The 72,089-nt window shown below is 39.4% G+C and overlaps 2 protein-coding genes across 4 annotated transcripts; one reads left to right on the forward strand and one right to left on the reverse strand.

Moving 5' to 3' along the window:
- The first annotated feature begins 3,826 nt into the window (after positions 1–3,826).
- LOC122665103 lies at positions 3,827–30,344 on the forward strand. Of its 2 annotated transcripts, none has more exons than XM_043861170.1 (14): positions 3,827–4,093; positions 6,598–6,688; positions 6,834–6,918; positions 7,254–7,338; positions 13,599–13,668; positions 17,810–17,876; positions 19,546–19,594; positions 19,691–19,940; positions 20,036–20,241; positions 20,374–20,448; positions 21,132–21,201; positions 21,387–21,467; positions 29,747–29,826; positions 29,917–30,344. In XM_043861170.1, the coding sequence occupies exons 1-14, from the start codon at positions 3,960–3,962 to the stop codon at positions 29,993–29,995; spliced, it is 1,422 nt and encodes a 473-aa protein (XP_043717105.1). In that variant the 5' UTR covers positions 3,827–3,959; the 3' UTR covers positions 29,996–30,344. The 2 variants fall into 2 exon arrangements, with proteins under 2 accessions (XP_043717105.1, XP_043717104.1); XM_043861169.1 differs by having other exon boundaries at positions 3,828–4,093; positions 17,810–17,879; positions 19,549–19,594.
- Positions 30,345–49,858: 19,514 nt separating this feature from the next.
- Positions 49,859–59,870, reverse strand: LOC122663687 (leucoanthocyanidin reductase-like). 2 transcript variants are annotated; one of them, XM_043859308.1, is made up of 7 exons: positions 59,652–59,655; positions 57,462–57,464; positions 52,553–52,776; positions 52,322–52,462; positions 51,971–52,208; positions 50,287–50,490; positions 49,859–50,206 (listed from the first exon to the last, which is right to left on the reverse strand). In XM_043859308.1, the coding sequence occupies exons 3-7, from the start codon at positions 52,757–52,759 to the stop codon at positions 49,860–49,862; spliced, it is 1,137 nt and encodes a 378-aa protein (XP_043715243.1). In that variant the 5' UTR covers positions 52,760–52,776; positions 57,462–57,464; positions 59,652–59,655; the 3' UTR covers position 49,859. The 2 variants fall into 2 exon arrangements, with proteins under 2 accessions (XP_043715243.1, XP_043715244.1); XM_043859309.1 differs by lacking the exons at positions 57,462–57,464; positions 59,652–59,655 and adding an exon at positions 59,853–59,870.
- Between the last annotated feature and the right edge of the window lie 12,219 nt (positions 59,871–72,089).

Genomic DNA, 72,089 nt, shown 5'->3' on the forward strand with positions numbered 1-72,089 from the left:
GGACACACTCCCGGATAAAGTTATTTTTTCCATGTTAAATACATCTATATGAACAATTTGTCAATTTGATAAATTTATGGGCAAAGGTTTGCTTAGCAGGATCAAATATATATATTCCAAGTTTTGAAAAAATGGTTGACACCTCCACTTTGGTAGTTTTGGGGCAACTGTAATATTTTTTAGTATTTAAATATATATGTTCGACCCCCTTCTTGTATGAAGTCATTCATGCCCTTGGAGTCTGATTCAACGATGATTTTTATTTTTTGAATAGATTTGATTCAATAATGATTAAAATGGAGAATTGATTCACAATGGGTGAAGAGAAACTTGGTCCTTAAATTAAGTATAAAGATACAAGAGTGTTGTGTTCCAATAAAGTATAGTTGGAATGCTTTTCCCAATTGAAGCAGTTCTTTAAACACATCATTATGTCTGATGGGGATCAAATCAATCTGATTTAGGTCTATTTTCAAATAAATCTGGTTTTTCCCCATGTCACTTTAATGCCTTAAAAGTGTTGGTTTTTTTTATTTTTTTTGTTGAAAAAGTGTTGGTTTTTTGAATTGGCAATCAGTGCATTATAAGATCACATAAAATACACAAGGGGGATAACCTTGGACACTATGTATCCATATGGTTGAGATACGCTCTCAAATTTGAAACATGGCATATTCAGGTTATTCCCATCCACCCAATGGCAAAATAAGCCTTTTCTAATGCCCACAACAAAACAGTTGGTATGATCAATAAAATCCTCCACATAATTGAAAGGTTCAAAAAGAACATCCCATTAAGAAAATGCTTCATTCAATTAACAACTCTTTATGGACCATGTAGATCAGATTTTTCTTTTAAAATTTTTGTATCAAATAGTTCTTTCGTTGACCTAAATGAAAAACATACTATTACTAAAATGAAAAAGCTAACCCCACACTCCAATCAAATGTCACATTACTTCTCCTAATTATTTACTATCCCTTGTTTTGCAAGGTCTCCAATACTATGAGATCTCATCTGCAACATTCGAGTACAGTGATTAGGCTTGAGCCTCACGGGAAGGGTGTTTCGATATGCCTTCGCTAAAAAATAAAATAGCACGTGGCACATCAGATGGGTCATTGTCAAAATTTAGTGCAATTCGAATTTGTTAAGTAGCAAATTAAACAAGCTATTGAAAAAATTAGGTACCACCAAGGGACTACAATGGGGTGCATGAACATATACATGAGGTGAACAACTACTTGATCGATGGTTTCCCAGTAGAATGCATGCCCCCATGAGGTCATGGGAACAACTCTCCTGTTTCACATTTGTACCATAACAAGGCACCCTCCCCACACCCTCACCCCCACCCCCACCTCCACCCTCTTGATAGGTGTAGATTTATGTTGGCTTTTGAGCCTTGCTTAGGATAGATGCATAGGTCATGCTAATTTACTTTCGATCGAGGACATGCTAGAAGCTTTTTTCTTTTAGTAAATCTTTTTTTACGTCATTTTTTTAAAACAATAAAGAATAGTACGATTACGCGGCCTAGAAGTTATTGCTCTCAAGAATACAAAAATATTTACTAGAATCCTATGAGAAAAATAATCATTATATACATTTATAGTATCTATTCCTTATTTTAAGTAGAATATATACCTTTGGTGCCTAAATGATTTGTACATATTTTAATTAATAGGAGATTTAGATGCATAGGACATGCCAATCTACTTCCAATCGAGGACATGCTAGAAGCTTTTTTCTTTCAATAAATCTTTTTTTTTACGTCATTTTTCTAAAACAATAAAGAATAGTATGATTACGCAGCCTAGAAGTTACCGCTCTCAAGAATACACAAATATTTACTAGAATCCTATGAGCAAAATAAGCATTATATACATTTATAGTATCTATTCCTTATTTTAAGTAGAATATATACCTTTGGTGCCTAAATAATTTGTACATATTTTAACTAATTGGAGATTTGGAACATCCATAGAAAGAAAAATATTCTAATTAATTAGGATCCTTCAATTAGACAAATATTTTTTTAGAAAAAGGGTTAATACATTATATGGTTTCATCTTTTTTTTAGGAAGGAAAGTTTAAGTTGTGTTTGGTATGCCTTCTTGGAATGCATTCTAGGTTGATTTCGTATTTTTCGACCATAAAAACAACTATTTTTTCATTCGAGAATGCGAAATCGACTTAGAATGCATACCAAATGCTGTCTTAATTACAAAAAGAATACTACATGAGTTCATAGTATAGTTGGAAAACCAGTTTTCCGGCTAGTTTTCCTGACTCGACTCGTTTTTTAGAAAAACCTGGTGACTCGGCCTTGTCAAACCTGGTCAAGGTGAGTCACATCTTTCAAAATTTTAATACAATAAATATGTATAAATTAGAAAAATACAGAAAATATGGAAAACCAGAAGAAAAAAAAAATCAAAGAATCACATATCAATGCATTTTGAATTTATACCATTGAACAAGAAAAGAAAATTGAGTTGAAGGTTTCTTATTGTTTTAAAATATGGATTTCCTATTTTACTCAACTCAGATTCTAAATGAATTGACTTTATGATTTTTTTTTAAAATGACTAAACTTGCCAAGGTTTTCATGACTCGGGTAAAACTATTGAGTCTTATTTGACTTGAATGATTTATTACTCGATCTCGTCATCTTTTATTCTGACCTAGTCTACACGACTCTTGATCAGATTTTCCAAAATTTTACTTGGCTTGACTCGAACGACTCGCCCCCCATCAAAACCCGATTTTTCAACTATACTTCATACTATATATCTCATAATTGACATAAAAAAAAAATCTCATAATTTATCACCGACGAGCAACGACATAAAGTGATACAGAGGATAGTGGGACCATGCAAAAATACATGCTTACCGGATTAGTGGTCCCCAACTAATCCGTGATATCCATGCCCGTAACCACTGGGCCCACTAAACCCCAGCGCAGTTTTCTTAATAGAAACAAAATTTTTAATTGAAACAAAATAATACCTAGTAAAAAAATACACTGCATTGTCAGTGGATCGCTTAGATTTGCAACACGTGTATAACAAGATTAATACAACATATAATAGAGATATTCTTTAATCTTTACCATTAATTACCTTCCTAATCGAATATCCTACCATAACTATAGGAATCTAACTATCTAAGCTTCGATCTTGTCGCCACTCGCTGCAGAAGGGAATTAATTTCAGAAAACACATTAATTTTATCTAATCGTTTTATTAGACGTCGGATCGGAATCTTTTTGTTTGACAGTTCATGGTAAACGGTCACATAGATTCTTATCCGAAAGTTGACATCACGTCTGCACGTAGGTTAGGTTAGAGGAATCGTTTTTTCCTTTTGGGTAAAGCAAATCTGTTAATCATAGATCATATCTAAACTAATAGGATTTATATATGGGATTTTCTACTGTAGTTCTTCTATAATAAAAGAGAATTGATACGCAACTAGACAAAAATCTTGTTACTATTTTGGAATGATCAAAATACCCTTATAGTTGAGAACAAATCCGAGTTGTCCACCTCGTAAATTCGTAGTGAGAACAAGGTAATTAGGTAAAATAACATTAGCTGCGCAATAATTAAGAGAGGAAAAGTGAAGGAAAGGAAGGAACTGAGAGGGCATCGGTACTTTGGCTGGCGTGAAAGCGAAGGTCTGTGCTTCGGAAAGAACGGACGGTCTATTTAAATGGCACCCACTGAAAACTCCATCTCTGGTTTTCGGTTTTTTTTCCATTTGTCTTGCAACGTCTACTCTCTTCTTTGAAGCTCAAGTGACGCTACACCTGTAAATCTCATAGTCTGAACTGAGTTTTAATTGGTAGCGTGAGGGAGGGGTTTTCTGGTTTCTAGTTTCGAATCTCTGCTTCTTTTTCCCTTTTCTCTTTTATTGATTTGATTCGTGAAAAGGGGTTATTTGAGAGGGGTTATGCTTCGAAGGAAAGTGATGAACTGGAGGAGAGTTGCAAAATCTGCTCAGGCCCTCGCGGCCCATGGCTTACTTCTTTGTTTCACAGTTTTGCTCGTGCTAAAGCTTGATCATGTCGGCTATTACTCTTGGTGGTTAGTAATCCTCTTTTTAACTTAGTTTCAATCAATGCAAAGATTTGATTTTGTTCTCTGCTCTAAATCCGATTGTCTTCTTGATCATGTCGGCTATTACTCTGACGCGATTGAATTTGTAGTTTTTGGAGAAATTGATTTCCTAGTTTGGTAGAGATTGCTTGCATGCAGGTGACTTGTGCGTCATAATTCGTTTTGGTTTGTTTTTTTTTTTTTGGTATAAAATTAGATTTTGTGTCTTAAGAGTTCTGTTTGCAGAAATATCTCACTTTGAGTTGTGTTTTGGTAAAATTTGAGGATGAGCTCATTTTATTTTGGGTTTTATTTTTGTCCTTTTCTCCCCCACTCTTATCTTTTCAATTCCCTTTTTAGGTCTTTTTTTTTTTTTAAACCTAAAAAAAAAAATAAAATAAAACCTTGGCAGATTTTGTCATTACCTGGGCTGTATCATGTATCCAAGTACTGGTTAATATGAAGCTGGATTTGTTTGGATTTGTTAACATTTCCACAAATAGCAGGAGACGAGCTATATTGCAGTTAAAACAGAGCTGTATTGTATTTAGTTTTAAATCTCTGAACCACTTAAACTCAAATCAATTATAAGTAGGTTGATGTTGGAAATATTGATATTTAGATGCCATTGATGACAGTCACGCTGTTACAAACCTGGTGTAGAGTGTAGACCACATATCAAGACCCTGCTGTCTCCTGGAATTGTTTTCAAACGCACTTCTTCCTTATGAAGATAATAAGTTTGATACAATTGTGCTTAATTGATTATGTGAATCTGGTTGCATCAAATTGTTCATTTTCCCTCATTTATACATCTTGGTCCCTGGTTGAGCATTATGTAGTATCTTCATATTTTCTTAGCTGATGAATAAGCAAAGTAAGGATCTGCGAGGAGTTGGTGTGCATCATGTACTTTGCTGATTTGGAGACCTTTTACTGTTTTCTTCCTGCTTGAAAGGCTGTCTTTTTATTTATTGTTTCTTATTCTATACATGATGTATTATTCATACTGATATAAAAGATTTCATTGAAATTATTTTTTTCTCACCATTTTACTCCTGTGGAGAACATGAACAGGAACACTGTAATCTTCACTCTCACTACTGCTTCATTGTGTACTCTATGATATGGTTACTCTTAGTTGTTTATTTGGCTGCTTAACCAAAATGCGTAGCCAAGTATGCTACCTGAACATACTGTATAATTTAGTCATCCATTCGTATCTGTTGCTCATCCTTAAGTTGCAGGTCTGACTGTCCTGCCATTTTTATACAAATAACTCCTTTTGCTTAGCATTACTGAAACTATTCCTCCCTCCCCCCCCCCCAATGATTTCCTCGAAGGCTCTTTTTTTTTTTTTTCTGCAGTTCTTTTGTTGTTTTTAATTTCAAGTGCTAGTCACCTAAATAAGACTTTGGTTGCTTTACAAAGTTGTTTAGTGTTTAAATTGAACCAGAGGGTTGACCTACTCAATACACTTTATTGTGTTCCATCAATTAAATTTTTTTACTGCACTCAAAAAATAATGTTCAGGAAGGTTTTTGTGGCCTGTCGTAACATTTCCAAGTGTTTCCTTTTGCCAGTTTGAATATCTGTTTGCATTTTCAATTGGCCATACATCAGTTGGCTGGAGAATTGAGTCTGGTGCATGTTTCATATGGCTGTAGCTTTATTTGGAAAGCAAATTATATTTAGAAACTAAAATAAAAGAAAAGATGTGCCATATCCCTATCTTTCAAGTGAACTAGATACTTTTGTGTCAGTGGAATCAATATGAACAGAAGAAGGAAAGTAGAAAGAATAGAGGAGAGAAGAAAGACGTGGAGATAGAGACTTTGATTTCCCTTCGCTTTATACCCATGTTTTCTACATTAATTGTCATAATTTTCCATGCTGCTTACATAACAATAAGAATATAGTATCTAATAATGTACATACCAAGTTGGGGCTGTTTGCAGTAAACATCTTTTCAGTTGTTGTAAAGCTTCTCCTAATGAAACTGTGAAAGTCACATTGTTCATTGGAAATTCAGTTGATGCAGTCATTCCGAATTATGTAAAGGAAATTTGTTATCTTTTTGGCAACTGGTCCTACCATGTCTAATATAGTCACTGACACATTATTATTTACAAAAGTGTCTAGGCATGCCCTTGGATGCTTATCTTTGCATCTCTGGATGCTTTCTGTGCTCAAACATTGTACGTAGATTGCTGTTATTAGCAAAGTTACTTGGAATTGTTATCCTGGTTATTTTTTAGCCTTTCTGGTACATGCTATATGCAGGGCAACAAACAAGAAGTGACTTTCTTTTTCTTTATGTTCTTTTCTATTATGTATAATGCAAATTGCTCTAGTCTCGATGCACAAGCGATGCTGATTATTTATCAATTAATTTATTTTTCGTGGGAGCTTGATATGATGACCACTAAGTATTAGAAATTTAAATCAGCCTTTTGATTTTGTGATTTGGATATGATTTTTTAATCCTGCAGGATCATCTTCTCCCCACTTTGGCTATTTCATGCGGTTGTCGCAAGAGGCAGATTCTCATTACCTGCTCCATCATTACCCCATGATCGTCATGTATGATATTGTGCTTTGTAGTAACTTGGAGATAATTTCTATTTAATGCATTTTTTTAATTCAGTTTGGGAAGTAAGACTTCTAGTTCCATGATCGATGATCAAAAGATGCTGGTGGATTATTTACACTTCTCTTTCTTGGACAGTGGGCTCCTTGTCATGCTATTGTTGCAACACCATTGCTGGTTGCATTTGAACTACTCCTTTGTATATATCTTGACAGCATCAATGGTACACATGCAACATCCCTAGTAACCTAATCATGTGTTTCTATATTATTGGATTTTCTTTGATGTCAACATTTAACTAATCATTATGAGTTGGTGCATGCATGCTTGAACTTCATTTATGCATGAAAAATCCTCGACCACATATGATGGTTAAAGTGAAGTACTACACTTGATCAGGGGACACAAATACTATCATAAATTGACATTTATTTTATTTTATTTGTGAGCTTTTTATCATGCTGGTATATGTTTTTCTAAATGCATTCATTTTTCTTATTAAGATTGGTTGTCAATGCTTAAACCTTCTGACCTTACTAAATTTTCATCTTGGTGCAGTTCATGGTTTTTCAGCTGTTAACTTGAAGATTGTTTTTCTTCCCCTTTTGGCATTTGAAGTAATTATTCTCATAGACAACTTCAGGTATTTTTTCCTGTTGCACAAACATATCGTCATATTTTTTGTTTTCCCTTGGTTTTCTGTAGTGTATTTTTACAAACACTGAAATGCTGAATATTAGAAAGATCTCGAACTCTTATGATCATGTTCTCCCGCTTTCTTTGCTTCTAGTTCATAATATAGAACTGCCGAGTACAATTAGTATTCTTTTTCCTTGGAGACATCTATTTGTATGGTACTTTAATGGAAAAAGTTCTACAGATGTGCTGATAAATGACCAGACTATTCAGTAATTCTCTCAGTTACTGATTCCAATGACTGATTGCGGGTATGACCTTCCGTTAGAGGTCAATTCATAAGTATGGAAATTACCTTCCTATTGTTGCTTCCTACCAAGAGACATTCTGATTAGCTGGGACCATCCTATTTGTTTAATCTGAAAGTTCAGACCTTAGAAGCTACTATCATATCCCTTATAAATCTGAGCCATTAGATTAGGATCAGATTTGTTTCTCATTAACATTAGATTAGTAACTGGCGTGCTGTGTGATTAGTGTATTCCTTTAAAACTCCAAGGAAAATTTTATAGGACTGCCATACGACCGGCTATGATGCAATTAAGGAGCTGTACTTAGATAAATTAAGTGTGGCGGAGATGAGGATGTTGAGGTGGATTTGTGGCAAGACTAGGAAGGATAAAGTAAGGAATGACCGTATTAGAGTTGAGTTGGGAGTAGCCCCTATACATGATAAGCTTCGAGAGAGTCGTTTGAGGTGGCATGGTCATGTTCAACGGAGGCCTTGGGATGCACCATTACGAAGGAGTGATTTGATTCAGACTGAAAGATCTGAAAGAGCTAGGGGCAGGCCTAAAATGGCCCTAAGAGAAGTAGTATGGAAAGACATGCATAGGTTGGGCCTTGTCTCAAGTATGGCCTCAAATAGAGCTGACTGAAAGGCTATGATCCAGGTACGCAACCTAATGTAGTCCTAGATAGGTAGGAGACCTACTAGGAGCCAAATAACAGGATCAATAGCAAAAGGGGTTGCTGGTTCGAATGGACAGCATTAGGTTTTAGGTTAATTCTAGGGTTTAGGATGGGAATTTTGGGAAAGGGGTTTATAGGGTATTAATGGGCAGGTCTAGGGGGTTATTCTGGACAGAATTGAGTTGCAGGTTTTGGGTTTAATGGAGTGGAGGAATGGAGGGGATAGAGTGGGAGTTATGAGCTGGATTTTGGATCGAGTGTGGGGAGAGGTGTGGGGGATATAGGCTAGAAGTTTGGTTTCGAATTGATGGACAGATCTGAAGTTATGAGGGAGTCCTAGTTAAGGTAGGAGTTGCAAGTTTAATGGAGGTTAGGGTTTGATGGATGGAGGGGGGTGTGGATTAGGTTAGAGGATGAAAAGGGGAAGGATATATGCAGGAACTTAAAATTACTTACTGGTTTGATCACCTTCAAAGGCAGTAGCAGCAGCAGCTTGAAGAAGCTCGATTGAATATGAAGGAGGACCTCCCGATCTACAAGATGCAAGGAGTCGATTGGAGTCCACCAATCCCTTCACCTTGATATTACCCATAAGGTAGCCTTGATATTACTCACAAGGTTCACTCAACAGAGCAGAGCAGTAGCTATGGCAGCAAACAAAAGCTTTTTCATTAGTTAAATTCGTATTCAATGCTGGCCTCATTACAAACTTATATAGAAGACTCAAAAATAGACTTAGACACTAAAAAAGAAAGGCCTAACCCTATCCATAACCTATTAGGTAACTTATACTGACTAGGAAACTAGAATACTAAAGGAAATAGACTCGAAACATTGTTGGATTTATAGAGTCCTAATCCAGCCCAACTTACATCACATGACCACTTAAGTTGTTACATGACCACTTAACCAAGTCACATGATCACTTAAATCGAACCAATTGGATTCAACCAATTTGAACCGGTTCAATTAAAAAAACGTAAAAATAAACTAAGTATTGGGCTAATCCCATATGCAACCTATATACCCCTAGTTTAGGCTCATTAAAGTGGCCTATTACATAGAAAACCCTTGGGAACAAATGCCCAACATGTATATAACCCAACCCTAGGCCTATTTCTAAAGAAATAAGCCAATTTCTATAATGAATCTGCATCAACTCTCCCCAACTTGAAAAAATTTGTCCTCGAATTTTGCAGTGATGAGGGGAAACAACATATGAATAGCAGCTTCAACCATTCCCAAACAAAATTCTGGTGATGCAGGAACATTAGGGATGAAGTCTTCAAGGCGTGGAGCTTTCTCTTCGAAGAACCATGGTGGCATAACAAACTCTCTGTGTTCAACCTCTTCAAGAACAACATCTTGGATGTCGATGATTTCTTGTGAGTATTCGCAATCACCACTTCATCTTCCATGTCCTCAGCCTTGTCTACTTTGCTCTCTTCAGTGTAGACCTCTTCAGTAGTTTCTTCTACCATTGTGTTTTGGACCTCCACATCAATTTGATGGCCAAGCTTCTCAACCATGATCTCAACTACTGGTGCAGCTTGGTCTACTTGAATTTCTTTAGCTTTAGGTTCCTGAATCTCTTCAATATAAACCGCCTTAGTAGAATCTTCTGTTGGTGCATCCGCCATTGGTGAATCTTCAAACACAGTCGATGCCACTAGTGTTTGAGTTGACATGTTCGGCAGTCCCTGTGGCTGTACAGTCGATGTGGTCACATTTGGTAGTAACCCTTTTAGAGTAAACAAATGGTATAGACGGTGTCGATCAGGTAGGACACATGAGTTGTTTTCAGGTTCAATCCAACCTTGTCGCTCGTCCAACCAATTACAACCTACTGCAATAACGCTCCTTGGAGATGGTGCTGGCTTACACCAAGCACCGTCAGAGTATGAGGAACACTCAAATTCAACAAAGACTTGACCTGTAGGCATGATGCAAATCTCTCCTGACTGGGACAACATATCCACCACGGATTGTGAAATAATGTTGTTACGTCGCCTCTCATCAACAATTAATATGGCTGTGCTCCCATTGAGTAGACGAACTCGGGCCTTAAAAACGAATAGAGGTGGGTCTTTCGAGGCTTGGTTGGAGCTTCCCTCCGCCATAGCTCTGATATCAATTAATGTAGTCCTAGATAGGTAGGAGACCTACTAGGAGCCAGATAACAGGATCAATAGCAAAAGGGGTTGCTGGTTCAAATGGACAACACTAGGTTTTAGGTTAATTCTAGGGTTGAGGATGGGTATTTTGGTATAAAGAAGTTAGGGTTTGGATGAGTTACGAAATTCTGCAATTTTGGATAGAATTGAGTTGCAGGTTTTGGGTTTAATGGAGTGGAGGAATGGAGGGGATAGAGTGGGAGTTATAAGCTGGATTTTGGATCGAGTGTGGGGAGAGGTGTGGGGGATATAGGCTAGAAGTTTGGTTTCGAATTGATGGATAGATCTGAAGTTATGAGGGAGTCCTAGTTAAGGTAGGAGTTGCAGGTTTAATGGAGGTTAGGGTTTGATGGATGGAGGGGGGTGTGGATTAGGTTAGAGGATGAAGAGGGGAAGGATATATGCAGGAACTTAAAATTACATACTGGTTTGATCTCCTTCAAAGGCAGCAACAACAGCTTGAAGAAGCTCGATTGAATAAGAAGAAGGACCTTCCGATCTACAAGATGCAAGGAGTTGATCGGAGTCCACCAATCCCTTCACCTTGATATTACCCACAAGGTAGCCTTGATATTACTCACAAGGTTCACTCAACAGAGCAGAGCAGCAGCTATGGCAGGCTGATCTAATAATTTTATGTCAAAACTTGAAATTGGAACCTATTAGAGACATGCTTCTTAGACGGTGATAGGACATTCTTATGTAGAGCCTTAGATGGAAGAAAAACCCAAGCTACGAGAACTCGGTTTCAGACCTGGTTGTCAGGCCAAAAACCGAGTTGGACCAAGATCTCGGCGAGTTGGTGCACTTCTTTTTCTCAAACTCGTTTGATTGTTTCGGTCGGTTTTTGTGCTAGTTTGGTTATGAAACTTGATATATAGCCTATTTTGGGTCATTTAAACACAATGACACTATCAGATTTTGAAAAATCAAAGTCCAAATAGGAGTTTGACTTAGTGGGAAACTAGGACAGACTCTTACATTTAGTCAAGATATTATTCATAAATAAGCAAATACCCCCTATTTGAATCCAATAAAAATAGTTAAAAATCAAATTCCAAAAAGATAAATAGACACTTCTTTATGCCTAATAACATTGAAGTAAATACCTCCTATATGAATCCAATAAAAATAGTTAAAAAATAAAATTCCGAAAGGATAAGTCAACCCTCCAATTCAAGAACAGAAACTGGATTTTTGGCGGAAGGTGCGATTTTTAACTTTTAAATGTTGGGTTTTTTTTCTAAAAGTCCATAAACTTTAATATGGTAAAATATTGCTAAAAACCAAAAGTCCGGTAAAACATTCATTATTTTTAATTTCTAAAACACCCAACATTTAAAAGGTGAAAGTTGCACTTTCTGCCGAAAATCCAGTTTTTGTTCTTGAACTGGCGGTTGACTTTTTATCCTTTTGAATTTGATTTTTTTTTTAAAATCATTTTTATTGGATTCAAATAGGAGGGTATTTGCTTATTTATGAATAATATCTTAAGTAAATGAGACATTTACTTAAATGATATTAGGCATAAATAAGTGTCTGTCTTGGTTTCTGGCATAAATAAGTGTGTGTTTACTAAGGTTTCACACCAAGATGACCGAGACCACCAAGATCTTGGTCGAGACTCGAGACAATGCATTCTTTCTATTTCTCCTAGCATCTTGTCTCGGTTTTGCAAAAAACCGAGATATTACCGAGACCTCGGCGAGTTCTTGTTCCATGGAAGAACCTAATGATATTTAACTGCATCAAGTATGGTTCATTATCGACTATTAGGATTGTTAAGAGAGGAAGCCCCAAAGTTTTCAATCAAAACAATCGATGCTTTGGCCTGAAAGATTCTGAGTTGTGCATATCATTTAGCTGATTTAATATTGAAAGCTTATTCAACAATTGAACTCACGTTGTTTGCAGAAGCAGCGGAAGCACTTGATTATATCAGTCTAACAAAGACGTTTTCTTGGTTTCGTTTGGTATGACAGTATGACTGCTATAAAGTTACACAAATTCTTGTAAACCTTCTCAAGATTGCCTCTAAGGAATGTGGATTATGTGGATATGTTCATCATAACCAAAATTTTGGGTCTTGAATTTAGTTCATGTTGTTTTGTGAAGGGGGGGGGGGGGGGAGGGACTGTTTGATATCGATTTTGCAGTGTTTTTCCTATAGAGGGGATTAGATATTTTTAAGATAGAAAAAATTTGTGAAAAGAAGTAGATGAAATCAGTCTCAAACAGAACAGATGAATTTGGGTTCGTGAGGCTTGATGAAATCAGATTTAGAAGAAATAAGAAAAAGGATGTCCTAGTTGTTGTGATTGTTCTTCGACAATGCAGAGTTTGAGCATCTGTTTTATTCCAGTTGGGAGATAATGATGTGAGATGCAAAATGGCCAGTCTTGGGAGGTTAGGGTAGCTTTCCATTTGGTTCACAGCTAAGCACCAGTTGGTCCAACAGGCCTTTCCTTTCTCTAGCATGCAAGAGTGGGCTGGGGGTAGTCAAAATCTCCTCTTTGGTCTATGGAATTTTTTTTTTTTCGGGCAGGGCCTCAATATTTTAGTTATGGATGTCTGTCTTCTTGTTCTTTTTTCATGTTATTTTAGATAAGTATTACATTTTCAGTTTATATTCAAATCTACTTTTGAATTTTTTGCTATACTTTAGTTGTCTAGGTTGACAATCCTATGCGTGAGGAGGGTTGCGTCAGGATCTGCCACTTATCATTCTGCTTGGGATGAACTTTATTTGAAATCGATAGATTAGACATGTATGACTTATTTTTGGTTCTCAAAGCTTTTAAATTTGAACAGGTCACTATTTGACAGTGATCATGAGGCACGTATGATTTCAGGTAGAAAGTATATATCTGTTTATCTTTCCTGAAACTGATGGATGTGTATTAGAAAAGTAGGATGAACCCTTTACATAATAGCCTTTTAAGAGGGTAAAAAACATAAATAAAAGTGGCATAGATTAAAAATAATAAACCAGTTGCTTCGCAGTTGTACGGTTGTACCAAGAACTCAAAACCGGATATCTCCTACATTTTTGATACTTTGTTATCATTATTTTTAATTAGTTGTGATTGACGCTTGGTAAAATGTTTAATTTCTTATTCAGGATGTGTAGGGCTTTAATGCCAGGAGATGAAGAGAGCATGAGCGATGAAGCAATATGGGAAACTCTCCCTGTAAGTTCTAGTTAATTGGTTTCTTGAGTTGGCCCAAGAACTGTCATATAATTTATGGTGTAAAATATCTCTAATGATCCGCTCTTCTTTTGATACTCCAAAGTATTTAAATCTCTTTATATTCTGAAAGTAAATGTTATACCAGTGAAACTAAAATTGAAAAATTTTGTTCTTTGGAAAGTAAGAATTAATGTGATATACTACCAGGCCACGAGTGGATGGGCTTGTGGTTTCCACCTTTACTAATTTGTAGTGTCTCTCTTGCTTCTGTCAGAGATGCGTGAATTGGCCCACTTGACAAAGGAGAAAGAGGGGCACAATTGATTGGTGATGTGGTTTCTCTGGGCTGGTCCATATTGGCCTGGTTCTGAACATTATACTAGGAATTTCTGTTTAACTGGTCTCTTGGCCTGATCAAAGACCTGACATCCATGCGGTGCTTTAAATTTTTTCTCTGGCTTAGAGACATCAAGGATTTTTCTTATCTGCTTTGTTACTGTGAGGTTCATGAACCTTTTGATTTTATGAAAACCAATAAAATATTACGAAGCTTAATGCTTGAATATATTTATCTTACAAATGAAAGAGTTTTTTCTACGAGTGTTTGGGGGGGGGGGGGGAGACATGGTTTGAGAACTCGGTTTCGGTACTGGTTTCTCCCAACCAAAAAACGGAATTGGACCGAGATCTCGGCGAGTTGGTGCATTTTGTTTTTGAACTCGGTTGATTTTGGTGGGTTTTTGACCTAGTTTGGTCATGAAAGCTGGTATACAACTTATTTTGGACACTATCAGATTTTCAAAAATCAAAGTCTAAATAGGAGTTTGACTTAATGGGAAACCAGGACAGACATTTATTTATGCCTAATATCATTTAAGTAAGTGAAATATTATTTCATTTACTTGAGATATTATTCATAAATAAGCAAATACCCCCCTATTTGAATCCAATAAAAATAGTTAAAAAAGCAAATTCCAAAAGGATAAAAAGTCAACCCACAGGTCGAGTACAAAAAATGGTTTTTTCGGCGGTAGGTGCAATTTTCAACTTTTAAATGGTAGGTTTTTTCTTAAATAAAAAAATTCCATAAAATCTTAGTATGGTAAAACATTGCTAAAAACCAAAAGTGCAGTAAAATATTCATTTGTTTTGATGTCAAAAAAATATTTTCGTTCAGAATGATTTTGATAGCATTCACGTACACCAAAGGTTTGACCGAAACATAAGTCTTTCAATATAAATCAGATTTAAGCATGTTTCAAAATCTCGTTTGGTTTCGGTCGAAATTTTGAATATTTCGAGTATTTCGGTCGAATTGAAACGTAATGTAACATCGAATTGAAAAAATAAAATATTTGGAAATTTCAAAAATTTCGGTCATATCGTTTCGGATAGTTCGGAAATAATATAGGTCTAAAAAATGCATTGTTTTGCCAAAATTTTGGTCATTTTGTTTCGGTATTTCAGCACTTTACACCCACAAATGGCCAAGCAAAAACTCTTAGAAAATATACAATATTTCAACGAAATTTTGGTATCTCGGAAATTTCGGTCTGGCTGAAATGGCTTTCCGAAACGAGATTTAATACTATGGATTTAAGCAATCTTGGATTTGTTTGAAAGCTTAGGTCAAAATCGTTTTGAATGAAAATATTTTTTTAGACATCAAAACAAATGAATATTATACCGCACTTTTGGTTTAGCAATGTTTGACCATATTCAGATTTTTGAAATTTTTTTATTTGAGACAACCCCCAGCATTTAAAAGTTGAAAATTGCACCTACCGTCTAAAAATCCAATTTTTGTTCTTGACCTGGGGGTTGACTTTTTATCCTTTTGGAATTTTATTTTTTAAATATTTTTATTGGATTCAACTAGGGGGTATTTGCTTATTTATGAAATAATATCTTAAGTAAAAACATTTACTTAAATGATATTAGGCATAAATAAATGTCTGTCCTGGTTTTTGGCACAAGTGATTGTCCTGCTTTTTGGCATAAATAAGTGTCTGTATACCAAGGTTTGCATAAGTAAGTGTTTGTATACCAAGGTTTCCCACCGAGACCATCGAGATCTCGGCCGACACACTGTATTTCTCCATTTCGCCTTCAATCTCGTCTTGATTTTTTAAAAAAACCGAGATATTACCGAGATCTCGGCGAGTTCTTGAACTATGGGGGAAGAAGCCCAAAGGAGGTGACATTGGTATTGGGGGATGGACACATTTTGTACTTTGTAGAAGAGGTATCTATCAAGTTTCATGTATGTTAAAGGTATTATGCTGTTTTTGTTTCATCCTCCACACCCTTACCTTGTCCCCCACCTTCCAAATTATGGCGAGATTTATGGTTGCACCCTTACCTTGTCTCCCCGCCTTCCAAATTATGGCGAGATTTATGGTTGCTCTTTCACTGTTCATTGTATAAGGTTACATGAGTTTTCCAGCGATCTCTATAATTTTTGGCACATTTTCCGTGATTGATGTGTTTAAGCCAAATAACTACTTTTACCTATAGGTTCAGGTTCTACAGTTGATAAGTCAGGGAAGATAATGTGAAGTTACAATGCCAAGTTCTCCTATAGAGCTGACAACCAGGTGGACCTGTAATATATTCGTTATTTTTTTTGGGGGGGGGGGGGTTGGGGGAAAGCAAAAAGAGAAGAGTAGGTAATTGAGGAGCTTCTATAGTTTCCAATGGTAAACATCAGGTATCCGTCTGGGCAAAACCCCCTGCACACATTCCCTGCTGTGGAATTGGCTTCAAGCATGCATTTGGATGCTGGGACCAATGCTGATTTGTTCACAATCTTTGAAGGAGATTTATTGACCCTAGCTAGGGGTTCAATGGTCAAGCATCAACATAATGTCATTAAATCTGTTTCTTGAGATTAAATAATTTACAAGCTTCCATTTCCATATCGAAATGAATAGAGATGGAACACCTCTGATGAATCATGGGGGCTTGCATCAATGACTAACATTCCAGAACTCAAGAGAACCATTTTAATTCTAAGGCCAGAATTTCTGAAGCATTTAGTAGACAGTTTCCTGAAAAAGAATTCTCTTTCAGAAACCCCATCCTCCGGCACCGTCTCTTTCTCTCTTTTGTTGCATATCTTCTTAACACCTTCAGCAAAGAGCTATCATCACCTGAAAACCTTCTTTGCAGATTCCATGTGATGTCATCCAACTAGAGAAACAGGCAAATAAGACAATCCAATATTACTCCATTACTGCAATTGAGCTGATGTATCACAAAATGCATCTGCTCTCTAGCCCTTAATTTTGCTAGTAGATCAAACAAATTGATAAGCCTCCTTGGTAAACAGAGAAATGAAGCATTAAAACCTGTTAGTTCTCCTTCTTCTCTTGAAGGGCGTTGGTGTTTTGCCGGGTGATTCACAGTCAGTTCTGTAACTGGACTTCAGTGATATCTGGATTCAAGTGGTAGATAGGTCTGCATATGCTTCCGCACTATGGTGAAGTTTATAAAGTTGTTTTTTCAAAATTTTCCCTTCCTCCTCCCCCCCCCCCCCAATGAGAGGAAGATTTCAAAAACTATGTGCATGTTGGAATCAACTGGAAGTAAGAACCACTCATCATTTTTCAAAGTATTTTTGAGGTTTCTGTGAACAAGGTTGCCCCTTTTCTGTTACTCAAACATTCACCTGGTATGAATTTCTAATGAAATGAATATGCATATTTTGGAACTTGCTCCTGATTGCTGATACTGCTGCAATTGAACATCTGTTATTGTGGTCCAGCACTGTTCGGTGCAGTATTGGTCCAGTGAATTGGCCACGTCAATTACTGCCAGATCTTGGAAATACATCCTGATCAGTCTTCTCCTGAATTGCTTTCTGTTCCGATAATCCTCTTGGTGCCCTGTAACTGAAAAACAGCAGTTACTGTGTTGATTAGTCCTGATTTTACCACACTATTTTCCATCTTTTTCTTTTTAATGAATAATAATCAAGTGCAAAGTATAAAAATGAAATTGCCAATTATCAGAATCTCTTTGAAATACATTTCTTATCAATTATTTCTTTCCTTTTTTTTTTTCTTTCGGGAGGGGGGTTGGGTTGGTATTTGATACTTAAATTACCTCTAAATTACAATTCTGTGTTTGCTCTTTTTAGCACTTCTGGGTTGCTATCTCCATGGTTTTCTTCGTCGCTGCGACTACATTCACCCTCCTAAAACTATGCGGTAATTTTTCTTTCTGCAAAGTATGGACATACTTGAACATTCATTAATATGCTTTGCTGTATTTCATTTGAATATTTTGGCTTGATGAGCCCAAGGTCCTACTTTTTGTTTTAAGGATTTTTTAGTCTAACTGAATCTTATTACTCTATTTAAGTTCTAAACATCCATGTAATAATTATTTCCCTATATTTCAACTCTTATGAATCCAGTTCTATGGTGGGTTACATGAGATCCATGCTGGTGAATCCAAATAATTTTCTATTATGATTAGTGTACTACCTAATAGAGCACATATTCGCTTCAAGTTTGATAGGTAATGTACAAAGAGATTTTCTGTTGGGAAATCAAAACATTCTCATTTTAACATTCCAAAACCCCCAAATTGGAGAGGTAAGTTGTTCTCTATTGGATGACCATGCTAATTTACTAAACTGGTCCTTCGGGGTTTTAGATTTCTTGCGTCAGTGGCTTTAGGGTGAACCATCGAATATGAGTGGAAGGGATTAAAGAATTGGAAAAGGGTGGTGGTTTTGAGTTAAAGTTGCAGTTTGTGATATTGTGCAAACTATAGAATAGTGTTATATTCTTTAGTTCCTTCCTGAGGTGGAGAATCTGGTTTCTACCATAGCCAACTCAGGGGTTGACTCGACGACTTGACCAAGTCCACTTGACTCCCAAACATCAGGAGTTGAGTTGACATGTTATTCCTGTGTATGATTCGAGTGACTGTTGTGACTAGGAACAATTTTCCCAAGTCGAACAAGTCAAATGAAATGTCATCAAATAAACAACATAATCAGTCCGATCCGATGACCTAGCACCTGAATAGGTGAACACCTACCACTGTGCTAATTCACAACTTTTATGTTAATTGACAACATAAATAATATTAAGGGAGAGGGTTCTCTGAGCAAGCAGGGTACTCTACACGCACTCAGTTTTTTTTTTAATCATTATTTTTTTCATTTAACAAGAATTAATATAATAATACCTGTGAGAAAGCCTTAGGTTCAAAGAGCCTTTTCCCTAATATTAATACTTAAATAACCCTTTATTTACATGACTCCTTGACAGGTTTGTCCAATTGGGAATGAGAAATGATGCTAAATGATTTTACCCATGGTTATTCATTGCTTGTTACCTAAATCAGCTGTACTGCAGTTTGTACTGGATTTGGTCAAGGTGTGTGGTTGCTGATAGGTACAAGTTAGTGGGCTAATATTGCTTGTCAAGTCTATGCTTTTTTTAATGTAATCAGATGTACTCAAAATGATGCCATTATCAGAAAACTGACTGGATGCATGCTTCAAAACCATCTTACATTTCCAATGCCATTGTACCTTTTCCCCAGAATGGACTCATGTAATTTAAAATTTGTGTGTATTGCTGGAAAATATGCGAATGTTGAGATTATTGCCTAATTGGTTTTTCATGCATCTAGTTCTGCTAGTCCATGTGATAGAAATGGAGTGATGCATACATATGAATGCAGAGCAAAATATGAAGTTTTTTCACATCTATAACTGAAAATTTACTCCAAATATGATGTTTTTCTGCGACTGTAACTGAACATTTTACAGTATATAAGCAGTTCTTGTTCTATGGGTTATTATTACCCCCAATGAAATATGCTTCAGCTTGATTCTTATGATCTGTTTGTGCAACGCAGGTGATGTTGGTGCACTTGGTTGGTGGGATTTATTTATAAATTTCGGGTACTGTCCATTTGCTTTTATTGATTGGGTAACTCAATACTGGCTCTTCTGCTGTACCTTTTCCTGTTAACAGTTTCAACTGTTTTTCTTCTACAGCATTGCAGAGTGCTTTGCTTTTCTTGTTTGCACAAAGTGGAGTAATCCAATGATACATAGACATTTTTCTGGTAGCGAAGCCAGTTCCTCTTCTACTGCAATCAGATACGCTGATTGGAATAGTGGTTTAGTCTTTTCTTCGGAAGAGGATCAGGACCAAGAAAGAATGTGTGGTCTGCAGGACATTGGTGGACACATTATGAAAGTTCCACTAATCTGTTTCCAGATCCTGCTTTGTATGCGCTTAGAGGTATGCTAGGCTTTAGGATGTGGCCATTATATGGGGAAGACTAGATACCTTGCATGTCTTGTTATGCTGAAGTACTCAATGGTTTCAAATTTCAGGGAACACCTTCTGGTGCTAGACATATCCCGATTCCAGCTCTGTTCTCTCCTCTTTTCCTACTACAAGGAGCTGGAGTCTTATTTGCATTTTCTAAATTGGTGGAGAAGATTATTCTTTTGCTGCGCAGTGAATCTGGTACAGGGAGGTATTTTATTATCTCCTCAAGGGCTCATGATTGCTTTGGCTTCTTGCACCACGGTTCTAGGTATGGCCTATAAATGCTAAGGCTTGGAATTTGAATGACCAATTTTTATAGCTATTTGTGACTTTCTAGGCATGATACTTGGTAAACTCAGAATGTTAATTAGCTTATGCATTTTTATCTTTACTCCCACAGGCTGCTTGGTTGGTGGTCAATTGATGAAGGAAATCGAGAGGAACAGGCTCGGCTTTACAATGCTGGGGCCTCTGGGTGAGTTTTGATTTATCATGTGTTCAATAAATCTCAGAGGAGAGCCTTATTTGCTCCTTCCTGTGGAGTTCTTAAAGAATGCTGGAACTAGTGCTCTCTTTTGAAACTATGCTTTATGTATACTTATTTGTCCCTGTTCATACTAAGCATATTTTGCAAAATTCATTTAACTATTTTTCTAATCCATTTATGCTATTTATTTATTTATGGATAAAAAAAAAAACTTTACCAGAAGTATATACAATGCTTAAGGGACATGGTTATTAGTGGTAGTTTGTCATGGTAAAGAGACTGATTTGGTGTCCTCCCTTAAAAAGCATCCCGAGGGTGGGGGAGGAAAAACAAGAGAGAGATGTTGCATCAATTTAGGGTTAACCTGTCGTTGTCCATGTTTATATGTCAGTATCCTAATTAGCTACCCTGCCCCATCACTTTCATCTGACAGCTAGCAGACCTGATTGCAAAAAAATGGTTCCTGTTCAAATCTTGGAGTTTCAGTAGACGGTAGATATATTTTATATTTTAATACTTTGCTCTGTGTTTATGCTAGTACCAGTGTACGTCTGTAACATTTGCTTCAAAGATCTAATAGCCTCTTTTTTTGTTCCTTACTTTCTTTATAGCAAAGTCTAATGTCTGCTTGTTGTCACTGACCTTTGTAGTATTGGACTTAAACTGTGCAGGTATAGCACTTTTTCTGGCTATCCACCTGAAATAGTGAAGAAAATGCCTAAGAAAGAACTTGCTGAGGAGGTGCATACAAATTTATACATTAGTTATCACTCTCTCCTTTTATGTTACAAACCCTGAATCTTATCTTTCATTCTCTCTCTTTCTGATTTAACTTTTCTGCACATAGAACCCTTTGGGGGGGGGGGGTGATAATCCCCTTGCTCCATCTTCATAAGTTGATTGGTAAATTATTTATATTTTCTCAGGTTTGGAGACTACAGGCTGCTCTTGGTGAGCAAGCAGAAATCACAAAATATAGCCAGCAGGAGTTTGAAAGGCTCCAAAATGTAATATTCACAAACTTGACTGGTGGACATCTAGACTTTTATGCTGTGAAGAATGATCAATTACAACTTTTAAGTTTGTCTTGTCCAATCTTCAATCTTCTGCATTAATTATTGAGTTGGTATGCTGTGTTTTTTAGATGCTATTCTGGCGTGAAACTACTTTCCATTTACAAGTTTGCATTCTCATGCTCTAACAAACATTTTACTCAAAATGTTTGCATCATTAATGTCAATGACATACTTTTGGGTGTTACGTTTTTATATGATGTGTGAGTTGTGAAAGAATGGGCGTGCTTGGTTGATTCAATGGTTAGTGCAAAATATCCTGTGAAGATGCAAACTAGCTTCATTGGTACAGTCTGTGTGCTGTATGCAAGATGTGGGGTTGAATTCTATCTTCTGTACAAGTTACTGTTTCTTATCAAGAGTTAATTACTTCAATACAAATAGGAATAATTGAATCAAATGGTATCGAGATTGTCTTGACTAGACAACTGTTTAGAAATTCTTAAAACTTATTAAAGCAAATGGCATCAAGATTGTTATGACAAAAAAACTATTGTGGCTATGAGTTCTCAGATGTGGTTTGGATGCGGGGCCATGGATGTGGCTTTTCATTTTGTGAAAAATGTGTCTATTAAAGCGATGAGTACCTGTCCAACATTATGTTACTTCGTTATTGTTTTGGTTTTACTAAGCCAGGTACTATCTTTTATTTTGCGTTCTATTTTAATAGGTAAATGCCTTCCACCTTTTTTTTTTTCTTCTATTTTTGGGGTTGGGGGGGTGGTGGGTTGCAAAACCAACACAAGGCCACCCCTTCACCCAGGTAATGGGGTTGGTGTATGAAATCCTCTATTCCTGTTCTACTTTATTTCAAGTTGTATTTGTCGTGAATCAAGTTATCCAAGGCCATTTGTGTCTTCTCCCACTTTTCTCCTAGGTCATTTCGGTCTTCCTCTTGCCCTTCCCGTTCCTCTAATCTGTATCATATCATTCATCCTTCCTGGTGCAGTTTGGTGATTTAGAGGTTAGCATGGTCCATACATAATCTGCTTCAAGCAGCTTTCTCTCACCTTATCACTTATAGGAGCTGCTCCTAAATTACCATGAATGCATTTAGTTCTTATTTTATCAACAACTTAACTCAGCCTTATCTCAACTAAATGTTGTTGGCTACATGGATCCTTACTGTCCAATCAGCTCTATTCGAAGTCACACTTTATACATGGCCTAAGCTATGCATGTCTTTCCTCACTACATCTCTGATGCTGATAATTCACTTAAGTGGCTTGGAAATAAGCCTTGGGTTGGGTTATGTATGTGTTGGGCCTTTGATCTCAAGTGGTTTCATTGTAATGACCCACTTTAATGGGCCTAAAATATGGGTAGAAGGTAGGCATATGGGTTACGGGATTCGGCATATTTAGTTAGCCCGTTAATTTTAAGTTGTTTAATTGGCTTTCAATTCCCTCACCTTGCCTGAGAAGGTTTCCTTTTATTATATTGCTTCTTATTTATGTTGCTTAGCAATAGGATTTTCCTTTCCTATTCAGATTAGGACTATGTTTTAGTTTTGGGAAAATTTCATGGACAAACCCCTAAGAGCATATCGTATATCACGGACACCCCAAAAAATCTCAAAATATAAACCTTCCCCCTGACGTTAAGCACAGTTAGCACCCAAAGTTGAAATGTCCATTTAACCCCCAGTAGTTATTTAAATAAATAAAATAAAGGATGGAATCCCATCCTCCCGTCTTCTTCAACTTTCTAAAAGCCCACAACGAAAAACTTACTTTTCCTCTCCTCTACTCTCCATGATTTCAAGCTTTTCTAGTAGCCTTTCACCCTACTGTCAAAATCTACATTTAAACACACAATTAATCAAATCTAGATGAAAAAAAGTGTGGATTTCATTAGATACAGCTGCCATGATTAGCAAAGAAATTAGAAACCACCCTAGCATCCATTGGACACAGCTGCCATGGTTTCCTAGGGGGTGGCAATGGCTACAATGGAGTTACCCTCTAATTGATTGAGAGGTGCTTAGTGCTTACCATTGCCCTGTAAGGGTCGATGAATGATCCACTCCAATGGTTAGGGTGAAAAATCCCATTACCCTAAAAAAATCAAACTTGAAAATAAATACATACAAAGTGAGAGCAACCCAAAGCGTAAAAATCCTTAGTGTAAATCTTTTGATTGCCAGATAAAATGTGTAAAGTCTAACCAAATTGCTCTCTTCAAGCAGCGGACCAGATTCATTACCCAAAATACACTAAAATCAAACCCCGATGTCTCCTGTTTTAATGTATACAAAACCCAGTGTGAGAGAGAGAGAGAGAGAGAAGAAGAACTAATGGGGCAGTCAGGGCAACGCAGGTAAAGCAATGGGAGAATCTGTCCAAATAATTACCACAGAGGGAAAGAGAATAATAGAAGGAAAGAAGAACAGAATAGAGAAGAGGGTGAGGGGGGGGGGTGGAAGAAGAGCAGAAAAGGAAAACGTACCTAAAAAGGCTGAAAGTCCAAGGCTGCATACACGCCCTTCAGTTGCCAGTGAGTAGTCAATGCACTTTGAGAATGGTGAAGACACTCAGTTAGGAACTCGCCAGCTGCCACTGCCTCAATCTGGATGTTCAAACGGAGAAGAAGAAAAGGGGGCAGGGGCTACTATTCTAAAACCAGAAAAAACTGAAAATCTGAGATGCTCTTCGGTTTCCGCAGTCAATAGACTCAATATTTGGGAACTCGCCGGCCACCGCTGCACTCGATTGGGAGTTTGGGACACCCAGAGTCTTCAGACTTCATAGTTCAAATGGAGAGAAGGGGGGGAAAGGGGCGAGGGTTCCAAAACCAGAGAACGTGAAAGGTTTGCGAGGGAAGAAGGGGGAAAGGGTAAAGGGTTAAGGGTAATTTCGCCATTATAAAAGACGTAACAGCGACTTAACAGATCTAACGGAGTGGACTAAATCGAAATAAAGTCATAAAATAAGGGGTGTCTCTGATGTTTTGAGATTTTTTGGGATGTCCATGATATACGATATGCTTATAGGGAGTGTCTGAAATTTTCCCTTTAGTTTTCTATATAACGCTTGTAAGAGCCAAGGGATCCAGACGATTTATGATTAATGAAGCTTGAAGTTTCTTTGAGAATGCTGTGCGATTCAGTCATGGTGAGATGGGAAGCCATATCTATCAATTTTATTTTCTTTCTTATACTCTGATTTACTGCAAACAAGGTACTGATTTGAACCTTCTATCAAATGAAGCTGCTGTGTCTTCGTTTGATTCTCTGATTCAAGTGTTTATAATCTTAGTCTTCAATTGCTATTCCTAACTCTTCTATTCTAGTTGGATTTCATCATTGATTATCTGATTTCCTAACCTGTGGTTACTATGTTTTAGCCTTATTTTCAGTCTGATTTGTTTAATCACCTGAGACTGAACTGTCCATCATATCAGGGTAAGACTTGGGGGCATTCAAGGCCTCCTTAAAACTGACCTTTGACCATAGTTTGGTGAAGATCAGATCTTCTGATCTGCTGCTGTTAAATCTCCTGATTCTGCCTATTTTCTGTTTCAGACCTGAGGTTTCTCAAATTATCCTTTAGATCTGACATATATTTTGGGATTTGATTTAACTAGCCTTGAGTGAAACTCTATCTGAAATTTGGGCTATTCTGAGACTCTGATTTTGATTAATTACAAATCTCTTATTCCTTGAATTCTGTTTCAGATTTGATTTTCTTCTAATTACTCTTAATTTTACCATTAGATCTCTGCTATCTTCTGAAGACCTATTCGATTTATTTGTGAGTGATCGTCAGAGTTTGACCTTCATCTGAGAAGGTGACTTGGGAACCTGTAGAGGGGTGTTTAGCCTGAACCTAGGGTTCATCCTACCTACCCTTACCATTCTCCCAGAGTCATTTTAGATATGCCCTGGGTCTTTTAGCTCCTTCAACTTGAATTCAATCACTCCTCCATACTGGAGCATCTAAAGGCCTTTGTTGTACATTGCCATGCCACCTCAAATGACTCTCGTAGCTTGTCATGTATTGGAGCGACTCCCAAATCAGCTCAAATTTGTTCATTCCTTTATCCTTTCTAGTTTTCCACACCCAATCTCAACATCCTCATCTCAGCTATACTGAGTTTATCTACATGATGTTTCTTAACTGCCCAACATTCCGCACCATACATCATAGCCGGGGTCGTATGACTGTCCTACAAAATTTTCCTTTCGAGTTTAAAGGAATATGTCGATCACACAACACTCCAGATGCACCTTTCCACTTCATCCATCCTATTTTAATTATGTGCATCATCCTCTATTTTTCATTTATTTTTAATTGAGCCCCGATACCTAAAATAATCACTTTGCGAAATCTCCCCTCTCATTAATTTTCACCACCTCATTATCCATCCTGGTGTTAAGGTTACACACCATATGCTTCGTTTTCGTTCTACTTATCTTAAAGCCTTTTTGATTTCAAGGTTTATCTCCATAATTCCAATTTGGTGTTAATCCCTGCTTTTGTTTTATCCACTAAAACAATATCATTAGCAAAAAGCATACACATAGGGGACTTGATTTGGAATGTCTCTGGTTAAATCATCTTTGATAAGCACAAACAAGTGAGGGCTTAAAGCTGATCTTTGATGTAAACCAATTGTAATTGTGAATTCACTGCCTTGACCCCCCCCCCAGATCTTACACTAGTCACCACACCATTATACATATCTCTAACTATGTCTACATATTTACTTGAAACACTGCTCTTCTCTAGTACTCGCTAAAACAACTCTCTAGGGACTCCATTATAGTCTTTTTCTAGGTTAATATAGACCATATGGAGACCCTTCTTACAATCTCTAAATCTTTCCTCAAGTCTTCTAAGTAATAGCTTTTGTTGTGGATCTTCTTGGCATAAAACCAAATTGGCTCTCTGTAATAGTAGTTTCTTGTCGCAGGCGGGTTTCAATAACACTCTCATAATTTCATACTACAACTCATTAGTTTTATGCCTTTATAGTGTTATTACAGCTCTAACTATTACCTTTATTTTTATAAATCGGAATCACAATGCTATTCTATTCATCTGGCATTTTCCTTGTGCTAATGATCTTCTTAAACAGTTTGGTTAGCCAAGATAAACCACAGATTCCTAAGCTCTTCTACACTTCTATTGGGACTCCATTTGGACCAAGTGCCTTGCCTACTTTCAACCTCCTTAAAGCTTCTTTTACTTTAGGCACCCTATTTTTTCGTATATAGCTACAAAATATGGTGTAGAGGCAAGCCTGGGCGCAATGGTAAGATTGCAACCTAGAGGTTGTGGGTTTGAATCTAGAAACAGCCTCTCTGCAAAAGCAGGGGTAAGGCTGCGTACATTTGCCCCTCCCCAGACCCCGCATTAGCAGGAGCCTTGTGCATTGAGTACGCCTTTTTTTTTTTTAATCTACGGCATATGGTGTCGTGATGGGTAATGCAGCCTTCCGGGACACTACTACTTAGAAATGTATTCATTTAGTAGGCTGTAGAAATAATTTTTCCATCTCTCCCTATTGTCCTCATCCCCTATTAGCCTTATTTACCATGTTATTCCGTTTTTAAATTGATTTATTATGCAACAGAAAATGATAGTCACAATAGGGGTTTCGACAAAGAAAATTTAATCATTAGAAAATCCGAGGTCAACGAGGGTACTACCACAAAAAGGCTAAAACCTCGAGCCCAAGGACGTAGTTATCTGATAAAAAGACCTACCTGTCATATAACTATTGTATTGAAAGATATATCCTTAGATGAAAAATATCTCATATGGTTAAGAAACTATGGATGGCTATATAGAAATCAATATAATAAGTACACAGAATAGGATATATCATGATAAATATGATATAGTGGGGTAGTATGGGTCAAAAAAGAATCGATCTGATCCAAGTCATAATCCATATGTGACTCCCAAAGTTGGTAATAGAGGATAGACCGTGAGGATTTGAAGAATTATAGATCAATGTACAAAAAGAGTTTAATTCTATGAACGAAAACTCAACATTTCTATCACAAGAATGTATAGCTGGGCAATTAAAAAATAGAATTTTTATTTCAAAGGCAATGAAAAAGGTTATTGAATTAACTCTATCCCCTTCACTTTTAATACATCTAACATGGTCGAATCTCTACTCTTCTTTTCCGTCATTTTATTTATCTTACATATAGCTCTTTCCCCTTCCTTTGTGCTCAAATTCTTATAAAGATCCTCATATTTCTTTGCCTTTGCTTTTCCTACAATTTTCTTTGCTTCATTTTTGGCAAATATATACCTTTTTAAATTCTCAATAGCTTAGTCCTTTGCCATGTCTAAAAACAAGCTTTTTTAGCCTGGCTAGTTGAATCTCATTATCCCACCACCAAATCTCCCTAGAGGATTGACATTTTCTTTTCGATTCGCCTAGGACATCTTTAGCAACCTTCTTAATACAAGCAGTCATATTGTTCCACATTGTATTAGTGTCTCCATCAAAGTGCCACCTTCCTTATTTGATCAGGTTATCAGTAAGTATTTATATTTTTCTCCTTTTCAGTTCCACCACCTTATTCTAGGGCAAATAATCTCACCTTTCTTACGATTTGGCGTAATGAGACACATTATCCATGACCACTAATCTATGTTATGTGGTTAAACTCTCCTCGGTATAACCTTACAATCCTTACATAACAAACTATCGGATTTTCTAGTTTGAAAGAAATCTATTTGGCTACTATGATGCCCACTTTTAAAGGTAAGTAATGATCCTCTCTCTTTTCAAAGTATGATGCCCACTTTTATCTACTATAGTTTTGCTACTCTCCATCTCAACATCCTCAGTGTGGGTAAACATTCAGCTCAATACAACTTGCGTGTCGTACAAGTGTCAATAAATATTGCTTCGGGTATTGGAATTGAATAGATTGTAATTTTAAGTCAAACTCGGGATTGATGGAGCCAGATCTACCTGTCCGATACCGATCCTGTCAAAAATTGGCTGAACAGGTCAGTGTATCCCTGTTTTCTCTCAAACTCAGCCAAGATTCAGAAAACTTTGGTCGAGTCAACTCAGGATCGGGATCGGGATCGAGATAAGCATTGGCAGGGTCTGACCTGATCTTCCATCCTGAGTTTTAACCCTTTTATAAAAATTTCCTTTTAGATTGAAGAGTTGGTTGTGTTGATCGCAGAACACTACAAATGCATTTGTCTGACTTCATTCTCCCCCCACCCTTTCCTCTGGTGGATGCCAAAATTCAGAAAACTTTGGTCGAGTCAACTCAAGATCGGGATTGAGATCGACATTGGCAGTCTGACCTGATCTTCAATACTGAGTTTTAACCCTTTTATGAAAATTTCCTTTTAGATTGAAGTCAGTTGTGTTGATCGCAGAACACTACAAATGCATTTGTCTGACTTCGTTCTCTGCCCCCCCCCCCCTCCTGTGGCGGATTGGGCATGAACAATCACCAATATCACTCAATTGGGGCAGATGATTTGATCAACTTGGGGACCACATGGGTTGTCTGTAGATCCTACTGGGGCTAAGCTTTTTTTTCTGTTGCGGCTGTCTTTTTAACTGCTACTGAAGTTTCGGTCCAAGTAACGAAGTTAATATGGGATTTTCAATGCGTTATCTGTGATTGATAACTCATTTACAAATGTAATATGTGTAGATGCTTGAATTTGTCATATTCAAGGAAAGGAGCGCGGTCAACCGTGACGATGTTATCTTGTGTAGGAATTCCATTTTAAATGGTAACGGCCATTTAGTCATTTATCTATCGCTCTTCTCTATTGGTATTGTGAAAATTTTAAATCAGAGAAGAAATCATGGAGTCGCTGTGGTAGTCTTATATACGGAATATTGTTGTTGATAAAACAACTATGAAAATTTTTTAGAAGCTAAGCATTGCAAATGATTTTGGTATCCAAACCAAAGAACCTTTGAAATTGGTTCTATATCATTTTGTGGTTTTACTGGTATTTGTATTATATATTGTGTACATATTATTAATATACTTAGTAACTTTTTAGATTGAGAACAGTTTAGAATAATGTCAACAGAGAGCAATGACTTTTAAATGACGGCAACAGATGAACACACACATACAGACTCTCTTTCTCTCTCCCCCTCCCCCCGGTTGTTTATTTTTCTGTGCATTTTTTAACAATGGCTACCTGCAAACTCTTGATGGCCAAACAGTGTGCTTACTTTACTGTCAATGCAATTTCCAGGAAAAGGTGTTATGTAGGGTTTGCTTTGAAGGAGAAATAAGTATAGTCTTGCTTCCATGTAGGCATCGCGTTCTTTGCAGGTTTGTGCTTACTTCCCTGCAACATTGAGCTTTGCAGCCATTGCTACTTGTTACATTGCTCAGATTTATTCATTTGTCTTGTGTTAACAGCACCTGCAGTGAAAAGTGTAAAAAGTGCCCCATTTGCCGGGTCTCTGTTGAGGAGCGCTTGCCTGTATATGATGTGTAAGCGTATTTGTTCAGTTATTCACTGTGGCCGAAGCACTAGGGAGGGTCTCAATTGACCCATAATTTACAAGGAGGCTACTTTTTATTCCATACTAACTGGTACTTCCGCCCTGGAGGCCCTTTTTTTTTTGCTCCTCTTATTAACAAAAGCTTGTATTGGAATGGTGAAGAATGCTGGTGCTCTACTGGTGTTTAAGGGTTCTTTTTGTACATACATAACCATACAGTTTTTTGTCAGAAGGGAAAGGAAAAAAGATTGAAGGGAAGAATATCCTAGAATTGTAAAAACAGTGTTCGTGTAAATTGTAATTGGTAATATACTTATAATGGTATTACTGTTTCTTTCCCAATATACAGGTTATCTAAAATATGATGTTTCCGTTGCCATGCTTTTGCATTAATCAACAACTGGTATTTGATCTGGGCATGGAACTAAATTTTGATTTGGAACCAAATATATTGGGGGTTTGGTTTTAGGTTTCTGTGATTCAGTTGGAACTGTGATTACTACTCTTGGAATATGTGTGGGGATATGGTTTAGATTTCTGTATTTCAGTTCAAAATGTGTGTTTTTTCTTACTGAACTAAATGTGTTGCAGCAACACCCCCCCCCCCCCCCTTAAAAAAAAAAAAAAAAAAAAAAAAAAAAACACTACTCAATTTGACTTGAGGTCTGAAATATTGTGATATGGGTCCTGTGAAATTTGAGAATTTTTTGGGAGGGGTTTTCAGGAGGGTGAAGCATTGTAAAAATCCTAGGAAAATCTCTTAGCATGGTTTTTAATGGTTTCATTGGGAGCTTATCTTTTTTCATCCATGAATGCTAGAAATATTCAGTGTATAAGATGCGTTGAGATATCTTAGCCTTGAGGGCGGGCCAGGGTTGGAAATTTCTGGCCTGGAGTCGGGGTTGGGTCGGGCTAGGGTTGAGTCCTCGGTCTTGAACCCAGCTTGGTCCATTCGATCCTGTCTTCGTCTTCATGTTCTTTTTTTATTTTATTTGTATTTATCTTCTTCTTCCCAGTCTGGCTAGTCCATGCATTTCCCTTCTACCCCATGCTTAGGGTTGGATTTTTCTGGCCTTGAGTTAAGGCCGGCCCGAACCTGGGCTTAGCTAAGAGGGCTCAGGGTTGGGCTGGGGTTTTAAGAGGCCTGACCCTGTAGCAGCCTTTTTAGTCTATAGTGGTTAGCCCAAACCACGATTATCAGTTGTGGTCCTATTGTGTGTCTTTACCAGCTGGACCGGAGTAAAAGGAACAACACAAAGCGGTAATGGTGGAGTCCTTGGTTTGGGTCAACCAGTACATGCTTCGCACTTCATAAGCACTCCACAAGGGGAACGGTTTTTCTTAATTAATACAAGCTTGGAAGAATGGTCTTTTTTAGCATAGTGGAATTTTAACATTTTGATAGATGGACAGTTTTCTAACTGATATAGGTAGCATCTGCGTGTAGGATTCAAAGGAAGTTGGGTTTTTTGGTCTACTATAAGGATGGGAAAGAGCCAAAAAAGAAAAAATTTCTATCAAACACATCTAGCTACACAACAAAGAACTCTATCAGCTTTTTATTTATACCAACAACCAACCTGTACCTTGGAACTTTATACATAACTTTTTTGTTTTAATTGAAAAAACTGATAACTTTAACAATATTACCTTTCACTACTGTAAAGACGTTGCATGGTCCAGCATATCCCCATTGTACTTGTTTTCCTAGTTAATATAAGATTTCTATTTTCATAAAAAAAACAAGAATGGTCTTTTTTTTTTCATTTTTGTCATGTGTTGCACCACTTGGATTGAAACTTTTTTTTTTTTTTTTGATGAAAAAGGAGCATATATTCAGAAAAGCAAGGAAGGTTTTACAGTTGTGCGGGTATGTTGTACCATCTAAAGGTTGTTTTAGATAAGTTTTGTGTAAGTTTTGCAAGATCCAAAAAATAAGGTAAACTGTTCCACGGAATTAAGGTGAAGGCCTGACTAGTCAAAAGGTTAAAAAGATTCTTGTTGCAGCACCATATTTCCTTTAAATTGATATGATCTGCAACTGCAGTCTTCCATCCATGTAGAATGCCACAATGCTCTGCCACCATGTCATCTTTAGAAGCTGTTCGACTGACGCTGGTTACAATTCTTTTCCCACTAAGGAACATCGAGGATGTCCACTTGGCTATTCCAAGTTCGGGATCAAAAATTCCTGTGACCAGCAAACCAGGGAAGTCCATTGTGAAGTCAATGATAGAATCAATATTAAGGGGGTAAAGTATAGGTGGATAAGGTGTGTGGTGTGCATCAGTTATGGTGGGGTTAGTTGAAGGGGGGTCAAATTTAGATCAGAGATCCATCGATTAACATAATGGATGACCATTAAAGGGTCAGCCTGAAAACCATTGTTAAGGACTTTGTTTCATACATACCAGACAGAATAACAAGTTATAATAAAAATGGAAAAAAACTAACAGAAAGATTGTTTGTTCATGGCCCTGGAGCCAAGTAGGGATGCACACAGATAGGTGAGCGAGGGGGCAGACAAGTGCTCAGTTCTCAATCCAAACGGGCCAAAAGCCCAGATTAGCGTAGTCCAATCACAAGATAGAAAAAGATGCCAAAGTGATTCGTTGTGAAAGCCACAGAATACACATGAAGGCTCGACATGTATCCATTTCGAAAGCGAATCTCTGACAGGTAGTCCTGCATTTAAGACATGCCAAAAGAATATTTTAAATCGCGGATGTAAGTTAAGTTTCCAAAAAAATTTCCACCATTGGCTAATCAGAGGATTAGGCAATATAGAGGGTGTGAGTTTTTTTACAGCTAATTTTGTAGAGAATTTGCCATTTTTAGATAAAGAACATGTCCAAGTATCATCAAAATGGGAAATATTTATACGGAGAATACTGTCAACAGAATGAGAATCAAACCAAGACTTTAACAAAAGCCTATTCCAAGATGTGTTAGTCATGAAATCATTAACTAGAGTTAAAGATGATTGCTTAGGGGGATTCAGGGTTGGAGGATTACCTGCTACGCCTGGGATCCAGGGGTCAAACCAACAAGATGTTGTTTTACCATTACCTATGTTCCTGGTAACCATAGTCTTAAGGTGAGGGAGCAGTTTGGCAATGCTATTCCATGTCCACGATCTCCTCTTTGCACTAGTTGTAGGATGGAAAATAGAGCGATTGGGGAAATATTTTGCCTTGAGAATCCATGCCCACATGGCAGAAGGTTCAAAAATAAGTTGCCACCCAAATTTAAGGATTAAGGCTTCGTTATGGGTCTCAGAATTTCTAAGTCCCAAACTACCATGTGTCTTAGGCCGGCATATCTTATTCCAATTGATCAAGTGTATCTTCATTTGATCACCGGCCTGGTTATGCCAGAACCTATTGTAAATAGAGTCCAGTTCAGCACAAGTCTTCTTAGGAAATAGAAAGCAAGTCATCAGGTAAGATGGTGTAGATGCAAGGACAGATTGTATTAACACCTATCGACCAGCATAAGATAGGTGGTTGGCTTTCCAAGTGGTCAGTTTGGCCTTGACCCTATCAATGATAAACCTCAAGTCTTTGTGTTTGGATCGAGAAAGACAAAGTTTGGTTCCTAGGTAAGAGGAAGAAGTCTTCATCTCACTGATGTGTAAGACATCACACAAAGTGCTTCACAGTGAGGTCTGGACATTCTTACTAAAAAACACCTCACTTTTAGAGAAATTCACTTCTTGTCTAGTAAGAGCAGAGAATAAATCAAGGATGGCCTTGATTGTGGAAAAGTCTTCCTCATAGGCCCTACAAAAGATGAAAGTATCATCAGCAAAAAGTAGGTGTGAAATCTCAGGGGCAGTCCGGGCTATTTTAATTCCTCTAAAAAGATTTAGGTCCCTGTAGTCATCCAGCAGGCGTGATAGAGCCTCCATGGTTAGGAGGAACATGTAGGGACTTAAGGGGCACCCTTGTTTGAGTCCCCAAGAGGGTTTGAAGAAGTCAAAAGCACTTCCTTCCAATTTGATTGAAAAGGTGGCCGTGGAGATAAGTGAGGATACAAGTTTGATCCACAGGTCATTGAAGCCCAAAAAAGTCAGAATGTTGTTAAGAAATGGCCATTCAACCCTATCATAGGCCTTAGACATATCCAATTTGATTGTTGCATAGCCTTTTTTACCTTTCAGATGTTGTAAGTAGTGGAAGACCTCATGTGCAATGGTGATGTTATCAGAGATCTGACGGCCAGGAATGAAAGCAGCCTGAAAAGGGGATATGAAGGATGGTAGTAATGGTAGGAGTCTATTGGCCAAGAGTTTGGCGATAATTTTGTAGGATACATTACAAAGACTTATAGGTCGAAAATCATCAGCAAGGGAGGCATTTTCCTTTTTTGGGATCATGCAGAGGAGGGTGTGGTTGCAATGTGGGGGTAGGGCCAGGTTATTAAAGAAAGAGGTTACAAAGGTTAAGACATCCCCACTAATCACTTCCCAAAACTTATGGTAAAAGCAGGCCTAAAAGCCATCAGGGCCAGGGGCTTTGTAGGCTCCGATAGAGAAAACAACCCTTCTAATCTCAGAGAGTGAGGGGGTAGTATAGAGAAGTGTGTTTTCAGGTTGAGTAATTACCCTAGGAAATAAACACTCAATAAAAGAGGGGTCAAGGGGCTCAGAAGTTTGGAGTATACCACTGAGGTGAGAAGAAAAGACTGAAGCAATGCCCTTTGCATCAGTTATTTTGTGTCCTTCATCATTAAGGATGAATTGTATGGATCTTTTGTGGATGTTTGTTCTAGCAATAGCATGGTAAAACTTCGTGTTGCGATCGCCAACAGTGATAAAGGAATGTCTCGATTTCTGCATCCAAAAGGTTTCTTCAGCAGTAGAGATCCATTGGATTCTAGAGGCAATGTGTTGAAGTTCAGAGAAAGATTGAGGGCTGGAATCCATAGTGAGGTCATTGTCAATTAAGGCAAAAGTATCAAATTAGTGATGTTTTAAGGTTTCAAGATTGCCAAAGATGTTTTTATTCCAAACTCTATGTAGTCGGCCTAAAGAGCTCAACTTGGATTGTAAAGCATCATTCTACAGCAATTTTCATTTGGAAGAGCCAAAATTAAAAAAGTCAGGGTGGTGCAACCAAGCCTCTTGATAATGAAAAAGTTTTTTAAAAATCCTCTTGGTGGGATTGGTGGTTAGGAGTCTGAGATTGTGGTTGGATCCAACGGATGGGAGCTTGGTGAGTGTGGGGTTTGGAAAGATAGAGAGCCACAAAGGTGAGACCAAACAATGGTCAAGGTATTCTTTGATAAGCCTGGGGGGCTTCTGTTTATTTGTCCATGTGAAACGGGAGCCATAGGGAAGGATGTGGGCTAGGTAGAAATCATCGATAAGATTAAGCAGGTGGTTGGAAGAGGAGTGGGGTGAGAAGGCCCAGCCCCCAAGTTTGTCTGAGCTTGAAGTGAGCTCATTAAAATCACCCATTAAAACAAAACCACAAGTAATGTTGGCCAAAAAGGAGTGTAAGTCATTCCAATGAGAGATACGATCACAGGCCTGAGGGAGTGCATAAATAAAAATTATAATGAAATCCGTATGTAGGGCGTCTGTGACATTGATGGCGACAAAGGATGGGTGAGAGTGGACGATTGTCGAAGTGAGGGAGGGGGGCGAAAGAACCCAATATCCACCCTTCAAACCTCTAGTGCCAGAGCTGTTGCAAGTGGTCAAAGTTTTAAAATTATTATGTAAGAACTTAAACTGCAGAGCGAGGTGGTTTGAACATTTGGTTTCACAAAGAAAAACAAGGTCTGGTTGGTGTTTTTTAAGGTGAAAGGTGATGCAACTTTTAGTGAAGGAGTTATTGATTCCCCTGACATTCCAAGATAATATTTTCATGATGAGCACAAAGTGAACAAAGTAAAAGAAAGGTCTGCACAATGTGAAATTAAAATAAAGCAGAAAATGCATTAAAAAGGAAAGGAGAAGAAACTAACACCTTCGAGGGAAGAATTCCCTTGCTCTAGACTTACGATCCAATAAAAACCAACTTAAAACAATTGAGAGCATAAGCATGAAATATACACAGAGGTAACTAGAAAAATCACCACAAGAAGAGTTGGAAGTACTTACCTGGATAGGGTCTGGCATGTCGGGATCGGTGACAGAGAAACCAGGATTCAAAGAGACAGGAGACAAAGAAACAGGAGGGTGGACCGGTGCATGCTGGCGTAAGTCAATTTCAAAAGGAGCTTGAGGGGAGAGTTCATGAAGCCATTCTTTCAAGAGGCAGATGAGTGCACGAGGATCAGAAGAGGAGAGCAACGATTGAGATAGGGAGTCCTTAATTGTTGCAAATTCCAACAGGATAGGGGCACTTCAGTTATGTTGGGACAACTTTCACTTCTTTGGGGCCGGAGCAGCAAGGTTGGAACCGAAGAACAAACCCGAGTTGAGAGAGGCCGTAGCAAAAACCTGGGAAGAGGCACTAGAACACGGGCCCGTATATTGCAGCCCAACAAAAGAACCCATGAATGTACTGGAACCAGAGGTAGGTGCCATGCGAGAGCTCTGACAGGTCACAGTAGGCGTTGGAACCAGTGGCATCCAGTGTAAATCTTCCACCATGGAAAATAAGGATGGCAGTGGTGCAGGACCATTACTTTCAAGAGGGGGCAGGAAGGTAGAGCTGAACATAGAAGGACTAGAGGCATTGTGGATTGCTTGGGGGTCAGATTCAACGGCCATGATCCCGGTAGAGAACGGTGCAGTTGGACACGCCATTGAACTAACCGGCGGAGTGGCTGTGGTTGAGATATCCATATCTGAGGAAGAAGGTGATCCAGAAGCAACCAAGCCCTGAACGTGGGCCAAACCAGACACATTGTTGATAAGCAGTGGTGGGGACAGCGTGCCGTTATAGAAGCCAAGTGGTGGAAGAGGAGTTGCTGGGTTCCCACGGATGTATGGACAGTTAGAGAGGTCATGATAAATACGACCACAACAGAAGCATAGAAACTTTAACTTGTAGCTGATGCGAACAGGGAAAGAGGAACCCGAAGGGTCAGTAACTGTAGAGGACAGTACCAGAGGCTTGCGCTTGTCGATGATCACCCGAATGCAAACTATGTTAGGTGGGAGACCCAGTTCCTCAGAATTAAACATGAACTCCAATAGGCGGTCGATATCACCAAGGCAACACTGCAAAATTTTTGAGTTAAGACAAGCCTGGGGAACCTGATGCACTTGAAGCCACAAGGGGACAGTGTCAGGTTCAAAGACGAAGTAGGGATCATCAACTGAGTGCCGAACCAGATGAAGCAAGCAAGTTTCAAACCACTAGGGAGCGTGGTCCATGAGATTCGATCGCTGCGAGGGGAGGTAACAGACAACAGAAAAGCTGCCCTTATCGAAACACTTGATGGAGATTGCACCAAAAGGTTCCCAAAGGTTTCCCAAAAACTGACTGAAGAGATCCTTAGGTGGCTTAGGGAATCCAATGGCATGGCCATGAAAAGACCTATCTGAGAGCTCATCACGAGAGAGGTTCTTGAGAAAGATCCCAACCGAGCGAGCTTGCCACTGGGAGAACTTCTGAGAGCTTTCCTCAGTGAAGCGAAAGTTAGATCGGGACGAGTATCCTAAACATGGTGATGAGACCTATATTATATCAAGAAAAAAAAAAAGTGTGTACAAAATTACCAAAATGCCCCTATGACTAATCTAGCCTAAAAGGTGAAAAACATGAAAAAAAGGGTGGAGAATGGATCAACAACCTATATAAATCGACCAAAAAATGGTAAAAAAAATATATTAAACAAACTTAAATAGAAGAAAACATTCAAATTAAAATAATTGAGAGACTAAAATGATGAAAACGATGATAAAGAAATAGAAGAAAAGCAGTGAAAATAGCCTAAACTGAAGAGAAAATTAAGAAGAAAATACTAGAACAGCAGAAAAAATTATAATAAATCCAAAGAGAAAGATAAAAGGATGAGGAAAATAATGGTGTAGACGGATCCTTGCGAAACTTGACCGGAAATCCATATAACTGTGCATAACACCGCTGCCCCATGGGGGGCTGCAGTGACGCGTGCTCAGTAGAAAGTAAGTATAAAATCAATGAAAATTTGAAACAAAACGAAAAAATGAAAGAAAGAAGACTCATCTGCCTACAACTTTCGTGAAGGGAGGTGAGTGGTTTGAATGACCTAGACTTAGGTTTGAGAAGCTTCAAGTCAGAACTAACGTAGTAGAACAACAACTCAAGCTCCGAATAACGCTCCAATGTGCGATAATAAGTGTCATATGAGTGTGTAATCATCAAAATTCCCCTAATATGTGTAAGGGTCACATACTTATAGCCTTAGGGTCCCAAAACTGTATAAGCTATGGGTTCTCAGCTTCCATTTGAGTGAGATCTTCTTGCTATAAGAAGAGGGGTCAATTTTGACTTTGGATGGAAGAAGATCACTTCCGCTCGCCAAAGGAAGGTTTCTAGGGTTTCTTTGGTGTCTTGTAGGTCCTAAAATGTGTCTTGGGGGAACTAAGATTGTAGGATAAGAAACAGAAATCGAATCCTAAGCTGAGATTCACCAAATCCTTAAAATCTCGCCAAAACAGGATGAAATAAACAAAAATGGCATGCGATAAGGGAAAACTGCACCATTTCTAGGAAAACGATACTTTTTTCCTGGTAGCCAATGTTGTTTTCGGATAGGTTGAACCTGGTCCAAAAATAGCACAAAAGGGGGGGGGGGGTTTAGCCGGTCTAAACCTATTCCAATAATGGTCTTGGTCTCTAGGGTCACTTTAGGTCTATCTAAGTGTGTCAAAACCATTTACCATTATTTTTAAAAATTATTTTGTTCCTTTCTAGCCACCTATACCAATATGGAAGCTGAGATCACTGCCTAAGGTAAGGGAGATACTATGAGATATAACGAGAGAATCGCTTCCATACTTTAGAAATATTCTGAGCTCATCATTGTCTAAGGCTATTCGGGGGCGACAAAATGGGGTATCTACACCAACTTAAGGGATTCCCAAGTAAGAGTCAAAAGAAGAATTAGAGGTGAGATCAAAATGACACTTAAGCTTTTGTTTCATTGCAAGTGCTCACATTAGGGATGAACTGAACCCGGGACTTGGGTTTATTTAGAGATTGACCAGAAAAATGGCAATAATAATTTTCAAAAAATATTTTCAATGCACAAGCTTCTTGGAGGGTAGGTCTCCCAAACAGAATAAATCATCAGCAAACACCATGTGTGTGATGGTCTCACTATTATGAGAAATTTTGATCCCGTGGATTATAGTTTGGGTCTAAGCAAACTTCAATTCAAAGGGCAGGCAGATAAGATGAAAGAGATCCCCCTGTCATAATCCTCTAAATGGGGAAATAAAGGAAGCAGAGATTCATTCAGGAGAATATAAAACTCCGAGGATTGAATACAAAACATAATGTGATTAATCTAAGAAGAAGCAAAGCCATAATTGATGAAAACTCTTTTGAGAAAACACCATTCCACCCTATTGTAGGCTTCAATTATGTCTAATTTAATACACATCCAACCATATTCACCTTTCTTTCTTTTTTCTTAACACCACAACAACTGTTCTCTACGACAATGGGTTTTTTTCGCTGCCGTAGACCAAAAATCCGTCGCTATAGACTTCAGACAGTGGGTGCTTGAGATCCACCACAGAAACAGAAAGATTGACCTATTTGAAATACGGCAATTTATTGATCCAATCGTGTAGATACTTGTTCGGTGCGGTTTTAATAAACCACGACTATTGACTAAAATGGCAGAAATATTACTGCTGCGTGTATTAACTTTACCTATGGTTTGTGTAAACCACGACCACAGATAAGCCTCTTCCAACGGTTTTTTATAATTGTTGCAGATTTTTTATTAAAATATTTATTAAATAATCATTTTTTTATTAATGTACTTCTGCTTTAAATTAATATTTGCAACAAGGCGACGGTTTTGATATACCATACTTAATATTAAAGGTTTTATTGAAAAAAAAATGCGCCCCACCCATGGGTAAGGGTGTCAATTTGGGACCGGAACCGGGAATCGTCCCAATATCGTCCCGCTAAAGTCTGGTATCGTACCGTTCCATTTACTAATGGGACGATACTGGTATCTGATTTTGGTATCGAATGATAAATGGGATGGGACGGTTCTGGGATGGGATTCCCAACGGTACCAGTATCGAAATACCAATAAGGTACCGGAATGGTACCGGACATACTAATACCGTTTAAAAAGAAAAAATATCTAAGATCTTTTTTTTTTTTTTTTGGGAGATAAAATAAGGTATAAGAATTATATTTATGATGCATTAGGGTTTCATTAATTATGTTGTGAATACGAAAAGGAACAAGTGAATAGCTGCAGCTCTTGAAGTCTTGCCTCTCAAAATCCTGGTTCAGTGCTATTCTCTCTTCCTGCAAGCAACTTCATGTACCAAGTTTATCTTTTTTCCACTTAGTAGTACCATGTGACAGTGACATGTGTGATAATAAGATTTTGTTTGGGAAATCAAAGAGGAAAACACAATCGGATTTTTTCATTAGGAACAATTAAACTTCTTCCTTTTTCTACAGTGTCTAGAACCGTTTAGGAACCGGTACCGTCCCGTCCCGCTAGTAATCAGGACTGGGATCTAGGTTTAGTCCCGTTAAATAAATGGGACGGTACTGGGATTGACACTTTTGGTACCGGTACCAGTATCGTCCCGTCCCAAGTACCGGAAACCATCCCAATTGACACCCTTACCCATGGGTCCACCCAGCATGCCCACACTCCTTGCACCATTGCCCTTGTGCTCCCACCCCTCATATCCTTTCTCAAGCGCCCCCTGCATCACCGTCCCTAACCCCTCGTACCCTTGCTCCTGCGACCCCTGCATCATTGTCCCTGTGTCCCCATCCCCTTACGGCTCTGCCCCGTGCCCCCAGACCCTACAACTCTCTTTGTTATTCCCTCTTCCTTGCCATGCTCATTCTTGCAACCTATAAAAAAAAGTCGGAGAGAGAGAGAGAGAGAGCTACAACATCAGCCTTACCCTACAATGAACATTCTCTAGCACTAGACTCACTACCTCCTCCCGTCCACTGCCCCTACATCAACTGAAACCTACAACCCCGACCACCTCCTCCCATCCACTACCCCCACATCTGTTGAGATATACAACCCCTGCTAGAAAGCCCTGCCCTTGCTTCCTTTTGTCTACCCTACAATAAAACCATGTAGCCATGACTCACCCTAGTGTTGGCAAATAACAGTAATGGGACAAAAATCTTTGGGTCAGCCCATGGCTTCCATGGTGACCCTAGGGCAATCCCATGGTTGCCCATGAGAATCCTAAATAAAATTCGGTCTCCCATGGTTGCCCATGGGAACCCTAGTGAGTCCCTATTAGGGTTTGGTATAAAATATTCTTACCCAACCCCCTCTTTTCTTGTCCCATAAAATTATGAGATCCACAAGAATAGAGCAAATCATCTTCTTTCTATCCCATGAAAAGAGGGATCCATCTCATACCCGAATGCGAAGCGAAAAATAGATCGATTTGGATTTCTTTCACATTCCATGACTATCAAATAATTATTAAAACTTAATGCATAAAATAAACATTAAAATCCGCTAACTTGTTGAGTCTCAAGCGTTGTTCCTCCTCCAGATAATGGTTCTTCCCCTAACGAGCCGATCAACCAAGCTCTAATCTGGATCTTCTTGATGCAGTAGAAGATCCTTAAGCCAAACCAAAATTTCTTCTCCAAAATCTGGATCCAATCCGAAATTCCAGGGTTTCCAAAACCCTAACCGATCTCACAACTCTAGAGAGCAAGAGAACAAAGGAGAAGAGAGAGAGAGAAAGAGAGAGAGTGTCAGGGATGGATTTTCAAGAGGGGGAGGCAGAAAATTTTGTCCAAGTCTGGATTGCTCTGGCTGTCCCCCCTTTGGTGTGTTTAAATAGGTGAGGCTCTAAAGAGGCTCCTCATTCCCAGTGAGAGTCTGACACTCTCTCTCCTATTTGACTTAATACTCTGATGGGCTTAAGTAAGTTGGCTTCTAATTAGTGAAGAAGCAGAATCTAAAAGGAAATAATTTTGATTAATTAATTTAAACATTAATGGAGCCTTTAGCATCAAGCCTATACTAGTTTAAATATATTAATTAATAATTAACAAATCCCATAAATACCCCTGCTTATCAAATATATACCAATCCTCCACTAAACAACATCATCATCTAGAATCTAGGGCATGTACACTCATACTAACAAACCCCATTCCATGGTACATGTCTGTATTGAAAGAGTTTGTGTACGTGATCGATATCCGCAAAACACGATTAAACTTTTTAACCAAATATATAATTATAAGTTATCATTTTATGTGAAAATATATTTTGCAAAAACCATTTAACAAAACGGTACATTATCTTGATTCAAATCTGACCATCCACAGACTAACTCCCCTTGATGTTCCTCAATCGAACAGTGGAGACCATGTTGAGTGACTCTTTCACTCACATAATATTTACGCATTCCCAGAAGACTGGCTTTAGTTCTCTTGAACAGCAGTCATTGGAGAACCATAGAATCCACTCACATCATGCAGTGACAAGGCTCTCTCAGGTATTGGGTCTCGGTGACACATGTCTATTTCATACCTACATCAGGCAGTAATACATGAGGGAATCGACAAGATTCTTCGTCAATACACACATCAACATGTGCATACTCGTATTCGCACCCCAACATCAAACATGTCTAGGCATACCCAATGCGACAACCATATGATAAAGGCTGCCTAACCCAAACCCTAGTCGTGACTACCAATTTAAAGTAATACTTATGGACATACATTGCTCAAAAAGTTTATATCGCATGTGATCATATCAAACAAAAATATATGAAATATTTAATACATAATAAACCGGATCGAACCGGATTGAACCGGGTTTAATGGACACACATATCCAACACCTAGCAAGTGATAGGTATATTGGTTTCCATGTACGTTATTCCCTGTGATGAGAGATGCTCCATGCTTGTACTGGACCGCTTTAAGCTTACATCCACAAAGGTACAACGTGTGATTCCTCTAAAAACAGCTTGTATGTATAGTTTCCTTGTCAAAGGTGAACCTTACAACCAATCCCTCCCAATTGCACATATCATGTACATAAATAGATCAATCAACTAGGATATGCCACAATGTTAACCATTGCTTGAGACCCGGAAAGGAACTGAGTTAAATATATTCTTATCCCAGCCGAAAAAATCTTTGAAATCGACCAAGGGTTTTGTTAAAGTAGGTTGTCCTTAGAATACCAAATCATTATGTATTAAATCCAAGTCCGTCTACACATTAGGGGCCGAATGTGAAAATTTCGACAAGGGTGTTCCATATTGAGCATCTTGAACATTATGAGCTTGGTTAAGACCACATTTTCCCTTGGATGTATAGATGAGGCCGAAGTAACATACATGATGTCAGTTTGCTGATTCAGAGAAAAATAAATATCGACATTACTCATCAGGTGATCTATCCATTTATTTGAGCCACTCCTTGAATTTGTACATATATGTCTCGATCATACGTGACTCGTTATGTTATCCCATGTCAAGGCATTGGGGGGGGGGGGGGGGGGTGGGTGGGTCCCTCATTAGGTTCATTTCCCTTAAAACAAGTACAATTCCACATTAGAGAGAATACCTATTTCCGGTTTGGGCTCAACGGATAACCTATTTGATCAAAGTGAGCCCCATTCCATTTCCTTTTGACTTCTCTAAACCCAATTAAAATATTTGAATCATTCCTTACTTATCCATCCTCTCCCAATTTCCTTGAGTCGACTCCTCCAGACTAGGAATCAGAGGAACAGTTCCCTGTCATCATAAACTCGACAGAAAATGAGTGTTGAGATGCCCTTATAGACCCTCAGGTAGATCAATTACAAGTAGAGGACAGATGATGATATTATCTGGGACTGGGGCTAACCCCTAAGATTTTATTTAAATAACAAGACAAAGCACTTGATCACTCAGAGAAAGAGCTCACTCCTAGACCCAAACAAAACAAAGTTACACTCTTAACACTCTTAACACTGGAAGACCACCACAGCATCCTCACCAGAAATCCACCGAAGATCCTGAGGTAAACTAGTTTCTCTATGAAACAAGAAGTCAGGCGCCGATTCACAAGCCAAATTTGCCAGGTAAGGCACTGCCCTATGACTCAACTCCTTCAGTATGCCCAGGATCAAGACAATGTCAACCTAGCACCATTGCTAGGGAACCATGACCAGGCCACCCTAGTTACAGTGGGGACACGCCCTATAATATCTCGAGTCCGTCACAAATTGACACTCAAAAGGGAAGAGGATGATATGGTAGTAAATGTTCCCCAGGAGCCACCAGAAACTAAAAGAAAAAAATAAGATGAGGGAGAGGCTTGAGAAGTTAGAGTTTGCCTTCAGAAGCACCAAGGTATGGAAGACCAGATCTTGGACACAGAGGGAGTATACTTCTTCCTAATCAGGATCTCAAAATAGTTCAAGTGGACATCAAATAAGTTTGATGGGTCTAGTGACCCCAAACCTAAATTAAAACCTATATGAACCTAATGAACATATGAGGCATCTTTAATAAGAAAATGGTTGAAGCATTCCTCTTCGTACTCTCAGGGCCTGCTTTACTCTATCTCATGTGGCTAGAGAGACTCCACTTAAAATAGAACTTGGGAAGATATAGCCAAGGCATTCACCAAGCAGTATGCATACAACATAGAGATCGATGTATGTAACCCACCGTGTGTTGAAAACCTTAAGTCAAGATCCTAGAGGAGGATTCCCCAAATTCATCGCGAGATATAGAGAGGTGGCCTCAAGAATGTGTGACCACCCTTCACAACGAGAGCTAGTAGACATGATTATCCGTAATCTTCTATCAGAATAGAACAACCTCTTGTACTTTCAAGACCTTAGATCTTTCTATTCCCTTGTTGGCACTAGTTGAAGGATTGAAGATAAGATTTGCCAAGATACACAAAGCAAGTGGCAAGTGGCCAGTGGCAAGTAGCAAGTAGCAGTCACCCCTGTCAAGAGACAAGAATAAATCAGAGACAGTTCTAAGGGTCATAGTTCCGAAATCAGTATGTGTAGGGATATTGAGCGGAGATGATCGAATCCTTGGTGTAACAACCCAAACTCGGATAAAAGTAATAGGTCTCACCCTCACGGGCGGTGATCAGAAGATTGGGAAAAGTTAACAACAAAAAGCAGTGGAAATTTTTCTCCCTCTCTCTCTCTCTCTCTCTCTCTATCTCTCTCCTTCTTTTTCTCTCCTCTTTCTTCCCTTCTTTGTCTCCCTCTCTATCTCTCTCGGCTCCCTCTCTGCTCTCTCTCCCATTTTTTTTTTCCTCTTTTCTTTCTTTCAAATCTCTTCCCCAAAAATAGAGTAACTTCCATCAAAATAAATCCCCAAAATCAGAAAAAGAAATCTACCTTTTGAATATTCCAAATCCCCTTTCGTCCTTGAAAATCTCTTCTCAAATCCACAAGGTAAAATACTCAAAATCCCCTTGCAAACTCCTCTCACAGCCCTCTTCCACTCGCCAGTCCCCACGATTTTCTCCCTTTCCCTTTTTCTCAAAATTCAGTTCTCTCTCTCCTATTTTCTCTCCCTCTCTCACTCTCTCTTTCTTCTCTTCTCTTCTCTCCCTCACACGGTTTCTTCTCTTGTTTCTGACAAAAACGGTGGAGAGGTTTTACTCCTCTTTTTCCTAGTAGAATCCCCAATATGCCCCTTGACACATCCTTTCTTAATCAATACCTCCACATGCAATTAAATTGACTAGGGTACCCCTTGACCAAATTTACAGTCTTAGCCCTACCTTGACCCTTTTATTCCCATGCAACCATGTTAACTAGGGTGATTTTACCTTAATACCCTTTGACTCACCCTCTCCACCCTCCATTTGGAATCTATCCTTCCAATTGGCACTGTCACTGCCACATAAACATCCACGTCACTTCCTCCCCTCCATGTGGCATCCATGCACATGCCACCTAGGATGATACATGTCCCAGTCACATTTCATGCATTTTCCCTTCCTTCTTTGCCCTTGTCTCCTACGATGATACATGTCCTCCACATCATCAGGTGGGACCCACTCATATGTGACAATAAAAAATTTTAAATCTTTTACACAAAATGATAACAAATTTGATCAATTCTCCAAAACTAAACTATTTTGTTCTATCCCATCACCAAACACATTTTCAAATGGGGGTTTTCAAATTATTTATTTAAAAATCACCGAAGATTTTGTAAATAAAACTACCTTTGGGCGAAATACTAAATCTTTGGGTTTCGTCAGGGATCAAAGCGATCAACACCTGACGATACGGAAAACATGTCGTAATATTTATTGGGAAAATCGGGGTGTTACACTTGGTCTCCCATGGGTTCTCCTCTTTTCTCTCTGTTGAGGAGAGAGGGATGTTGGTATTGATTGGAGTTGCCACATAGATCAGGTCTAGGACCTATAAATGTCTGTCCCTTTCAAGAGAGTGGCTATATTTGATTCAGTAATGGATTTGGCTCAATAATGGATAAAGCAAAGATCTGCGCCAGATATCTGGGTAATTTCAAAGTTACGGGCTAGGAGCCTAGGAATGTGGTAGGCATCCAGCAACCACTCGGCCAATGGCCAGTCACCTTTTTTATGTAGACCAACTCCTATGCTAATTAGTCCTACTAACTAGTCCTACATCTAATTGTATGATGGTAATATTGTCTGAATGTAAATAACAGTTGCAAAGTATGTAATATATGCAAAGAATTCTATAGGGTGGGGGGAATGTATATGAGGGAGTGACCGAACCAAAGTGTGTGTGTGTGTGTGTGTGTGTGTGTGTGTGCACCCCAGATAGGGATTAGGTGTGTGCCTACAAATGTCTATTGAATCCTTATCGAAAATTTGACAGTTTAACACCGTAACGCATGCATGTTTTGGAAAAATGTCATCATCGCAATGGAGCGTCGGGGATTTGGGAGTACATATGCAAATATATGGTACTAATATAACATGGAAATGACATATATGGTAATTAAACGACATATTTCATCATGTTGGAAAACAGTTTGGGTTAGGGTAAAATAACCCTAACCTAAGTAGACAAATATGTAAAAGCAACTACATATTTACTGTCTATGCAAAAAACTAAATTAATTTATATAAAAAAGATGAGAGAAAATACAATTTTTGGCCCCAAACGAGCTTAATCGAATGATTTTTGGAGAACCATACGAGATTTTTAGAATTCTGACATACACTGTTGTGATCATGCCGATATTCCGATGCCAACAATGTCTTGAAGATTTTTTGGCATTTTAGACTTTTTGCATAATTTTATTGGATTTCAAACCTTTTCTAGGGCTTCAAGCTTTTTCGAGGGACTATCAAGGGACGAAGCCGGTGAGAGGACAGAACTCATAATCCAAAATTCAGATTTTAAGAAATTCTTAGGTATGTTTGAACCTAAGGGCTTAGGGGTATTTATAGAAGGAAGGAGCAGAGAGGAGAGGCCCAACCTCTCTATTAGAGGTTGGGCAGTGCCACACAAACTCCAACGGAGAGACTGCCACATGGTAGCCTCCTGGAAGCCCGTGAAAGATGCCTTTGTGGGGTTGCTTTGATCGCCTTTCTACCAAGAACTTCCAGGACTGATTTCGGGAGATCCAACAATCAGATTTAATTGATCCATATATCTTCGAAAAGGATTTTGAATTTAATATCTAATGATTCAAGTATCCACCACAAATTTGGTCAGGAACACAACCAGAGCTATGCCCAAAGCGAGTGGGGCCCGTAAAATTAGCATTTGATGAAATGATGGCCAAATAGTGTAAAAAACTAGTACATTATTTAGTATCATGGAAACATACTATCTAGAAAGTTTCAACCCATCCTGGCAATGTTTGAGCACTCAAGTGGATTCAAGGGCAAAATGGTCATTTTTTGGTGAAAAACCTGGTATATGTTTTGGCCTCGAATCTTTGGCAATATATGAGGGGATAAAATGGGGTGAAAAAAATTAAGTGTTGTAGACATTGAATTTTCACCCTCCCCAATGATGAAGACAGCAAGACAGACAAACATTGGTACCTCTATCAAGAAAGACTCTTACCCTTGCATTCAAGTTATATTATCCTCACATCCCTAAATATAATTTAAAAGACTTTTTTATCAAATTCTAAAAGAATACTGCTCACTTTCTCCTATCGTGGGGTATAGGAGGCAGAACCCCTTGACAGAAAATTTTATAAATGGTCAAAAGGGGCAGAAAATTCAAAATCCCCAAAATGCCCCTTAGAGGCCTTTTGCGAACAAAAAAGCAATGTAGCCGTAGTGCCTCAGTAATTCAAATTTGATCGTAGCGCTATAGAAGGCCTCTACGGCGCCACAGAGCGCCCCATGACCCTTATTTCCCCTCCCTCATTTGCAAGATCCATCTTTTTTCGGGAGGTGAGCTCCCGAAGCCCTGTTTCTCCTGTTTCAGTGTCCGAAGCCTTGTTCCACGTGTCTCGGGTCCGCCGCATCCTCACCTTTGAAATCGGTAGTCCCATTACCCTGTTCGTGGCCCGGATCATTGTCAGCAAAAATGCGTTTAAAACTCCATTTTAAACACGTTCCCGTTTTTAACCGTTTTAAACACGCCGTATGCTTCCCAAACATACGGTAAAAAATGGCAAACAGCAAGCATTCCTGTTTTAAACGTGGTTAAAATATGTATAAAACACGTTCACGTTTTTTTGGCGTTTTTAAAGACCTTGGATTTAACTGACCATATCTCTCTCTCCCAAACTCTGATCGGCTTGGTTCTTTCACCGACGTAAAGATGACTCGAAGGGCTACATTTTTCATGATATCACCTTCAACTCAAAGTCAATGCATGGATACCGTAAATAGAAACATGTATTTACTTACCCAAAAAAAAAAAAAAAAAGAAGCTTGTATTTCAAATAAGAATTTCTCAATTTATATGAGAATAGTAACGTTTTTTTGGTTCTTTTTTTTTGAAATATAAACGTTTAAAACCCGTACCGTTCGTTTTTTCGTTTTTTACCGTTCTCTGTTCTTTTGACCGTTTTATTTGACCGTCCGTTTGTAATTTTTTACCGTTTAAAACCTATACCATAAAACTCCGTTTTATTACTGTTCCCCTTTTTGCTAACTATGGTCCAGATCGTCCGGATCTGGGTCCGAAGATCGAACATTTGGCTTCAAATCTCTCATGACGCCGTTACTCTACCCAAAATATGAACCTCAAACCTAACCTTTATTGAAGAATAAGGGTTGTGTTTTATTTTTAAATGAAATTATTGCTTTGCCCTTCAAATTAACCATGTGCTCATTAAAAAGTAATAATGAAATCAATTTTAATTTTAAAATTGACATAGCTCCTTAACAACTTCAGAATTTATATTTTATTTGATTTTTATTTCACTAAAATTAGGTATAAAATCAAACCAAATAATTTCTGAAATAGAAATCACCCTAGGAAATTGAAATAGATTTGTACCAAATAATTTCTGAAAAAGAAACCATTTATGAAATTGAAATAGAAATCATACAAAACCAGGCCTAAAAACCCAACCAACTAAGGAGATATAAGGTGACTTTACTACCCGCTCTCATACATAGCATCTTATTATTAAATATTTGTTCATTTCATTCCCTACAATCTCCCATAGAGAATTTGAATTTTAAATCCATAAACAACAATATCCCTATCTACAACAACAGCTTATACGACTTAGTCTCAAGACTCAAGACTCAAGACTCAAGACTCTATCGCCTGGTAATTGAATAAGATTGAGTGCTTGGCAGCGTAGTCTACCATACCCTCAATTGAGTGCTTGACAGCGTAGTCTCCTATACCCTCAATTGTGTTGCCGTCCAAGAGTGAATTCTGGCACTGGCAAGGGGACTTCTGTGGCTGCTGAGATCGTTGGGCAGCGCGAGCGGCGAAATCATCGAAGCAGTCGGCCATGGAGCGGAAAGGGATGTCGGGGTAGAGAGAACTGGTATCGAGGTCCTTGATTCCATCAATAGAGAAATTGATCTGACATCCCTTTATGAATATGTCGTGGGTGAGTGCCGCCACCACGCTGCGCGGGATGATATTCTCTGTTCCAAAATTATAAAAACAAAAAGTAAGAAATTGGAAATCTAGCAGGTGATGTTTGGAAGAAGGGAGAAAAAACCACCTGCGGCGGCGGCGAGGAGGTTGTCTTCAGTGACGGTCTCTCGAGGGAGAGTGCGGCCGAGCTTCTTCTCCCACAAAGAAGCGAGTTCGTTGACGTTGAGGAAGTTGCAGGCCGGTCGGAAATGCACCGATCTGTTTAGGGTTCTGTCGTCGTCCACCGCTTGCATCGTGAACTTCCCGATGTCCGTACCAGCCACGAAGTATGCTATTCATTCAATTCCATTCCACACTCATTCCGATTCGAATTTAAAAATAAAATAAAATAAAACACATACACATTTTTATGTGTTTAATTGGAGTCGATCTAATCTTTTTTTGTTTTTTTTTTCAGTAGAACTCGATTTAAATTTGTCTATTAAAATTGATTTGATTTAATGTGTTCCATCAATTATAAAATTATGATCTCGATTTCGGTTATCTAATCGATCAAAATCGATCTTGATCCGTCAAAAACACTCAAAAATTGATTTTTTTTATGGATCGGCTCCTGTATCGATCAGGATTGTTAGATGTGATATCATATTGGGCCAGCCAATATTCATCAGATCGGATCGAACAGGTATCGATATATATCGATCAAAATAATATATAAAAGAAATTTAGGCTTACCTCCATGAAAAAATTACATCCACCTTTTAGGGTAGGGTGTAATTTTTTCAAACTATAGAGGGTTGAAGTGACGTTGACATTTGACATGATAAATATAATATTTTATTTACAACAAGATATAAATATAAGATATTATGATAAACATTGAAGTGTAACGTTGACATGATAAAATATAAAACAATAATATAATATAAGTCATTTTATGCCTAGTCTTAAGATGACTACTGAGGCATTGGCCAGTGACCAGGAATTGGAATTTCAAAACTTAACATTATTGTTATATATATAGTAATATTGATGAAGTTCTCGGATCGGATCGGATCGGCCGATCCAAACGAGAATCTCGATCCAGGTACCGTTTCAATAAAATGTCAAGGGATCGATCTAATCTCAGGATTGGCATCAGTCGATACCGATTCAATCTGAGATTATGAACCATGAAGGGATCACATTCTATTGTATTGACCATTAGATTTGACCAGCCTAATATGTAATAAGTTAAAAGGCTTGATTTAATGTGTCCATCGGTTCTAGAGCTTTTAACGTATTGATCAAATACTTAACAAGTACCTAACAATACACAAAAAGAATGAGAATAGATGGAATACATTCAATCAAATCTTTTAACTTAACATTCATACACTAGATCTAGCCCCATTAAACACTTGACTACACATATACGGTCACCTCATCTCATATTGACATGGTTCTCCTTCAACTGTGACGGGAGCTGGAGGAGGATAAAAAACAAGGACTTTTATCTACTTCATTTCCTGAGCATGTTTATTTCCCCAAGTTCCACTAATAGAAGGGGGCATAAATGACCACCCCATCCCTATCCAAACACACTATCCAGATGTGATTCACCTGTTCTATTAGAGAAACTTGAAAAAATAGAACGGACGAAAATGGAAGAGAAAAAAATAAATAAAACACAAGGTGGTTTGGTCATTTCACTGATATATAATATTTTATTTTATAATGTTTGTCTCATCTTGTCAAATTAATGAACAAAGCAATTCGGATCTCGGTCCCTCCTGGTTCTGTGTTACTGTACATATTGTACGTACACGTACCTTTGACGCTACCATCACCATAGATTTGGAATCGATCCAACGGCGGAAGCACCTCGGAGGGGTGAGTATTGTCGTGGTACGGCCAAGCAGCGACGGAGTTGCAGCAGATATAGGTGTAAGGAACTAGTCCTTCCTCGATCGCCCTTCGGACCATGCGCTTCTCTTTATACATGCTCAGCCCTGGCTCCACTGGATCTGCCCTGTCTATGTCATGCCCAAATTCCGAGGGAAGAAACCTCTGCAAAACCCCAATCGTATGCACATTAAATGTTTGTCATTTTTCCCAAGACAAAAGATGATATATATATATCACAGATAAATGACCATAATAGTTTAGCAGAAACTTGACACCTTAACAGTGCCGACGGCTTTGATGGCGTCGATGAGGCTGAGCTGATCTAATATGCTACCTCCACCTACGGCTGATATCACCACCTCTATCTTGTGCTCCTTCAGTAGCTTCTCCATGAATTCTTTGTCCTTGATCGAACCCTTAATTTTGGAAGGAAAATACAAACGTTAACACATGATGATCACAGAGGAAGAGAGCGAGCGAGAGAGAGAGAGAAAGAGAGAGAGTACCTGTTGGATGATGGCACCTTTGTCTTGGAGGGCTTTAATGGTTTGGGACTTAGAGGGGGTTGTCTTAGCGGACCGGACCAGTACATAGGTAGGTCGGCCGGTTTCCAAACAAGCTTCCGCAACAAACCGGCCGATGAAACCGGTAGCACCCACGATGAGAGTTCTGCTCTCCGCGGAAAGAGGTTGAGCAGCTGCAGCGATAGTCATCTTTATAATGCTAAGCCCTTGATTTCTCTCTTTCTCCTCTTTTTCTCTTCTGAGAAACAGTAAGGACAGGAGGAAGAGAGTGTAGGGAAAGCAAAGATACCGAATAAGAATAAAGCTATGGAATGGAGATTAAAGTTTCGACTGTGGAAAGGTTGACATGGGAGTGGACGAAATGGATCACCGAAATCCTTAAATAAAGATAGAAAGGTGACAGAAGTCAAGAGACAGATGCTTACGTAACTGTAAGTTTCAGCTAATTAGCTAACCCCCGAACCGAACGGTCTTCTCTCCCTGCACAGAGTCTTCTAGCCTGGCCCATTGCCCTATTGATATTCTGTTAATTCCCATTCTGTTTTAGCACTGGACCGGTAGGTGGAGGGGTTGGATTTAATTCCCACGATATGATTCACATTTGGACCCTTTTTTCTTGGGGAAAATTTGTCAGTCTCCAAAATTTAGTCTTTATTTACCTAAAAGGTTTGTTGTTTGTATGCAAGAAGTTCTAAATTATACTTATCATGTTACCTTTAATAGAATGATGTGACATTATGATGAAAGATCTAATGATGTAATTTTACAATATAGTCCAATCTAGGGTGTAAGTTTGTCTTTTTGAATCTGAGCCTTCCCTGAGCATGAACATGGTTTGGGTTGGGTTATTCAGTCCGTAGGGTGAGCTTGGACTGGGATTTTTAATCCCAAGGTCGGATCGGGCCTGGGTCTAGATCAGGTAGGGCGGGACGTAGCGGCATAGCCGGCTCCATCCCTGATTTTATATAACTGTACATTAAGTATTACAATTACAGTGAAAGCTTTAAACATTTAGATTTATTTTTAAGAATTGATTTCTTCCCCATCACTGTGCCTAGTACACAAAAAATCCAACTTACCTTGGGAGGTTTCCATGTGTTGGTGCAAATTTGACTGTGTCTCGCAGCAAGTGCCCCTAGTATCACGGAGCCCTAATAGATATCTCGCAATCACTCAGATGGTCCTCATCCGGATCCGAACCTTCGGGCATAACGGGACAGGTGGTAGTTTTACCCGAATCCCGGATGACAATGCTTGAACTCCTTAGCCGTTTAGGAGGACGATTGTATGTCCTCAATCACCATCATGTGTTTCCCCTTGTCCCGAACAAACATTGGTGCAAAATGGTGTAGGAACAAAGAAAATCCAAACAAAAACAGAAAGAAAAAGAAACTAGGGTTTTGAGGATTGAGAACGGTAGATGAGAAGAAGATCAAAATTGGACCAGAATCGAAGTATTTGGCCCATAAATGATCAAGGACGATGTAAAATGGTGAAACTCCTTCTCAAAATCTCTAGAGCTCCAAGCAATTGCAAGTTGAAATAAAAAAAAAAATGAAGAATGACTCTTCGTCTTTCCTAAACTCGGATCCAGCATAAACTGCCATCGACAAGACCCCAATCAACATCGATAAAGTGTCGGATTTCAGGATCGATGTAAACTCGGGCTGATAGTGTTGGTAGAGACGATTTTACTGTTGGTCCCTTATTTGGCCCAAATTTCACTTTTTCAAAAGCAGGGCCCACAAACATAGTGACGTGGCTTTTTTTTTCTACCTATTTCAAACCAAAAAACATGTCACGTGGTTCAAAAGTAGGGCCCACAAACATAGTGACATGGCATTTTTTGCACTAGCATTATCCGTCAGTCTTCGAATAACTCGCTGACTATTGGTTAAGAGTATGTTTTGTAAAGGCCCTGTACCAAGAGAGCATACGAAACAGTGAAATTGTCATAAACGACCTCGATGTCAGGTTAGAGAACTGGGGTTCATGATACAAAGCATACAATGATACACATAAGGGACATGAGCCCTGAGCATACGATGATCCACATGGACATGTCCGTACAATGTCAATTTTAATATCCCCATATAATTACAATTCTAAATACACAGACGGATGCATCCATGCAATGTTAGTTTCGACATACATCAGAGCGTATTCACACTGATATGTTTATACAATGGTGTGGGTACTGCGACCTTGAAGCGGGGTCTCTTCTTTGTCTGCCTTTTGGCCGGTGGTCCAAACTTCGAGGTCCCTTGACGATGGGAGTTTGGGATCATAATAAGGATGATAAAATAAGAGGAGTCGCTACCTAGGATTTGAGCCTAGGACCCAAAAGGGGTAACCCCATCCATGGTGAGTGGAAAGGGCGATGCATGTTTCGATATGATCTGGTCAGATTCTGGGTAAGAGGTCAGGTTATAAGAATGGGAAGTTGTTACATACCATCTCGCCTGGTTAAACCGATCTTTCTATTAGATGTTAAGATTCGAAGATTCTCCTGTAATAACGTATCCTATATCACATGCAAGGCTAACATATGATTGATTATCATGCATCACATACATCAAAAGAAACTAAACATGTTATCTCTACGAATGCACACTACTATTTACACTAAAACAAACTACTTTAATGGTCTACATTATGTTGTTAAAAACAAGAGACAAAAGAGAAATATATACCTGAAATCGAATTCATGAGATAAAAATGAGAAAAAGCGTTTCCAATGCAAATCCAAAGTATGGAGTTTCTCTTGGCTCAGGAGGAGACAGACAAATGACTTGCCTCTCTTTTGCCGAACAGAGTAATGGCTAAATAATGTGACTTTGGTCACTCGGAATATTGATAGAGTAATGGTATCACAAAAATCTTTATGGAATAAAGTTATTGGAAAACTTCAAAGAAAATGGGGTTTCAAAGGGTGAAACGTGGAATTGGGTTACTCAGAGTGCGAACATAGTGATGGTAGCAAGAATCTCAAGGTGGGTGTTCGACGGAATACCGAGGCGGACCAAAGAAGGGCTCTCACTCACTCAAAAGTGAGAAAATGGGCAAAATGGCACCATTCCCGAGGCTAAGGGGCTCTCTTTCCTTCAACAAGGGGGGGGGGCCCTCTATTTATAGAGGGTCCTCGCAGACTGCAGCATTGCCGGGTAGGATTTTGTATCTGCAGCACCACCGAAAAGGACACCTATGGTGTTGTGAAGTACAACGTCTGTATCTATGGTGCCACAGATCCGATATGTTCAGGGTACCATGGATACATGTTTTGTATTGTGCGGCACTGCGGGTGCCACCCGTGGTCTTTGAAGTGCCATGGTGTCCAAAAATTTTGGGGATTTTTGGGACTGAGGGTGGCTTTTGTCCTTCATACCTCATAAAAAGAGCATCAATCGGGGGACTGTCTGCCCCCTACAACCCCAATGACCCACTAACCGATAGTGGGACCACCGTGGTCGGGAGCGGTGTCCCGCTATCAGTTAGCGGTAAGTAATTCCTCCTTCAACATTTGGTTAAAATGTCTTTTTGATCATTATCACTATGGATATGAGGGTGATATGGTCTTGGTGCATGAACAAGTCCTCGAGAGAGAGATACAAATGTCAGTCTGCATCCTGTTGTCATCATCGCCGAGGGTGACAAAATTCATCATCTACAAATGATAATTTTGATGATCCAATCATCGACATGGACACACAATGGCAACTTTGACGATATCTTTCACAATGGAAATTCTGGCACCTAGCTGGAGCAACTCATTCAATGTTTGTTCTACCCCTTATTTATACATTCGATGGAAGCATCATACAGGTAGGTGTCTTTCCATCCCCCTGGTTATGGTCTAATGCTCCTGAGCAAGGTGTTAGTACGATTCCGCTCATCCCTAATGGATTGGAGTATTTAAGGATCATTTCTTCACACTTTTTCAACTATTTCATACTCAGTCAAGCAAGGGCATTCTATAGACACCTCATTTTGTCACCCTCGGTGGCCACTTTGACAATGATGAGTACCCTTCAAGGTATAAAGACTTGTATCTGTAGATTTTAGAGTATTGCTTACTTTTCTTGAGTTATTTCACAAATTGTCCATAGAAATGACAAAAAAAAAAATAAAAATCCCTAAGAGGAAAAACCCTGAAAACTTTGGGCAATTTATCCTAAAAGTTCATTGAAATGTCTGAATGTCAGGTTTTTTCACCATCCCAAACTTAGTACAAAAATGAGCTTATATATCCATTCATTGGGAGAATATTCCATTTTGATAAATAAGACCCACACTAGAGGCAGTCCATGCTAACTAATATTATCCCCAATTTTCATACCAAATCGTAGTATGTGAAATATCGAGAAAAACGAATTTTGAATCACCTGATTTGGACATATGGATCCAAAGTTATAGACATCCAAACATTCCTAACCAATTCTAGATGAGATTGGTTCAGCCCAGTTCGATTTAAAACTAGTTCACTCCAAAACAAAACCCACCAAAGTAGCACAAGTTGCACACTCAACATTTAAAACAGGTTTGACATTAAAAAGGCCCAAGCCATCATCGAGTTAATCCCTATCGACATTGATGAAACCTTATGATAATGTTAAACAAAATCGTCTGCATATCGATATGCAATTGACAGTAAAAAATCATTGGTCAACAATATCAGCTCCCGTGTAGGCAACGAGGGTTGTTCATCGACATCACATAGATGTCAATAGAGCTCCATATCAATGTCAATATCTGAACGATGTAGGAGATATTGAATTGCTATGTTTGGGGGATTTTGATTCCAAACGCACTTAAGTCCTATTTTGGAAGTCTAGAATCCGTGTATTGACACTCTTAGGTCCCAAGAAACCCTTTTTTTTTTGTAAAACTCTACTAGCTTTACTCCTATTGGCCAAGTTTGTTTGCAAAATCCACACCCTTGATACAAAACCACCTAGGCAAATTCCATATCGACAATTAGGATGGCTCCTTTGATCTATGGACAAATTTGGGAGTGTATATTCTCCCCTACCTCTATAGATACCCTCTCTCTCTCTCTCTCTCTCCATCGCTAGGGATCATCTTAGCAGCATTACTAAATATGAAGCTCAGCACTATAGGCGGTTAGAATATAGAGCCAAAGATAAGAATTCCATATGTCATGTATATCCTAATAAGACTACAAGAGGCATTGTTAATCTGGTCTCTCTGATTAGTGGCATAGTTCATCCAACCAATAAACTATCCTCATATATATTAAGGAGTTGTAGACATCTCATTTTGTCTTTTCCCCAGAGGTTTCCCGTAATGATGCTGAGCGCCCTCTAAGACCTAGAGTTGGTGTATCTGTGGATGTAGCATTAGTGTGCACTGCCCGAATCCGTATACTGATCACCCATTCCCCTTGCCGAAGCCCAAATCTAAGCATCCCAAGACCTCTAAGTACCCCTGGAAAGGCTATCCCTGACCCACACCCCTTGGAACCAGCCTGGCCCAGCCCAAAACCTGGCCCAAACAATCCAAACCATGCCCATCGACATTGAAATCCATTTCGACACTCAAAGGCCCCGAGTCAACACCGAGCCTACCCATCATCGACATCAAGCCATATCCTCTCTCTGTCGAACAATGTATTCTACTGTCTATCTCACTTCGACATTTAGACAATGGCAATCGACACTCAAATACCAACCATCGATGCCGAGCCCTGTTCATCGACAGCCACACGATGTCGACCATACTCCATTTCGATGTCGAATCGGGCACCTTCACTATCGAATAACTGCTAATCCGAGAAGCCCAAACTTGCCATGTTTAGCCCCGATTATAATTCCTTTCACATCCCAGCCTATTTTTGGCAATTTGGATCTCAATCTGTTTCCCCTTAGGCCCCAAGAAACACCCCCAAAGGCAACTAAACACTTGTTTGCACCCCATTGGTCCTTACCTTGACTTTACATCGACCATCGATGCAAAGACAATCATTTGGATGATCCGGATTAACTTCACCAACCCTATATGAATTTGGGAGTGCACACACCCCTCTACATCTATAAATACACCCCTCTCATATTGAGGAGGGTTACATGCATTTCCTATGAGCTTTGCCAAGTCCCAGTTCATAGACAATCCTTCCTTGGTGTTTGTTTGCCCCAATTCAGCTCCCCACTCTCTTGACTTGAGTCTTTAGCCTTTGGTCCTCACTTGGCCTTAGCCTATTGCCTCCCCTCACTTCTTGAGAAAGACACCCCTTGCTTGAAGACCCCAAGATCAAGACTTGAAGACACCAATCCAGTAATCTCGGGTTGACGACGAAGCATTCAAGTACAAGGGACAAGAGAAGCCACAACAAGGTTGCTCAACGTACGAATCTCCTGAGTTACATAAGGGAAACCTCCACACTCCTATTTTGACATTCTTTCATTAGGTAGGCCCTTTGGTCTTTAATCTTATTCAATTTTCATTGTTTTTCTTACTTTTATTGCGTTTTGCATCTCCAAAGAGAGTGTGATCTCGTCTCCCTAGACGGTGATCACACCCTATATTATTTCTTCCCTTTTCTTCATTTTTTATGTGTTATATCTCATCTCCCATGCATGCATGCCCATGATCCCAATCCCCCGTAGTTTAAGACTCCATCATGCACATTCACCATTGGCCTATTCTTTCTTGCGTTATTCTCAGATTCCTCCATGCATACGTATTAAATTATGATCTAAATTTATATGCATTTATCACATCATTATGCTTAGCCTAGAGTCAATCATGTTTAGGTTATTTAGGTTTGTGGGCCCTTTATTTTACATTCTAGTATACTAACCCTTACCTTGAAGCCGAACCTCCGTGTACATGTTCTCTTCACTCCCTTGTACTTTACTTTCTTGCATTTTTACTTTTACATATTTTTAAAGCATGTTATTCATTCCATAATGCCTAGCAATAGAAGATCGGCAAGTCCGAGCGGACTGGGGTGCCTAATACCTTCCCTGTATCGTAACTTGACCCGTACCCAGATCAACTGACCATTTGTCCCCAAAAGGGCACTGCGTGAGAGTCATTACATTTACAATCTTGGGTCCTTGACCCTCCTCTAGGTGGTGACTCCAACATTCTATTCAACTCTCTCTTCCCCCCAAAAGAGGGATGAGGTGGACACATGGTGATCCCTTGCCATACGGTCATTGTCCTCACAGGAGTGTAATTCCTTAAAAACATAATAGTGAAAACTCACCCTAGCTTACCGTGGACAGAGGTTGATCACAACTGAACCCCGTAAACTTGTATGTATCTTTCTCTTTCTCTTTCTCTTCTTCTTCTTCTAGCCATTCTCAACATGGTAACAAAGAACTAGGTTACATCCAATACCTTGCCGATCTCTACCCTATTGTCTTCTTCACCCAACCCACCTACGTCGTTTCCCTCCCTGAACAATTTTCTCTCTATCAAGTTGTCTAACTCCAACTATCTTCTTTGGCGATCACAATCCATTCCCTTACTCCATAATTATGATCTCTTCAGCATCGTTGATGGCATTTCTCAATGACCCCTGCCACTATACATGACCCTACCATCACTACCGTGGCTGTCGGCTCTACCCTGCCTCTTGTCTCTAATTCGACATATCTTCAATGGATTCGCCAAGACTAGCTATTAATGTGCTGGCTCATTGCTTCCCTAATAGAACCAGTCCATGCCTAGATTATTGACTGTGCTTCTTTATGCAAAGTTTTGCAACGCTTGGAACGACTCTATTCTACCTCCTCCACTACTCACATATTGCAAATGCACCTGCAGTTACAGAGTCTCAAACATGGTGACAGCATCCTGACATGTTTTATGTGAAGGATCGCATCACGGGGACATACCTTTTTCAAGGCAGATTTTAGGATGACCCCTATTAGTTTACACTAAATAAACATGTCGTTGCTTCTTTTTCTTCCCCGAATTTGATTGGGGAGCGTGATTCTCTCTCCCAATGGCCTTATCGTCTAGGCCATCCGACTCTTCGGACTATTCGTCACATAGTTTCTGATTTTCATTTAGCTGTTAGCTCACAACAGACTTTTAATCCCTTAAGTACTTCTCATTCTATTTCTGCTAGGCCTTTAAATTTAATTTAATATGATTTTTGGGGTCCTTCCGTAATAATCTCTATTGAAGGCTATCGTTATTATGTAACTTTCATTGATGAATTTAGCAAGTTTGTATGGTTTTATCCTCCAACAATCAAATTTGAGGTCCTTCGCGTGTTTCAGTGTTTTAAGCTTTTTGTCAAAAATTTATTTGATTGTCACATTATATGGTTTCACAGTGATTGGGGTGGTGAATTTTGCTTTGTATCTTGTAAGTACCGTGGTCCTCGGGACGAGGGTTCCTCAGCCTTATGGTGATGAGGATTGACTTCGATGAATAACGGCGTATCGTTCCGATATATCATCATGGGGATTGGGATCATACTTCATAAAACAATGGAGTTGCCACCTAGGATTAGGGCCTAGGACCCAATGGGTATAGCCCCATCCGGGGTTAGAGGAAAGGGCTACGTGATTCCATATGGTCTGGACAGAGATTCAGGATAAGTAGTCAAGTTACGAGAGTGGGAAGGTGTTAGGCACCCACCTCGCCCGGATAAATCGGTCTTTCTACTAGATGCTTGTTTTCAAATATTCTCTCTTAATAATATATCATATACTAACATGCAAAGCTAGGTTAAGATGCACTAATCATGATAAAGAAGAAATCATTTATTATGTACACTAAAGCGAATTACTTTAATTATCTACATTACGCCAAAAATAATAAGAAGGAAAGAGACAGATACCTGTCAAGAAATAAAAGAAATAAATGGAAATGCACCAAATACGAAATATGCGATGTCCCACGGCTCAGTGGAGACAGATGATCGGCTTGCCTCTCTCTTGTCGAACATAGTAAGGACTATATGAGATGGGTTTCGTCACTCACTACGGGCAGAGCAACGACTATATAAGGGATTGTTGTTATCTGTATGCAAACAGAATAACAGCTGCGAAGGGGATTTTTTATTATCTGTACACTGATGGGATAACGAAATTGCGGGATAAGAACCGCTCTTTACTCGAGTGGGTAATCGAAGGATCTACCCATACCTTTGGAGTTTCTCTCCAACAGACGCTCAAGAGGGAGATAATTGGGGGAAAAAGGGGTTAAAAATGAGCTGGGAGGGTCTCTCTGCCTGAAAAAATTGTGAAAAACAAGGGAGGGGGACCCTCCTATTTATAGGGGGAAGTGTCCCACAAGCTGGGCCAGATAAGTCCTCCACAGCACCGTGGGTGACGTCAGCAGGCTGATGTCACACCCCTTTACGGGGGTCCAAGGGGCTCCAAAGGTGGTTGGATGCTCCAGACCTCAGATAAGGGAGTATCATCAACACCCTCCAATTCTTGCATACATTCTTGAAATCCCGAATCAAAATCAATCTCAAAGAACGTATCAATATCATCGGAAAATCCTTGAAGCATATGCACCTCTTCATCCATGTCAGGCTGCTTGCCCATCCTAAACACATTGAAGTCAACAGAAGTATTGCCAAAAGATAATTTCATGAGACCATTCCTGCAATTGATTAAAGTATTACTGGTAGCTAGGAATGGTCTACCCAATATGATTGGGATTTGGTCCTTGAAGTTGGCAGTGGGTTGGGTATCTAAAACAATAAAATCTACAGGAAAAATAAATTCCCCAACCTTCAACAGGACATCCTCAATCATTCCCTTAGAAACTTTAACCGACCGATCGCAAGTTGAAAGAGTAATTTTGGTCAGTTTTAGTTCTCCCAATCCTAGTTGTTGGTAGACATGAAAGGGTAAGAGGTTCACACTTGCACCAAGGTCCAATAAGGCATGATCAATAGTAGTATGGCCTATAGTGCAAGAGATGGTGGGGCTTCCGGATCCTTATGCTTGGTGCATGGCGTGAGATTAGAGAACTAATGTTAGCAGCCAAGAATGCCTTTTGGGCACATTGGTGGTCCGCTTTTGGGTGCATAAGTCTTTGAGGACTTTAGCATAAGCGGGGATCTGGGCAATAGCATCCAACAAGGGGATATTCACCTGAATCTGTTTGAACACATCCAATATCTTCTCCATAGAAGGAGACTTCTTGCTAACCAACCTATTTGGGAAAGGGGCAGGTGGGGTATAAATTCTTTCAGGGTTGGTCTTTTTGACTTCCTCAACAGAATCCTCTTTGGTTTCCTCAACCAAATCATCTGGTATATCTTTAGGTTCATTAGACGAACCTGAAACTCTAGGCACTTCAATGGCCTCTTCAGAAGGGGGAGAGTCAACAGGAGTATGAGATGATAAAGGCTGAGGTGCACTAGCCTGTTGATACTCACGGCCACTCCTTAAAGCATAAACAACATTTACCTGTCTAGAGGGCCCTTGGTGCTGTTGGCCTTGTGCAACATTGGTTGGAGGAGCTTGGGTACCTTCTTTGAATATAAACCCGATGCCTAGGATTTGGCTCAGGTGGCAAGGTAACTTTCCTGTTTCCCTCTCATGCAGGATTGTGACAAGCTGGGTGAGTTGTTTTTCCATGTTATTGTGGCTTGTCATGAGAAGAGCTATCTTGTTGTCCATCTCATTCAGTCTTGTTGCCTCTCCTATATTGGTAAACCCGGGGGTTGGCTGATAAGGTGCAAGGAGAGGAGGCCTAGCAGAATTAATAGAAGGTCCTGGATGAGGACGAGGGGGAAAGGGGTTAGGAGACATTCCTTGGCTTTGTGGTGCATAGTTGGTCCTTTGGGCACCAACTTGGCCTTGATGGTTAAAGTTGGATGGGCCTGCTTGGTTCCCTTGATTCCATGAGAAATTAGGGTGATTTCTCCATCCTGGATTGTAAGTATCGCTATATGGGTTATTTTGTTAGAGAGCACTTACATTCTTAGTGCTAGAATTGCCCACCAAGGTGTTGGGGCATTCCTCAGAAAGGTGTCCAGGGGTTTGGCACCAACTGCATACCGACACATGGTTGACCTGATTGATCGGATTAACTGGTATAGACTCTTTAAGAACTATGGACTCCAACCGTTTTATGAGGCTATCAAGTTTGGCCTCCTTGGCTGGCATACCCTCAATGAGATACCCCTTAGTGGTCCTTTCAGCCTCTTGGGAAGATTCCCATTCCCTAGTCTTATCAGCCAAGTTGGTTAAGAATGTCCATGCATCATTCTCCTCAGAAAAAGAAGTAAAGCCTGCTGGACACATAGACTCTACAAGTTGCTTGGTCTGATAATCAATACCCTCATAAATAATTTGGCATAACTACCACAAGTCAAAACCATGGTGAGGGCATTCTAAGAGGAGGTCCTTGAATCTTTCCATGAATTTAGAAAAGGACTCATGTGGTTTCTGCCTGAACTGGAGGATGTCACTTTTAAGCTTATTGGTCTTGTGAAAAGGGAAGAATTTTCTCAAAAAGACAATGGTGAACTCATCCCATGTATTAATGGAGTTTGTTGGCAGTCCATAGAGCCACTTCTTGGCCTGGTCTTTCAGGGCAAAGGGTATAAACCTAAGCCTAACTGCATCATCAGTCAAATTCTGGACCTTAATTAGAACACAGACCTCCTCAAATTCCCTAAGGAAGAGATATGCATCCTCATTAGCCATCCCATGGAAATGGGGTAGCATGCTGATGAAGTTGGTCTTGAGTTCATAGTTATTCCCTGTAACAATAGGCAGACTAATGCATGAGGGCTGTGCAGCCCTGGTGGGGTAAAACCTATCCTTAAGAGTCTTGGTTTGTTGGTCACCCATGGTCAAAGGTGGTAGAGAAGGTGGTCTTCTAATAAGACGATTACTTGAATCACGAGTCCACACCTTAGCCACCTAAATAGATATGAGGTCTCCTTTAGAAAAATTAAAGAAAAATAAAACACTTAAAAAAAAAAACTAGAAACAAGAGGGACCCCAAGGTAGATAGTGCATCTCTATCCCTCAAAAATCGAAACAATGGTTCAAAAGCTGTAAGGATGCCATATAGGTTGACAGCAAGGGAACCCGTATAGTCTTCTATAGCCACCTACGTGCGACTCCAATATGGATTATGATGTAGAATGGAGATCTACTATACGTTTATGTTTCCAACACTCTCACTATGTCGCTTTCCTGTTATCAAGAGTGGTCACCTCCAAAGATAAGTCACATGTCAATCCACCCAACCAAGTCAAGATGTAGCGTCATAGGTAACTTAATCCTATGAGGGACACCAAAAGATGGAGGGTTGAAGCATATGAAGGACTTTAGATTGGGCGCACACTATTTGAAACAGAAGAGAAACAAGAAGAGGTTTTCAAAAACTGATTTTTTTTTTTTTTTTTTTGCAAAAAAAAAAAAGAAGAGAAAATAATAAACTAAAACACTTCGAACTACTTAAAAATTAGATAAATAAAATGGACAATAATCTCCCCGGCAATGGCGCCAAAAACTTGTTTGAGTTAAAATAAAACCGCAAGCGTACGGGTCAATCGTAGCTACGGGTCGAACACGAGGAGATATACGCCACTCTATTTAACTAACTTAATAAGTAATGCAAAATGAACCAAATTAAAGTGTTAAATTAAACTAATTAAACTAACGAAAATCAATGCATCCTAACTCATAAGCATCTAACAAAATTAAGGGATTAAATCGGCGTCCTAACACATGAGCATCTAACCTATCAAACTAAAGCGAATTGAAAGGAATAAAAATGCAGCCACACATACTAACCACATAAAAAGAAATAAGGGAATAAAAATGCATCCATAAACCACAACCATATAAAATTAAAATAAAAGAAATAGAGGGGGAAGAAGAAGAAGATAGAGAGAGATAGAGGAGATGGAGAATGAGATTGAGAGTTTAGATAGTAAAACCTGGATGTGCTTGCATGAATGTAAATGAAAAGCTTGAATACTTGCATAAACTTACCATGGCCTCCTCTTCTAAACCTTCAAGTCTTGTCATCAACTTAAGAACTTAGACTAGAAGGCTTAAAACCTAAACTAGAATTAAGAAATTACAACCCAATTGAAGACTTAAATTGAAATTAAAGCATAAACTAAACCTATTATAAGCATTAACTAAAAATTATAAAAGCAAACTAGAACTTAGAAAAGCCAAAAATCACAAATTAGAAGGAGAAGAAGAGAAGAAATTTCACTAAGTGAATGAGCAAATTTTTACAAGAGAGGTAGGGGGTATTTATAGGTGGAAGAGAGGAGAAGAGAGAAGATGGAAGTGTAGGAGAAATATTCCCTAAGAAAAGAGAATATTCTCTTCTCTTTCCTCTTTTACAATGCCTTGAATCCTAAGAAAAAAGAAAAAAAAAATAGAAAGAAGAAGAAGAGAAGATTGTTTACATAGACCTTCTATTTTTAGAAAAAATAAACTTCCAATTTTAACAAGTGCTTCCTTTTCTTTGTAGACATCTTCTCTAAGCAATAAAATCAAAGCATCTTTGATTTTTGAACCTTCCATAGATGAGAAAATATAAATCTATCCCAAGTAGAATTTCAGAAGTGCCCTTGAGAAGTTGGAGGAAAGAGAGAGTAAGGGTGATGACTAGGATTCCTTCAAGAATAAATAAAATACCCATTCTGTCCTTCAGAAAACGTGGAGCATGGGGTGCTTATATAGGTCTCACCATTGTGTTCCTTGCGAAAAATCACACAAAATAGACCCAAATTTCATCCAATTCGGAGTTGGGGAGCCCAAGATATCTCAAGTTGAAGTTGGACTGTCCAGAGCCTTCCAAATGGAATCTTTTGGGTACAGTAAAGTAACTTCTGATAATTTCATTAAGGCCTCTAAAATCCGAACTTCCGTTTCACTTTGTCCCCATCCGACTGTCAATAATTATAAATAAACCCCTGCAGACCATTTTCACGCGTCGTTACGGAAACGGCCATAACTTCTTCGTTTCAACTCGGAAGTAAGTGTCGTTTGAACCATTGCGAAGCTGACTCGATGGGCTATGCATCCATTTACACTTCTAAAAAAGCTTAAAAACATCTCCTTAGCATCATCTCCTTCATTTTCACAAGAATTCACCTAAACCCTGAAAAGCACAAGAAAGCACCGAGTAACTCTGTCCAATGTGGTAAAATGTATAATTTATGCCCTAAAATTTCACACATAAATGTGCTCATCACCTATATTTATGAGATGGGTGTCCTCTCGGACGGGTTGGGCTCTTCTTTGCTCCAATTGTTCTAACAGGTTACGATGTTCTAAGACATTATCATCATCAGAAGAATAGGAAGAAGAAGAAGAAGAAGCATACTCAGAATCAGCAATTTCATTCATGATAAGGGGAAGAGTATAGACAGACCCAACATACAGGATATTTCCACTTTCTTTAAGGGACTCAGATACAGCCTCAAGGACAGACTTAGACAGGACTATGCTAGAGCTGGTTATAACTTCAAACTCGTTAACATGGAAATCTTCCATCATTCTTGCCCAATTTGCTATGGATCCTTGGAGAGGTTGTATGAGAAGATGTGGTGCTGGTCCTTCTTCTTCTTCCTCGATGATTACTGCAACTTCGAACAGTTATTTAATCCCTTGATCTACTGTAGCTTCCTTCTTGCATGCTTGATCTAGCTCCATGGCCACCCAATCTACTTCATTTGTGAAGAATATTTCAAGCCCTGGCAGACGTTTGCCCTGCTCTTGATTGAACCACGGCTCTTGATTTCCACAGTAAGGAAAGTCTTCTCCCTCTTGCACGAAGTACCCATTCAGAGTCTTGAAGTAAGGAGTACTATTTGCTGCACTGTTTCTCCGTCCTGAGGCTTTCTTTTTCAAGTCCCTTGGATTAAACCCTAAACCATGACGATTGGTATTGGATTGTATTTTCGGAAATGTTGGTATTCCTTGTTGGTTCTTTCCCAACCCCAGTCCTGGGAAGTACTTCATCTTCTTCATGATCTTTATAGAGGCCTTACTCTATAACATCGGGAATTTCCCTAGACTCCAATCTTCTTCATTTACAGAGGTAGTACGAATGTGGCCAATTTCAAATCCTCCCAGCTGTACTTCCTGTGAGAGTGAACCACCCACTTCTATGTTGGCCAGAGTATGCACCATTTCTGGATCTCCGAAGATGGTAATCACTTTTTGGTTATGCATGAACTTCAACTTCTGATGGAGACTTGATGCTAGGGCTCCTATTGAATGCAGCCATGACCTCCCGAGCAACATATTGAAGGATACTTGAATGTTGATGACTTGAAAGTCTATAGTGAAATAGGCTAGCCCACTTTTGACAATGGTGGTAAGAATCCCGATTACCTCCCTCCTGGAATTGTCGTATGCTCTAATGGTTTGACTGGATGACTTCATTTTGTCCAGAGATAAACCCATGCATCTTGCAGCTTTGAGAGGCATTACATTGAGGGTAGACCCATTGTCTATCAGAACCTGGGGAACCTGATTCTTGTTACATTCCACAATAATGTAGAGTGCCCTGTTGTGATTCTTCCCTCCTGGGGGTAAGTCTTCTTCGGAGAAGAAGAGTGACTGAATGGCATAAGTAGCCCCCACTATGTGAGATAATTCTTCAGGTCCCATTTCTATGGGCACTTGTACTTTGGTGAGAGCTTTCAACACAGCTTCTCGGTGGGTTGGTGATGCCATTAACAATCCCCAGATTGAGATATTGGCTTGGGCCTTCTTCAATTGGTCCAATGCTCGATTTTCTGGCTCAACAACTGTCGTTGATTGGCTAGACTGATATTTTTCCACTATCAAATCCTTATTCTTGAAGTTTCGGCCACTCCTGGTTTCCGTGACTTCTGACTCCCTTCCTTTGATGACCAACTAAACTGGACAAAGGTTGTCATCCTCTTCGTCACTATCGGTGATGATAATGGGGCCCTTGGGACAATTTTGGATTTCTGCTCCTTCATCGGACAAGGCCACGATGGACTTATGGGCTTGATCTAGGATTTTCGATAGGGTTTCTTGCTTCTTAGTAACTTGTTGGACTATGTGAGAATCTTCTGGTATCAACTGGCTAACGGCATGAAAGGCTTCCAAAGCCGCTTGGTACATCTTTCTTGCTTCCGCCAATGACTTGTAAAAGTTACGATCCTTCCTTTCCCCTTAAGAACCTGAACTTTCGAAACTCTCTTCGGGGCTTGAAATAACTGGGTGGATGTTCCCTGTTGGGTCATTAACTGCTCCTTCCTCATTGACATGGCACATATGGAAATCATCATGCGCTCTTGCCCACGTACGATATCCTCTGTTGTCTTGATATGGGGACGAAGGAGGATTCCCACACAGGTCTTGTGCCAAAGCCAAAGTTAGCTTTACAGAGTTCTCCAAATTATGGATTGCTTGAGGGAGTGACCATTGCTCTTTGACGGGTTCCAGCTGTTGGAGTTCCTCTTGGTATTTGTCATCTAAGACCACCGTTCTCAAAAGCATTTCCTGGATTTTATCCACATCCCGATGGATCTTGTTCACCTGGAATGACAAAGCCCATGGTGCTGGCCCGCAGATATTCTCATACTTTTCCAAACGCGTCCTTGGTTGCGAAGGTTCTTCATCCTCCATTTCCTCTTCTTGTTTAGACTCTTCATCTTCAGATCCTTCTGATACAACCTCTTGCTCACTCTCATCTTCTTCGGAGGATTGTTCTCCTTCTGAATCTTTTTCCCCTTCATAATCGATGTCCATAGGAAAGATACCTCTGGTGGGGTCATTCTAAAATTCTCCGAGACTGATATCATTGATCCATGCCTCCCATGTTTCACTTCTTCGGGGTGGATCCGGATAGGAGAATGAATCTGAATACAGGGCCAGATCTTCAAGAGGGGTTCCAAACAGATCCCGAGCCAAGGCATTGGCTAACCAAGTCATGTTTTACAACTCATGGAGGGTCATAGCGAGTACATCACCCGCATTTGGCATCTCCAACTTCTCACATCATGCTGTGAAATTGCTTCATACGAGGTCTGGGAATAAAGAAGTGGCCTTGTAAAGGATCTCTTGAGTATTGGTGGAGACATCCAATATATCTGCCACTTGGTAGAACACGCTCATGCTTTATCGCTCGAAATCTTCCCTGGACACCGTCCAATCACTTCTTGGGAGTTCTGGTGAGGATATTTCCTCATCATCCCTGCTTTCATCCTCATTTGACGATATGGGTTGAATAAGATAGGTTGGATCACTGTTATCATTGCTCTCGATGTTGTTTACCCAATCCATCGCACCAACTCCTTCATCATTCATTGTCGGACTCTGCTCGGCATATTCCATCCATTCTTCGTGGACTTCTACTTCATCCGAGCTATCATCAGTGTCTCCCCCTATATGGATAAGAGAGACTTCTTCTGATAGAACTTGACCAATAGGTGTGACTCTGGTGATTTCATTCCTTTCTACTTCTTCCTCTTTAGGGACCAAGTGACATACTTCAGATGATGAGAAGCCATATTTGCGCAATGGTGTCATTGGTTCGAGACCTTCTAATCCAAACTCCAAGAAATCCAACTTTCAGAGCCGATTGATGGATGTTATGCCCCTGCCGCGATCACATGGTTGCCCACCTGTTCGGATAATCCCGTCATAATTAGTTCTGGCGCAATATACATAGACCTGCATCTTCTCTACCCGTACTTGACGTGACTGTTCATCCTTCCCTAAATGCCACGGGGTGGGCTGAATTAGTGTAGTAGGGTCTCGGTCTGGTGCTTCCCCTTGCAACATGTTTACCGACCCTATAGATGATTCTAGAGAATAAGTCCCCTTCTCAAGTGGCTACGAGACTCTCCATGCGGGTATCGGGTATTCCACCCAAGCGGTACCTTCTGACTTTGGATGATAGAAAGGGGAATCGGGTCGATCCACTTCCTGAGACATCTCCTAATGAGTCTGCCGTTTCTTTGCCTCTTTAAGTCTCTTGGTCAACATTGCTATATAGACATGCGCCTTCATTAGCTTCCTCTTCTCGACTGGATGAATCAAAGCGGTAGGATCTATATGCTTGACATCTTCTTAAAGCATGTTCACTCCATGGTTGGGCAAAGGATTTGTGGTGACATTTGGCTGTTGCTTCTTCTGAAGTTCAATTTTGCCTTCGTCAATCAGATCCTAGATCGCATGCTTGAGGAATATGCACCTATCAGTATGATGACCTTGTTGGTCGTGATAATGGCAATACTGATTGGGCTTATACCATGCAGGTGGATTGCTCAAATCCACAGGCCTAGGGGGAACTGAATTGATCATTCCCTGGTTCTTGAGCTTGGTGAATAACAACGAGGGTGTCATTCCTCCGAAGTCAAAAGTCCTTCTGGGTGGTTCAGGTTTAGCTTGGATCACAAGAGGGGTGGATTCTGTGGTTACCACCTAAACTTCCGCTGCTTGGTTGCTTGTCCCTGCTGCATTTCCTCCCTTTATTCTGGGACTCTTCCTTGCCAAATAGCTTCCTAAAGCATCACGGGTCATACTCTGGTTCTGCCTTTCTTTGAAGATCTTGTCTTCAATCTTCTTCCCAATTGTCATAAGGGCATCAAATGTCTTGATGTGCTGGTAGTATATCTTCTCAAGATATTCCCCATACAGATTTTCTAACAATATCTTGACCTATTCCTCTTCAGTAGGGCGGTTCCACATCTTTGCCGCCTTTTCTTGGAACCTCATGATGTAGTTTGAAAACTCTTCACTTGGTTCTTGCCTCAGGGTCTCCAACTCTCTTCGAGTAATATCCATCTCAGTATTGTATGAATACTGCTTCGTGAACGCTTCAACCACAGAGGCCCATGATTGGGTTTGAGTGTGATCAAGCTGTGTTAATCACCGTAAAGCAGATCCAGCCAAAGAGTACAAGAACACCTGCCCCATTTGGTTTTTGGAAAGTCCGCATGCTTTGGCAATGGTGGCAAAAATCTTGAGATGAGTCCTAGGATCCCCTGATCCATCAAACTTGTCCAACTTCCATTTGAAGTCTTCAGGAATTTTTCCTTCGGGGAAGAACAATAGGTCCTCTTCATCTTTCTCCTTGACCTTGCCTTTGACAACCACTTCCAGTTCGGCCACTTTTTCTCTCATCTTCTTCTCCCTTTCAGTTTCAGGAGGATCCATAAGACGACTGTCATCCCCTTCCTCTACCAGTATGGTGATTGGAGTCTTGGGGGTCGTAGAGTTGGTTTTTCGGACCTCCTACTCCATTGGTTCGGATGCGGATCCGCCCTTAGAGAGTTCATTGACTGACTGCACTAGTTGTTCCATGAGCTGTCACATTTCGACCAAGTCTGCCTACAGCCTATCTACTCGATGTTCCACGTGATTTTCGGACAAGTGATCCTCCGTAGGATCCATGTTGTTTACAAGTGATATCTCAGATGATGAACTAGAGGAATGAGAGGAGAAAGGGGAGATTGGGGAGAATGATGGACCGGCTTGAGTCAGCCTTCCATCGCATCGGATCCAGATAGGCGAGGACGGAATTGTGCTTCTACGAAAAAGAGAAGAAGATC

This window comes from Telopea speciosissima, chromosome 6 (assembly GCF_018873765.1).
Source record: "Telopea speciosissima isolate NSW1024214 ecotype Mountain lineage chromosome 6, Tspe_v1, whole genome shotgun sequence".
Taxonomy (NCBI): Eukaryota; Viridiplantae; Streptophyta; class Magnoliopsida; order Proteales; family Proteaceae; genus Telopea; species Telopea speciosissima.

What these genes read in the sequence shown, in the direction of transcription:
- LOC122665103 (XM_043861170.1), top strand. Translation starts at nt 3,960, where the DNA reads ATGCTTCGAAGGAAAGTGATGAACTGGAGGAGAGTTGCAAAATCTGCT. An exon ending in CATTACCCCATGATCGTCAT is followed by an intron (nt 6,689 to 6,833) that starts GTATGATATTGT and finishes TTTCTTGGACAG; the next exon opens with TGGGCTCCTTGTCATGCTAT. An exon ending in TGCTTTGTATGCGCTTAGAG is followed by an intron (nt 19,941 to 20,035) that starts GTATGCTAGGCT and finishes TTCAAATTTCAG; the next exon opens with GGAACACCTTCTGGTGCTAG.
- LOC122663687 (XM_043859309.1), bottom strand. Translation starts at nt 52,759, where the DNA reads ATGACTATCGCTGCAGCTGCTCAACCTCTTTCCGCGGAGAGCAGAACT. An exon ending in AAGCCGTCGGCACTGTTAAG is followed by an intron (nt 52,209 to 52,321) that starts GTGTCAAGTTTC and finishes GGGGTTTTGCAG; the next exon opens with AGGTTTCTTCCCTCGGAATT. An exon ending in TGGTGATGGTAGCGTCAAAG is followed by an intron (nt 50,491 to 51,970) that starts GTACGTGTACGT and finishes TTGAATGAATAG; the next exon opens with CATACTTCGTGGCTGGTACG.